Source organism: Malus sylvestris, chromosome 13 (genome assembly GCF_916048215.2).
Source record: "Malus sylvestris chromosome 13, drMalSylv7.2, whole genome shotgun sequence".
Taxonomy (NCBI): Eukaryota; Viridiplantae; Streptophyta; class Magnoliopsida; order Rosales; family Rosaceae; genus Malus; species Malus sylvestris.
This window is the reverse complement of record NC_062272.1, coordinates 30,615,821-30,687,909: the sequence shown is the minus strand read 5'-3', so window position 1 is coordinate 30,687,909 and position 72,089 is coordinate 30,615,821. Positions and strand designations below refer to the sequence as shown.

The window sequence follows — 72,089 nt, the reverse complement described above, 5'->3', positions numbered from 1 at the left end:
GCCTCGTATAGATGATTTATTTGATCAACTCAGAGGTGCATGTGTATTTTCTAAGATAAATTTGAGGTCAGGTTACTACCAGTTGAAGATTAAAAATCAAGATGTCCCTAAAATCGCATTTAGGACTCGATATGGTCATTATGAGTTTCTTGTGATGCCATTCGGGTTAACTAATGCACCATCAACTTTTATGGATTTGATGAATCGAGTATTCCAGCCATATTTGGACAGGTTTTTTATTGTCTTCATTGACGATATTTTGGTATACTCTAAGTCTAAGGCTGAGCATGCTAAACATCTGAAGTTAGTGTTGAGCAGTTTGAGGGAACACCAGCTATATGCTAAGTTTAGTAAATGTGAATTATGGTTGAATCAAGTGGCATTTTTGGGACATGTCATTTCTGATCAAGGCATTCAAGTGGATTCTCAGAAAATGGCAGCTGTGGAGAATTGGGAGCAACTTCGAACCGTCACCGAGGTACGGAGTTTTCTTGGCTTAGCAGGTTATTATAAACGGTTCATTAAGGATTTTTCAGTGATTGCTCTGCCATTGATGAGGTTGACTCGAAAGGATGTTAAGTTTGAGTGGGATAATAAATGTGAACAAAGTTTCCAGCAGTTGAAGTACTATCTCTCTCATGCTCCTGTTCTAGCACTTCCAGATGATTGCGGTAATTATGAGGTTTATAGTGATGCTTTTCTGAATGGTTTGGGTTGTGTATTAATGCAACATGGTAGGGTGATTGCTTATGCTTCGAGACAGTTGAAACCTCATGAGAAGAATTACCCTACACATGATTTGGAGTTAGCCGCTATCATCTTTGCCTTGAAGATGGTAGGGTGATTGCTTATGCTTCAAGACAGTTGCAACCTCATTAGATGAATTTCCTTACACATGATTTGGAGTTAGCCGCTATCATCTTCATCAGTGGAGGTGGATTAAGTTACTTAGTAACTATGATTGCACGATTGAGTATCATCCTGGTCGTGCAAATGCAGTGGCGGATGTACTTAGTAGAAAGACTCCAACCAAACTTAATGCCATCTATGATTGTCAAGTTCCGCTTCTAGCAGATTTGAGGTCCACTGGAGTGGAGTTATGAGTGGAAGATCGAGAAGAAGCCTTACTTGCTAATTTCCAGGTTAGACCAGTTTTAATTGATCGTGTGCTTGAAGCTCAGATGTGTTGGAAATGTGCCCTAAATCCAATCATATGATGATACTTTACGGACATTTCACATGTTAAACTAATCTAGTTTAACTATAAAAGGCAAAGATTATTGTTTGAGCCGTCTCATAGAAATGTTATATGCTTAAACGATAAAGTCCAAGGAATATGTGATTGGGAGAATGTAATCTAATGAAGTTAGATTCATGAGACCATTCTTTCGTAGACACATCCTAAATGTTCCTGATCATAGGATTGCCAATTGGGCATTGACAGTCCGTCAAGATCGGTACGTGCTATGTCTTCTCTCAGGGAGAGTGACTAGTCTCGAGTCATTGGTGTGTGTGACATCAAGACAAGTACGTAGGTGCTCAGTAGAGAATGAGTTCACTGAACGCGATCAACGAAGAGTTCTCATACTCATGTCACATGAGAACTCATGGTTAGGATAATGCAAAGTAGTCCTTTGACCTGAGGCATCACAGTTGTCTTGTGGTTAAGTCCTTGATCTTTGATTATGTCAAACGTCATTCCATTGGAGTGTCCACGGCATCGTTGGGGTTAAGCCACTTAGTCATGGAGGCAAGTGAATGCGCAACAAGGGATCTCCAACCTTCAAACTGTTTGAGGGAGAATACTCTATGATATGATTAAGAATCTTTGGCCAAAGTATGAATGAGATTTAGGAAAACGTTCCAAATCACATTCAAGGTAATCATATAAGCACACGAATCACATTGGATAGTAGACATGAATAAATAAACTATCAAACCAAACAATGTGGTCAAGAGTATTGTATTAGAGAAAGACCGTATTGCATTTGTAATCCCAAACTGAATAGGTTTTCTCTACCTCTTCTGATTAGCTTGGGTAACCATGATATGCTGCAAGGTGTCACTCATGGTTTGTGGAAGCCCTAAATGTGTGTAATCACTAAAGGGAGAATTGAAAGTAAGTTTCAATTCACAATCGATGTAAAATGGTTTTAATCGCCCACTGCCTCGCTAAAAGGAACCTAATGGATCGCACACCGTGTAAGGAGGAGATTGAAGAAACAATGGAGATGAGTAAGAATGATTAAATGGTTTAATCATTTATTTATGGCAAGGATTAATTAATATGTTAATTAATCAAACGAATAAGTTCGTTAAAGACCTCGGGATAGTTTTGGACCTTAAGGCCCAATGGGCTTCGAACGTCAAGCCCATTAACTTAAGTTGTATGACAACTTAATGAATAATGATTCACAAAGGCCCAAACAACCCAAAAATACCCCAAGGCCGGCCATGATGTTTAGGGTAGTGAACTTGGACTTATTTACAACTTTGCCACTCAAATGAATAAAGGTATAAATATGACTTTATAGCCAAAATTCATTAGGGTTTGTTTTGGAGAAAATTGGTGAGAACTTGTCTCTCCATTTCTCTCTAAAGAGGCCGGCCACCTTGGGGGTGCATCTTGCAATCCCACTACTCCAAGGTCACTCATTTCTTCTCCAATCTCTCCTTGGTGAAGAGACTTAGAGGTTCTCAATTTTGGGAACTTGGAGAAACCTATTCTTCCATCCAAATCCATAGGTTTTAGATGCAAGGAATGAAGGCCCTCTCTTTGGGTGATTAGCCTTTGCTTATGCAAAGAGGAATCTACAAAGGTATAAATCTCAACTCACTTTGTTTTGAGTTGATTAATGGTTCACCAATCTACTAGGCTTTGAATTTCTTGGTTAATGTTTTGTTTTTGAATGCATGCAAGCATGATTCCGCCTTTTAATTGTTATTAGCATGCTATAGATGTTATTCAAATGAACATGTTTTCACAAAATATTCCTTCAAGTGGTATCAGAGCCTAGGTCTAGTAGTTGGTGAATCCTTTTGGGTTTTGTAGTTCATAGTTAATGATTTAAAAGTTGTAATATGTTACAAGCTTTATTCTTGTTTCTTTGAATATAAATTTTGTTAGAAAATTTGCCATCTCAAATGTTGTAGATGTAGTTCATATGAGCATGAATATTGGAGCTAAAATTTGGTGCCATGACTTTGGGAAAATTCGGCCAAATCCAAAGGGTGGATTTTTGGGTTCTTGTTTGACTTGTTAAAAGTGTTTTAAGGTGACTTTTGGAACCCCTATGTACCCTAGTTTGGTTAGATGTTATTTCCCTAAAGTTTGAATGGTTTTGGAATGTTTTTGGGTGGAAAAAGTTCATGGAAAAATTTTGGGTTTTTCATGAATGTTCTTCATTGTTCTTGACATTTTTGCCAAGAACAAAAAGGTTTGTGTTTTGATTCAAAGTTTTGATTTATTTCATAAAGTTTATGTTTTATGTTTGTCAAATGTTTAAATGTTTTAGATATTTGTTTATATGGTGTAAGAGATGTAAGAGATATTATGGTGGGTGTGAAAGGATTAATTTCCTTTCACACACACCACTTGCATCACTTGCATGCTTTATGTCTAAAACTCACAAATCAACACACACATCACTCTATCCTCTTCCAAAACCGGCCACCCCCTAGTGGGGGTACTTTTGGGACCTTTTATGCAATTACATAAAGTTTTGATACTTTTGTGTATTTGCACTTTGGCCCAAAAGTTTACGTTTTTACGTTTAGGTCCAAAAACGCTAAAGGAAAAATTGTTTTGCTCCTTTAATGAAGTTTTTACATTGATTAAATTTTGGGTTCTATTGTAATTACATGAAGTAGTGGACTTTTGTGTCTTTACAAAGTGACCCCAAAAGTTTTGCAATATAGCCCAAAAGTTGAGGTTAATTGCTTTATGGCCCAAATAAAGTAGAGAACAAAATTGTTTTGTCTCTTTAAATGAGAATTGGATTTTCATTTTGTTTAGCTCCATTTAAATCAATTTTATGGATACAAAAACCAAATGAAAATGTTGCATTCAATTTAATTAGTTAAAATGTTAATTAATTAAAGGGTGATTATGAACCTAAGCCTAATATAATTGAGCTATGTGATAGGCCGTTTCAAATTTGTTTGAACCATGGGAATGTGTTGATTAATTTTGGTTGTAATTTGATTTGATCAAATGTTGTAAAAGGGCTTAAGCTCTTCTTTACTTTAAAGTAATTTGTTTTATGCAAATGTTGTAATGAGCATAAGCTCACCTTTACTTTGAAGTACTTCTTTCTTGCTTTATATGATATGCATGAAAATGAAGTAGTTGGGTCCAACGCCCCTAAGACAACACGCCTTAATGTGATTAAACGCGTAACTAAAATCAATCTCCATCCCTAGACCGAGATTCAACACAAGGCTCGTGTTGAATCTAAACAAAGGTTCATAATCATCCTAAGGCCCTAAGGCAACTATATAGTCCATCAAATGAATGCAAAGGTTATGTTAGTAGTATCATATACTCTTGCTTTAAAAACCGTTTTATAAGCATAGTGGGAGTATTATATACAACTAAAAACAATCATATGGACCAATAGTTGTAATAGGACCAAAATAGTTTTAATAGAGATTAAAATGTATGTTTATATGTGATGAGACCTAAAACCCTCAACCAAACCATTATTAAGTTGATAAGCGTGAGAGTGCTTAGAACACTCTTTCGTAGGCCTTCCACCGTGGTGGGATCCAATCGTTTATGACTTGTACACCGGCTCCACCCTATCATGGGGGAGTACAATGTGCATGCTTATACTCAGGAGGAATCCATACACATATGATGAGGTGAGTGTAGGCAATGAGGATGGCCGACATCGTATCATCTTGAGGCTATTCTTGAACCCCTTCACGCACTAAGCATGGTGGGAATGACTTAACTAAGTGCAATGGAGCCAACATCATATCATTGTGAGGTTACATTCTCTAGAGGCCAAATAAGATGGGTACTTGCATTAGTTGCAAATGAGTAAGCGTACTCTCTCATTATTATTGTTGCTAGCCAAACATCGTATCATCGTGAGGTGGCCTTGGTAATAGTGAGCCTCCCATAACCTACTAGGAGTTTCATCCAAAACTCTCGAATTCTTTTGAGGGATATGGAATTTGCCAAAAATAGTGGGTGGTGCTATTTGATTTAAAGACCCGGATCAAATGGCTTAAAATCAATCAATTTATATTCGTTATGTATTTGTTTACCAATATATTTGCAAACGCTATCCAACACTTGACAAATAAAACCGAATGTTTTAGTTTCCGGACTTAGTACCACAATCCCAAAGAATGTCTTATAAAGATTACATATGTATCTAAGTAGTCTCATCCTCACAATCTTCCTAATGATAATGTATCATTGGAAGAACATGTTAGAAAAGTCTATCATGAAGAGGACAACACAAACAACCAATGCTTAATCCTTTGTTAAATGAACAAAGGAACTTACGAAGATTAGCATAATGACAAGGACACTTTTAGTGTTATTAGTTCTTCACTTACAAATTGTTGTATGAAGAAATAATAGTTGCTTTGAACAACCCTTAGTCAATGCAAACACTAGTGCTTGTTTCTTTGTTAAATGAACAAAGAACTTGAGAAGAAAGCACAAAGGCATGGACACTTTATGTGCCATGATTCTTCACTTACAAATTGTTGTATGAAGAAATGAGAGTTGCCTTGTACAACTCTTGAAGGTTTGTAATTATGTTTAGAACATAATGGTTGGTTGACAAAAATAGTCCATTAACATGGACTTATGATGATTTTGAATCATTAAGTGTTGAAGTGATAAACCACTTAATGAGACAGAAACTAGGCAAGGACTTCACCTTTGTGTCCCTATCCTTATGGTTCACTAAGTTTATTGTAAAATATATAGTGAACAATAACCACATGCTCTCCAAAATGTTTGATGTGCATAACACAATTGAAATAAGTTTCAAGAGAGATAGTGGGAGTTTAGGGACCATGACTATTGTAGTCAAAGGAGAAGTCAAATGAAGAAGATAAAATTAACTCCAAGGGAACAAACTTTCTTTATGAAAGGATAGACATTGGAAGGGGTATTTGCAAGAAATGTCTTGCAAGTGTCAAGAACACACCTTTCGAAGGTGTTGTAAATTGTTCTTGAATAGTTCAAAACAGTTGGTTCTTCTACTTGAATGCTTGATTCCGTATTAATAACTATGTTTTACAATCGTTGTAAAAGTATGGCTAATAAGAAGTAGAAGATTAATGAGAGAAGAGAAAGTACTTCACATTCGAAACGTGAATCAAATGTAGATCTCTGCGAAAGCAGATGGTACTTACTTCCTCATATGAACTACCAAAGAAATTGGAAAAACATAGATTGTCTTTATATTCCAATTTTAAGGAACTAAATTCCGTCACTATGTGAAATGGATAAATGTTTTGTTTGACAAAACAATGTTCTTTATTAATCAATGATTGGATTATGGTAATCTAATTGATTGTCTCTATAGTAGAGATAATATGGTGGTGTTAACTGTTTAGAATATAATGATGCTCAAAACCCAAAAGGTTGCAAAGTAGTGACTAATCCCAACTAAAGTTGTGATACCTCTAAAACATAAATTACGAGTTGGTCATAGATGGACGCTTTGGATCGTTAGATCCAGATCCAATACCTTCTTGTTAAAATTGTATAGAGGCGAAATGTTCGAATCTTTATTCTTTTGGAAAGAAGAAAGAATCACAAAGTTGTTGAGGTTAATTCACTTAGATGTTAGTGGCACTTGTCCACAACATAATACTACTCATGTTGGATGACATTCACCGAAGATCACTCTCGGTTGGACTATAGTTTATTTTGAATAAACACAAGTCCGAATACTTTGCAAAATGTTTCAAAGAATTCAAGAAATGTAAGTTGATGAGTAAGACATCTAAAGTATTTACCTCCTTAGATTTGATCCACGGAAAGGTAACACTTTAGATGAGTTTCCTTGAAAGATATCAAGGAAAATAGCATCATAAGATAATGTATTTCTCCATTAGGAGAAGAACGAACTCGAATAAGATTTAGTTCGTTAGATGTTATCTATTACCCATATATAGGATATATACTTCTAAAACAATATGATTGTCAATGAGAAGATCTTCCAATATTTTCATGACTCCATAAGATGTAGTTGGAAAGAAGGACAAATCTCAAGCATGTTAAGATTTGGGGTTGTGTGCTAATAAGCAATATTTGTTTGATAACAATCTTGTGGGATATCCTTAAATTAACTTTTGGATATCGCTTCTATAAACCAACTAACAAATGTTGTTTTGTTGGGTAGTTCATTGTAATCCTACAATGTGATTTGCCTAAGAGCAAATGAACGAGGGATAGAACTCAAAGAATGGTTCTTTGAGAGACAAGATAATAATCAACAAATATAACAACCTAGTTCCTATACCAAAAGCTCCAAGGTAGTCGAGAAGGATTTATAAACCGTCTCAGTTGAATGGTTTGAACTTTATGACTATGTCATAGAGTTGCACCTCTTAATTCGAAAGAAATAAGAATGAAAATCCTTATGACTACATTGAGTGCATATACGATATATACTCATGGGAATGGTAAAGTACCATTTGACCCGAAATAATGAAACCTTCACAAGCTAATTGGTAGCTTAAGGTGACTACAATCAAAGAGAATGGTTGACTTTGAAGGAACCATTTTTGACGTAGTCTTAGTTTCAATTAATTCGAAGATTGCTAGCTACAACTAAATGGTGATTCAATGTTTGGACATAATATAGGTTTCTGAAACCATTATTAAGATAGTCTTGATAATATATGTCTAAAACTATGAATCACAAGACATGTAAGTTGTAGAGATCCATCCATCATGGATCTTAGCAAGCTAGTGGGAGCTATAAGCGTCTTATGAGAGAAAGGTCAAATCGTTTGATTTCTTATAAAGATGTAAATGAATCTTTTGTTTACTAGGTTTACAAAAGATTAGTGGGAGTTAATCATATTCCTAAATTTGTATATATATATATATATATAAATATATATGTGATATATATGAATGTATATATGATATATTAATTTTGGAAATGAAAAGAATATTTCTTCGTTAAAGTTATGACTTTAAACATTATATGAAGATAGAATGTATATGGGAGATATAGTCTATATACATGGGATGGAAATCTATAATGATATATTTCATGATATAATTGGATTATATCAATCCCTAATAATAGACAATGGATGTTAGGAAGTTTCTCATATGATGATAAACTTCAATTAGAAGGACAACTCTAGTGAGACTAAGAAGTTGCTCTTCTCAAAGAGAACGTACTCTTTGACTCCCAAAGAAATAATGCGTAAATAGAATCCTTTATGCATACGCACAAAGGTGATTTATGTATTTCATATTGTATGAAAAACATTGATATGAGTTGTACCTAAAACGGTACAAGATGATATCAGTGCAAGCCCAGGATCAGAACCATGGCAACTGTCAAGTGAGTCCTTAAGTATTTAAGAAATACTAAAGGATAGATTCCTCAAAGAACGAGGAAGAATTAGAGTAACGTAAAGGAACCGTAAATGTATTAGATTATGAATCTAATCCATCATTGGATGTTTCTTCATTATGAATGAAGAGATAAACGGATATCTCTTTATTATGACTAAAGAGATATTTGGATGGAAACATTAAAGTAATGACTTTAGTGTGTTCCATTATGAATGCAAAATATATTGCCATATAGAAGCTTACAACAATGTTGTTTGGATGGGAAAGTTCATTAATGAACTCTCTATTCGGTTCCAACCAGAAAGTGTATCTAGTGTATCGACACTATGACACTAATGGGGCGATAGCTCAAGCCAGGGAATCAAGGTCTCATCAAGGTCCGAACTCATATGAGAGACTGAACCATATGATTGAGAATCATGTATAATGGTGACGTCGTTATTCTCAAGGTTGCTTCTATGGATAACATATAGATATCCATTGCCTAGGCCTACTACTCAGCCATTTATGAAATGACTACAGAAGAGGTATCATCACTGATGACCAAGCTGATTGGCTCTAGTGCAAGTGGGAGATTGTTGGAAATGTGCCCTAAATCCAATCATATGATGATACTTTACGGACATTTCACATGTTAAACTAATCTAGTTTAACTATAAAAGGCAAAGATTATTGTTTGAGCCGTCTCATATAAATGTTATATGCTTAAACGATAAAGTCCAAGGAATATGTGATTGGGAGAATGTAATCTAATGAAGTTAGATTCATGAGACCATTCTTTCGTAGACACATCCTAAATGTTCCTAATCATAGGATTGCCAATTGGGCATTGACAGTCCGTCAAGATCGGTACGTGCTATGTCTTCTCTCAGGGAGAGTGACTAGTCTCGAGTCATTGGTGTGTGTGACATCAAGACAAGTACGTAGGTGCTCAGTAGAGAATGAGTTCACTGAACGTGATCAACGAAGAGTTCTCATACTCATGTCACATGAGAACTCATGGTTGGGATAATGCAAAGTAATCCTTTGACCTGAGGCATCACAGTTGTCTTGTGGTTAAGTCCTTGATCTTTGATTATGTCAAACGTCATTCCATTGGAGTGTCCACGGCATCATTGGGGTTAAGCCACTTAGTCATGGAGGCAAGTGAATGCGCAACAAGGGATCTCTAACCTTCAAACTGTTTGAGGGAGAATACTCTATGATATGATTAAGAATCTTTGGCCAAAGTATGAATGAGATTTAGGAAAACGTTCCAAATCACATTCAAGGTAATCATATAAGTACACGAATCACATTGGATAGTAGACATGAATAAATAAACTATCAAACCAAACAATGTGGTCAAGAGTATTGTATTAGAGAAAGACCGTATTGCATTTGTAATCCCAAACTGAATAGGTTTTCTCTACCTCTTCTGATTAGCTTGGGTAACCATGATATGCTGCAAGGTGTCACTCATGGTTTGTGGAAGCCCTAAATGTGTGTAATCACTAAAGGGAGAATTGAAAGTAAGTTTCAATTCACAATCGATGTAAAATGGTTTTAATCGCCCACTGCCTCGTTAAAAGGAACCTAATGGATCGCACACCGTGTAAGGAGGAGATTGAAGAAACAATGGAGATGAGTAAGAATGATTAAATGGTTTAATCATTTATTTATGGCAAGGATTAATTAATATGTTAATTAATCAAACGAATATGTTCGTTAAAGACCTCGGGATAGTTTTGGACCTTAAGGCCCAATGGGCTTCGAACGTCAAGCCCATTAACTTAAGTTGTATGACAACTTAATGAATAATGATTCACAAAGGCCCAAACAACCCAAAAATACCCCAAGGCCGGCCATGATGTTTAGGGTAGTGAACTTGGACTTATTTACAACTTTGCCACTCAAATGAATAAAGGTATAAATATGACTTTATAGCCAAAATTCATTAGGGTTTGTTTTGGAGAAAATTGGTGAGAACTTGTCTCTCCATTTCTCTCTAAAGAGGCCGGCCACCTTAGAGGTGCATCTTGCAATCCCACTACTCCAAGGTCACTCATTTCTTCTCCAATCTCTCCTTGGTGAAGAGACTTAGAGGTTCTCAATTTTGGGAACTTGGAGAAACCTATTCTTCCATCCAAATCCATAGGTTTTAGATGCAAGGAATGAAGGCCCTCTCTTTGGGTGATTAGCCTTTGCTTATGCAAAGAGGAATCTACAAAGGTATAAATCTCAACTCACTTTGTTTTGAGTTGATTAATGGTTCACCAATCTACTAGGCTTTGAATTTCTTGGTTAATGTTTTGTTTTTGAATGCATGCAAGCATGATTCCGCCTTTTAATTGTTATTAGCATGCTATAGATGTTATTCAAATGAACATGTTTTCACAAAATATTCCTTCAAGATGAATGATGAAGAGACCCAGGAAATAATTGAAGCAAGAAATCAAGGCAAAAAGAAAGATTTCAAAATTCGAGAAACTGACAGCATGCTTAAGCAGGGAAACAGAATGTATGTGCCGAATAATGCAGAGTTAAAGAAAGAAATTTTGGATGAAGCATATATTTCGGCATATGCGATGCATCCAGGAGGTACTAAGATGTATCATACCATTAGACCATTTTATTATTGGCCGGGTATGAAAAGAGAAATTGCCGAATATGTGAGTAGGTGTGCCATATGCCAACAGGTTAAAGCTGAAAGAAAGAAGCCGTTTGGGTTGATGTAGCCATTTTCTGTTCCACAGTGGAAATAGGAAAATATTACTATGGATTTTGTGTACAAGCTTCCTCGTACACATAATGGATATGACGACATTTGGGTGGTAGTTGATCAGCTTACGAAGTCAGCATATTTTATTACAATGAGGGAGAAGTATTCGCTAAGCCGATTAGCTAAGTTATTTATATCACAGATTGTGAAGTATCATGGTGTGCCAGTTAATATTATCTCGGATCGGGATCGGGATCCTAGATTTACTTCCAAGTTCTGGATAGCATTCCATGAAGCTCTTGGTACGAGATTACTTTATAATACGACATATCATCCTCAGATAGATAGACAATCTGATAGGACCATTCAGACATTAGAGGATAAGTTGAGATCTTATGTGCTACATTTTGGAGATAGTTGGCATGATTGTTTGGATTTGATGGAGTTCGCCTACAACAACAGTTATCATTCGAGCATTGGTATGGCACCATTTGAGGCACTTTATGGGAAATCTTGTCGTACACCTCTATGTTGGTTAGAGGTTGGCGAAAGAGTTTTAGTGGGCCCTGAGATTGTGGATATGACTACTCAAAATGTTCAGGTAATTAAGTCTAACCTAAAAGCGGCCTAAGATCGACAAAAGAGCTTAGCAGACAAGCATGCCACTAATCGAAAGTATGATGCAGGCGATTGGGTATTTCTGAAGCTATCACCTTGGAAAGGTGTTGTACGATTTGGAAAGAAAGGAAAGTTGAGTCCTAGGTACATTGGACCATATATGATCACCGAGCGAGTCGGTGAGGTTGCTTACAGGCTTGAGTTGCCTCCAGAGTTGTCCAAGGTGCACGATGTATTTCATGTTTCGATGCTTGGGCATTATGTTTCAGATCCTTCACATGTGATTCCTCTTCAACCTTTGGAAATCAATTCAGACTTAACTTATGATGAGGAGCCAGTGACTCTGTTGGATTGGAAGGATAAGGAACTAAGGAACAAGACAGTACGTTTGGTGAAAGTCTAGTGGAGAAATCATTCAGTGGAAGAAGCTACTTGGGAGACAGAGGATCGGATGAGAGAGATGTATCCATGGTTGTTTTATGATTATTAGTAGATGTTTTGGTTGTATGTAATTTTGAGGACGAAATTTTATAAGGTGGGGAGATTGTCACAGCCCGTCCCAGAGATGTACATTATTTTATTCCTGATGACATGAAAAGATGGAATTACCCTTGAGCGTTGATGGCTTGGTGTGACTAAGTTTTGGTTTAAGGACCAATTTGATGAATCCCTATTATGATGGACCCAATTGCAAGTGAAGAAAATATTGGTTTGATTAGTGGATGTGCAGATAGGACCACACACACATCCACATAACCTTCTCTCTTTCACTCCCGTACTCTCTCTCGGTTTCACTCTCTCTCTCTCTCCTTTGAACTCGTATGGATAATCACCCAAATCCCTTGAAACTTCACGGATTGTGGTCAAAGTTGGCACCATTGTGTTCGTGAAGCTCAGACGAGTCGATTGGTACCCATTTCAGGTAAGGATACCTTCGAAAACCCTAGTTTTTCATAACCCCCGATTTGTGCACTGTTCATGCACACGTAATTATGGATGTTTTTGGGAATTTGAAGCTTGTAGAAAGCTTAGTAAGGTCCCAAGGAAGCTCGGAGTGCTTCGTTTGAAGGTTTTGGACGTCAGGATCGTGTGGACGAAGTTTGGCCAGTTTTTCTTGGAATTCTTCGGTGAGATTCCGTGACTTTTAGAACTTTAAATTGGTATGATTGTGTTATACAAGTTACGAGCTTCATTTTGGTATAAATTACGTGAAAAATGGTGCAAAAATGAGCGAGAAAGAGGCAGTTGCAGGTCTGCCCAGAATCTGACACCGGTGACTTTGTTCCAGCGTCTAGAGGTTGAAGGTGATGCGCGTGAGGCCGTGCCCTCCCTAGTGCATGAGGAATAAACTGTGGCCGTTGAGCCACTTTCAAATCACTTTTTTTGCTGGCTCCGACCATGTTTTGAACTTAAAATGGTACGATACTGTTCTACTCATTACAAGCTTCAAATACATAGGTAGAACACTAAAAATGGTTAGGTAGCAAGCTAGATATTAGCTCTGAAAGTTGGGATGAAATTTCCCAGAATCTGGAAAACTTGGACATGTGGCCATTTGGCCACTTTCAAGCCATTTCCCCGGCCAACTCTGGCCACTATTCAACTTCAAACTGGTACAAACATGTTTTCCACATTTCTAGCTTCTAGTTGGCTTTTGAATCATTGAATTCGGTTGCGAATCGAGCTCATTTTAAGCTCTGAAAGTTGAGGGAAAAATCTGCAAAAATCATAGTGACTGCATGTGGGCTGTGCGTAGCTGCCTATGCAGAGACCACGTGGCGGCGCGTGCGGTGGCACTGAGAAGAACCCAAGGTCCCTCCTTAGGTTTCTCGATGTGCCGGACCGAAATCCGCCCTCCATTTTCTGAAATTCGATTGTTTCAAAATAGCTTTTTTATCAGTCGTACTTTGTACGAAAACATGTTAATATATTAGTACATTACATATTTACCTAAATGGTTTCGTTTCTATGCGAAGTGCATGTAAGGATTGTTACAACCCGTCCTGGAGATGTACATTATTTTATTCTCGATGACGTGAAAAGATGGAATTACCCTTCAACGTTAATGGCTTGGTGTGACTTAGTTTTGGTTTAAGGACCAATTTGATGAATCCCTATTATGATGGACCCAATTGCAAGTGAAGAAAGTATTGGTTTGATTGGTGGATGTGCAGATAGGACCACATACACATCCACATCACTTTCTCTCTCTCACTCCCGTACTCTCTCTCGGTTTCACTCTCTCTCTCCTTCGAACCCGTATGGACAATCACCCAAATCCCTTGAAACTTAACGGATCGTGGTCAAAGTTGGCATCATTGTGTTCGTGAAGCTCAAACGAGTCGATTGGTACCCATTTCAGGTGAGGATACCTTCGAAAACCCTAGTTTTTCATAACCCCCGATTTGTGTACTGTTCATGCACACGTAATTATGGATGTTTTTGGGAATTTGAAGCTTGTCGAAAGCTTAGTAATGTCCCAACGAAGCTCGGAGTGCTTCATTTGAAGGTTTTGGACGTCGGGATTGTGTGGACAAAGTTTGGCCGGTTTTTCTTGGAATTCTTCAGTGAGATTCCGTGACTTTTAGAACTTTAAATTGGTATGATTGTGTTCTACAAGTAAGAGCTTCATTTTGGTATAAATTACGTGAAAAATGGTGCAAAAACGAGCGAGAAAGAGGCAGTTGCAGGTCTGCCCAAAATCCGGCACCGGCGACATTGTTCCGGCGTCTAGAGGTTAAAGGTGATACGCGTGAGGGCGTGTGAGCCATAGGAAATTTTTTCTAAAAATATCACAATGTTCGTGAGGTTGTGTAGGTCACTATGGTATATTCATATACCCATTTTGAGCAATGTATGAGAAGTTATTAGCTAGTTTCGCCTATCTGCTTTAAAATAACGTTTTTATAGTTAATTCGCATATGGGTGAGACTTATCCCGAGGACGAGAGTATCCACGGGCGACTCGGGGGCTACGACCCTTCGACATATCAATGAGTGGGCTTTTGTTTTCAGTATATACTTATATACTTGATATATTTCCTAAAAATGCATTTTAAGGAAAGTATGTTTTGAATTAATATGCCAAATGCTTTTATATTCTGAATATGCATTCCATGGTTGCATATATATATAATTGTGGTGCTGTGGAGGCACAAGTAAGTTATGTTTGATTATGTGAATCATCGATGATGTGATATGTGATTGAACAATGTTGAGCTCATAAAACTACACCTAGGTGATTGTGATTTAGCCAGAGATATGAAGTACATGCCAGTTTATTTACGTCACCTCCTGCACTATATGCTCATATTGGATCCAACTTAAGTGCACAGTCTTGTCGTACAAACCTTATTTATGGTTCTGACTCGTAGGTGACCAGCGATTTATCGCCCGACTATTATGAGAGAGTAAAATTGAGCATAATTATATTACACCCAATCTTGTCGTACAGACCCCTTTTTAGTGGTTCCGACTTATGTGCAGTACATTGCCGTATAGGTCATTGTAGTGACTCCAACTAGATTGACTTTTGAGCTATGAATTCAGCCATACAGACTACCACAGGGGTTCCGGCCAACATATCATATTTCTATGAATTTATTCTTACCTAAATTGCTTACTCCGTTATATCTTGGCATAGCATACATTTGAATATGATTATGTGAAGCATGAATTGAATTGATATGATTTCATATATATATATATATGCTTATATCTTGATTCTGGGAAAATTATACATGTTTTACAGCGAGGGGTTAGATATGTTGATAAAGAAAATGATTTTGTAAAACATTTGTTTTTGCCCACTCACGTTTTATGTTTTGCGCCCTTCCAGGTTTTAAGTAAGCTTGCTGTTGGTGGCTTGAGGACGTCGGCAGTTCTAACTTATCCAAATAATAGTAGGACATTCCTGGTACTGTATAATTAGTACTTGTCCTACTGGACTGCACCTAGACTTTTATGCTCTGATTAGGAGTGTTTACTGTTATAACTAACTCCTATCACTTTCTGTTTAGTAGTGCACTCTAGTAATTCGGTTTCTAATTATTTGTATAATTCTTATTGTTATCGCTTCCGCACTATGCACATGGCTACGTCACTCTCATGTGACGGCGAGCATGGCTTGATCTCGGTTGAGGTGTGTCAAGGACTCTCGATGCTATGACGCGGGTTCGACTCGGGCATGAACTGTGAATGAGAATTTGTTTTCTATATATATATATATATTTATATTTATATACAGTTTCCAAAAATGTTTTTATATGGAACTATGCTTTGCTTGCCATGTCGTAAATTAGTTACATTTTAAATATTGCATTGTTAATATATTTACATATTGTTTCCAGAAACGTTTTTATATAGAACTATGCTTTGCTTGCCATGTTGTAAATAAGTTACATTTTAAATATTGCATCATTACACTTGTGAATTGTATTGTGTGATGCTGCGGAGACTCAGGCAAGCTTCAGGTGAGTATTATGTGATTGAATGGGTTTGTATTGCATTGGTATGCATACATTTATTTAGAGCTCATCATGGCTGCACCTGGTATTAGTGCTCTTGCCCAGGGCTAGGGCTTGAAGGAAATTTTGTGAAAAACATGTTCATTTAAGCAACATCTATAGCATGCAATTAACAATTAAAAGGCAGAATCATGCTTGCATGCACTTAAAAACAAAACATTAACCATGAAATTCAAAGCCTAGTAGATTGGTGAACCTTGACTCAACTTAAAACAACATTTGTTAGTTGAGAAATTATACCTTTGTAGATTCCTCTTTGCATAAGCAAAGGCTAATCACCCAAACAGAAGGCCTTCATTCCTTGCATCTTAGATCTATGGATTTGGATGGATGAAATGGTTCTCCAAGTTCCCAAAATTGAGAACCTCTAAGTCTCTTCACCAAGGTTAGATTGGAGAAGAAATGAGTGACCTTGGAGTAGTAGGATTGCTAGCTAAACCCTCCAAGGAGGCCGGCCACTTTAGAGGGAACGGAGAGCTTATGTTCTCATCCTTTCCCCAAAAGAAAACCCTAAATGAATTTTGGCTATAAAGTCATATTTATACCTTAATTCATTGGAGTGGCAAACTTGTAAATAAGTCCAAAACTCACTCCATCTCTAAATGGCCGGCCTTAGGGTATTATTGGGCTAATTGGGCCTTTGTGAATCATTATTCATTAAGTTGTCATACAACTTAAGTCAATGGGCTTGACGTTCGAAGCCCATTGGGCCTTAAGGTCCAAAACCATCCCGAGGTCTTTAACGAACTTATTCGTTTGATTAATTAACATATTAATTAATCCTTGCCATAAATAATTAAACCATTTAATTATTCTTACTCATCTCCATTGTTTCTTCAATCTCCACCTTACACGGTGTACGATCCATTAGGTTCCTTTTAGCGAGGCAGTGGGCGATTAAAACCATTTCAAATCGATTGTGAATTGAAACTTACTTTCAATTCTCCCTTTAGTGATTATACACGTTTAGGGCTTCCACAAACCATGAGTGACACCTAGCAGCATATCATGGTTACCCAAGCTAATCAAAAGAGGTGGAGAACCTATTCAGTTTAGGATTACAAATGCAATACGGTATTTCTCTAATACAATACTCTTGACCACATTGTTTGGTTTGATAGTTTATTCATGTCTACTATCCAATGTGATTCGTGTGCTTATATGATTACCTTGAATGTGATTTGGAACGACTTCCTAAATCTCATTCATACTCTGGCCAGAGATTCTTAATCATATCATAGAGTATTCTCCCCCAAACGGTTTGAAGGTTAGAGATCCCTTGTTGCACATTCACTTGCCTCCATGGCTAAGTGGCTTAACCCCGACGATGCCGTGGACACCTGCGGATGGAGTGACTTTGACATAATCAAAGATCAAGTACCTAACCACAAGACAACTATGATGCCTCAGGTCAAATGACTACTTTGCATTATCCCAACCATGAGTTCTCATGTGACATGAATATGAGAACTCTTTGTTGATCGTGTTCAGTGAACTCATTCTCTATTGAGCACCTACGTACTTGTCTTGATGTCACACACACCAATGACTCGAGACTAGTCACTCTCCCTGAGAGAAGACACAACACGTACTGATCTTAACGGACTGTCAATGCCCAATTGGCAATCCTATGATCAGGAATGTTTAGGATGTGTCTACGAAAGAATGGTCTCATGAATCTAACTTCTTTAGATCACATTCTCCCAATCACACATTCCTTGGACTTATCTTTTAAGCGTATAACATTTATATGAGACGGCTTAAACAATAATCTTTGCCCTTGATATTAAACTAGATTAGTTTAACATGTGAAATGTCCGTAAAGTATCATCATATGATTGGTTTTAGGGCACATTTCCAACAGGGCTAACATTCACGTGATTGTTCACCTCCTGCACCGTACGCTCACCTTGGATCCAAGTCTGGTGCCAGCCTGTCGTATAGACCACAATAGGTGGTTCCGACTCGTAGGTGACCTATGAATTATCGCACAACCTTCACGTGATCGTAGCACTTGAGCGTACATATTTATACCCATCCTGTCATACAAGTCACACGGTGACTCCAACTCGTGTGTTAGCCTAGATTGATGAGCTACAGGTCTAGTCGTACAAGTCACATTAGGTGACTCCGACTAACATACTATTTTATATTGCTGAGATATTATGACATGGCATACTTCAGTTTTCACTGCTCTTGTGCATTGGTTTTCATACCTACGTAATAGTATTTTCTGGAAACTATACGGGTTTTACGGAGATGGGTTATTATGTTCATAAAGATAAATATGTTTTCAAACGCTTTGTTTTTACCCACTCACCCTTCTATTTTTCGTCCCTCCAAGTTTTAGTAGCTGAGCTTCCGTATCGAGAGGATTCTTGGCATACCTCAGTATAGGCACCTATGATGGTATAACCCTCATCTTACCTTACTGTAATTTACTTATGCTCTGTAATCACGTATGCAATGAGTTCATTTCCGCTCACATCACATTCTTATATTTAGGCACTTTTAGGTTTAAGTTTATTCACAAATCCACATTACTACACTTTATAGCTTCGTCACCTTTTAGGTTTTGGCCATCACAACTCGATTCGGAGTCATAATTGACATTCCGAGTCGGGGTGTGTCATGTTATGGTGACGTTAGTCACTATTACAAATTCATAAAAAGTAATAAAAAGTAATTAAAAATAAAAAAATGTAAAATTATAAGTTAATTAAAAATACAAAAATATAAAAAATTAATTAAAAATACAAAAAATTATAATTTATTTTCTATAAATACCTAACTATTTTTTTCCACCTCACAACACATTTCAATACTTTCAAATACTTTCAACCAATATTTTATTATTATCAGAATTTAAAAATAAATTATTTTTTATTACTAAATCCTACACCAGCGAACCAATTCTACTTTTTGGGCTACACATTTCTAATCTATTGACCTTTTTGTATAGTAGTGACACACTGGTAAAAAAAATAATTATTTTACCCTCTTAAGTAACTCACGTGCTATTCACATGACAAATATGAATGGATAATTGAATGCATTGTTGTTGATTAATCTAATGGTAAGGAGTTCGTTAATTAATAAAACTTAAGAGTGTAATTGGTTCAAAAAAGATTTAGCGTGGAGTTGACAATGATTTACAAGCTCAGGTGTAAATCGGTGAAAGTTGGTTGATTTTGTTTCATAGGTAATACAAAAGAGACCACATTTTTTTTAATGATTTACGCTAAGTGGTGGAGTAATGAATTGTATCAAGCTGACAATTCATGAGATTCAAACAAAAAAAAATCATTTACAAGTGAAGGAAAATAACGCTAGATTGTGTTAATGAAGTACTAAATGGTAAGGAGACACCACTTAATACTACGGTCAATGGTTTATAGAGATGCTCCTCTTCATAAGTAAGTAAGAAGTCTTAGGTTCGATTATCGACAAAGACGAAATTAAACCACATTACTAAGATATTATAAGATTTAACCAGTTTCTCTACTTGATACCATCGTTTGACTAAAAAAAGTAAAAAAGTAAAATAAGAAGACAATAATTTAATAGACTACATGTACCACTTCTCTAGAATTATGGCCCACCAATTTCACCTTTATACAGATGTGACTTGATGAAAATTGGACAAATGTCATCCAAATGAATAAGGAGCACAGTGGAAGACAAAACTTGGATGCAGACGATTTGAAATCCCCCGACTCTTCGGCGTTATACTTCCCCCGTGAATCCGTCAGCCCGTTTGTGTCTTTCAGGCATGGCGAACGCCGTTGATGATTGACCTCTCCCAACCTGTCTCTTCGTCTGGATCGATGTCGTCGGCCTCACCTTAGTTAGACAGACGCCAGTAAGCCTCTTGTTATGATCCCATATCGACTACACTTATGGGGGTGTAGGAGTTCTTAAGTCCTTGGGGTCCTCCCACCTATTGGACCAGTTTTTTGGGTTGGGCTCTTCCCTTGGGCTTGAGTACCTAACATTGGTATCAGAGCCTAGGTTCCCAACGCTGCGGAGGGGGCGACCTGGAAAGGGCTACCATAACGGGATGACCAAAGGGTGCACCACCGTTAAGAGTGAAAGCCACCAGAGTAAGGGCCGCCGTGGGCGTCGGCTTCCGAAGGGTGATGTAATGTTATGATCCCACATCGACTACACTTATGGGGGTGTAGGGGTTCTTAAGTCCTTGAGGTCCTCCCACCTATTGAACTAGTCTTTTGGGTTGGGCTCTTCCCTTGGGCTTGAGTACCTAATACCTCTCAATTGAAATAACGATAAGGGTTAGGGTTTAATATCTCAACCAATCTCCACAGTTGTATTTTTTGTTGATTTAACTGTTGATTGTTAATTTTCATCAATTTGACTGATTAGAGGAACCCTGCAAAATTCATTTTGCTGTTATATAATTTAGTAGTTGAATTAAAATCCCTGTTTACCCTAACAATGCATTTTCCAAGCTCTGAATTTCAATTTTATAGATTTGAAATTCTTTGATTGGTTTGCATTTCTAATTTGAAGAAATTCGAGCTTTGCCTTACCCACAGAAGTTTTTTCAATTGGATGGAACTATGAGGCAAAGACAGAGTGTTGCTGTCTCACCAGCAGCAGAACCAGGCAAAACCGAAAACCCAGTTCCGTCGAAATTAGGTCCACAACAAAAAGAAGCCTCACAACTTGGCTTTCTAGGCTCCTCCAAGAATTTATAATTTACTTACCCTTTTAAATCAAGAATCTTTACCCCATGGTGGGTCTTGATACCCCATGGTTCATGGTAATGGCTTTTACAACATTAGACGTTTTATGTTATATATATTTGTATGTAAGGAAGAACGGTTTCCTATGAACTGTATGTTAAGCTGAGTTGTGGAGCTAAAAGTTCATACTTGGTACTAGTTAAGAAATGACTATTGGAAACAACAACAACAAGGGGTCGGCTGTATGAATCCTAGAACACCACTGTGCTCGGTGTTGCACCAAGTCTGGAAAGATGCGTCACTTGAGAAAATAATCTTATTCTGATTTTAAATATTCATTGTTGCTCATAGAAGCTATTATGAAATGCTATCATCAAGTGATTTAAAAAACTAAAATAAGATTTTTCATTTGCATTGGTATTTCTTCTAGTAAGGTTTTCCATGATTTCCTTCTGCTTAACTGCACCCTCAAATGGCACCACACTTCTGCTGCATAAAGTAATGTCTTTTGAAGTTCTTATGGTTATTTTTGTTCCATCTTTTGTAGGTCAAGGCTCCTCGGCTGTTTCAGTCCTTTTTTGCTGCATTTGGTGATTTATACTTGTATAAGCTCTCTGTCATCCTCTTTGGTGACTGCGTTGCTAAATGGGCTGTATCCTTTTGTAGGAGGGGTTCTTTACTTCTGTAATGATAATATTTCATGTCTAACACTATGTTTATTTTAAATAGTCAATTTCAATTACTATTACCGACTGAAAACACTATTGTAAACATCTGGCTCTTTCTGGTAAAGTATGTACTTAACTCAATTCCAGCTGTTTTCACAATTGACAAATTGGTTTATGTTTTACTGTATCACTCGTACATTTTCAAATAGTTTGGAGACTATTCTTACCCTTGTGAGCCTGTACTACTGGCCCTGTATGAGGCCTTCTTCCAGCAAACTTCCTTTGGAATCAAGGAAGTGGGGTTTGATTATTGCCGCATTAGCCTGTGCTATCAGACCAACGAGTGCCATCATATGGCTGTATGTTGTTCTTCTTGAGCTATTTTTGACATGTGATAAACTGAGATTCATTTTTCTGGAAGTGGCTCCTATGGGGTAGGTATAGCCAATCTCCCTCGGAATACATTTCCACAGTGCTTAAAATTATTAGGAACTTTATCGTGAATTGTTTGTGCTTCTGAATTATATCATAGGTAATGATATTTGTCCTGTTTGTTCTCTTTTATTTCGGCAGTGGACTAGTAATTTTAAATGAAGCTTGAATTGTGAGTTTTTTGAAGTTTGGCTTTAATGGTAACATGGAGTTATAGTTGATGAGTGTGCAATGATGCAATTGGGATAGATGCAAAAGAAGAGAAACTTGTTGTCGCACTAATTGGTCCTTATATAAAAGGAAAGGCAGTTATAGGGTTATTGGTGATTAATGAAATGTGATATGCACGTGATAAAGGTGATGAAGACAGTAATGATACCTCGAAGTGTCTGTCACTTAAAACCAGTCTGGCCTTATATAATTCTCGGAAATGAGTTTTTACCTGATTATGTAAATAATTTGGTAAATCATGTCTTATTTTCGTTTTAGACTAGTAGTCCCCGTGTTTTAAGTTAAGCAACATCTAGGAAAGACGGCAGCACCACTGCAAGGTGACAAAAAATCTTAATGAATTGTCTAAAGCCCTTTGGAACCAGTCCATGCATTCATGTCAATTATGTGTAGTTTTGCATAATTGTATTGACATTATAATCGTTCTCTCTACTTTTTTTTACCTATTGTTTCAGGGTCCTGGTGCTTGGTCTTACATTTTTATTGGATTGTTTGATGTACGGCTCATGGGTCTTTGTACCTCTTAATTTTCTAAGATTCAATTTTCTTTCTGCTGGTGGAGACTATTATGGGACTCACAAGTGGTACTGGTACTTCACTCAAGGATTTACAGTCATGATATTCTCTTTCTTACCATTTTCTGTTGCTGGAATCATGCAATCCAAACATTGGAAGCTTTCTGGCTTTATTGCATGGGTTTTAGGCAGTGTTCTAAAAAACGGCCTAGGCGGCGCCTAGGCACTGGGCGGGCACCAACCGAGGTGATTTTGGGCAAATCGGGAGGAAAAATCGGGTTGGGCCTAGGCGGCCGCCTAGGCGGGCTAGGCGGCGCCTAGGCGGTCTAGGCGGCGCCTAGGCGGTCTAGGCGGGCTAGGCGGCTAGGTGGGTTAGGCGGGCTAGGCGGTCCTAGGCGGCCCTAGGCGGTCCTAGGCGGTCCTAGGCGGTCCTAGGAGGTTTTTTTATTTTTTATTAATTGCGTGCTTTTTTCTTTTTTGGTTTCATGGTGGTATACTTATGGAAATGGTGTATCTAATTTGCAAATGATGAATTTACTACAAGTTCATCCAATACTTATGGAAATAGTGTACCTAATTTGCATTTTATCATTATTTTATTATCCATACAAGTATAGTTTTTTTTTAGGTGTCAATATGCACTTATTTACAAGATATACAAAAAATTTACCTAAATCCGCCTAGGCCGCCTAGGTGCGCCTAGCCGCCTAGGCGCTAGGCGCTAGCCCGCCGCCCGACTAGCGCCTAGCGTTTTTTAGAACCTTGGTTTTAGGACTTTATAGTGTGCTAGGCCACAAAGAATTCAGGTACCTCTTCTATTATTTATACAATTAAATTGGTTCTTTGATCATTCATTCTGTTGACAACTAATACTCTTCTAATTTGACTTTGAGTTACAGGTTTGCTCTGCCCGTACTTCCTATAGCTTTGATGTTCTCTGGGCATTCCTTAGCTGCATTAAGAACATCGGTTTCTGCAAATGGTAAAGGAAAAGAATCATCGAATATCAATAGCAAATGCCCTGCAAAAATGCAGTTGGCCATCTTTTTCTTGCTCTCGACCAATATTCCAATGGCCCTGTATATGAGTTTGGTTCATCAGGTACTCATTTTGCTTTCTGATAAACACAAGGGCTGGGTAGCTTTTATTGTTCTTTGGCATGTACTCAACTTTAAGCGCTGGACTCTACTACTATCTCGAATGTTTTCATTTAAGTTGTTTCACGGTCCCTATTCCTCTTCTATCTTTCCTTTTGGATAACACTTTTGAACGTGCCTAGACAGAGAGGAACTGAGGATGTTACATACTATCTATCCAAAGAAGTGCTTCACGGAAAAGTGACAAAGGTACTTTTTCTGATGCCTTGCCACGCTACACCTTACTACTCTATGGTTCACCGCAACCTTCCGATGAGATTCCTAGACTGCTCACCAAGGTTTGATCTTTAACTACTTGGAAAGAATTATTTTCTTTGTTGCCGCTCCTCATGTAAATGGTTTTGTAACTTATAGACTGTTGGAATTTTTGTTGACAGTGAAGAAAAAGGAAACCCAGATGAATCAGACCAATTCATGATGGATCCTGTTGGTTTTACGTCAGAACTTGCAAAGAATTGGTCTTTTCCTAGTCACATTGTATTATTTGATTCGGAAGAAAGACAGTTAAGGGATTTTCTGATCTCACATTCTTTCAGAGAGGTGCATGCTACAACTCATAATTTTACTGCTGCAGTGTTGCATTTTTGCCAAATAAAAAAGTTACTTCTTAAATTGCTTGCCATGCTAGCACTGAAACTTATATCTGGCCTATGATGACAGATAAATAGGTTTTTCCATGCTCACTTCAAAGTGGACCGCGATCTTCAAGCATCAGTTATTGTGTATGGTTTGACAGGCGACTGATTATTGGGAGCAGCCTCTCCATAAATGGGGGTAAGGCTAGCCGACATTCACCTCTCCCAGACCTTGCGTAAAGCGGGAGCCTTGTGCCCTGGGTACGACCTTTAACTATTATCACTCCAGCTGGAAGAAGTTATTGACTTTAGGTCTTGATGAATGGAGTGGATTGCCAGAGCTTGGGGTTATTGGAGACTCTGCTCGCCTCAGTAGATTCCAACTTCAGATCGTCAATTAGTATGTAACAATTTTTTCCATTCATTAACCCCGGATTTTATTAATTATTTTGTTTCCATTGTTTTTTCTGCGTTTTTGTTTGATATATCTACTTGACACTACATTTCATTTTGCCATCGAGTTGATGAAAGGACCTAATATGTTTGAACACAGGTCCCTAAGAATTTGCTAGCAATTATATAAAGATGGATGTCCGGCCTTTTACAGATTATTGAACATATATTTGTCAGTTTCTACTGAGAAAAAAAGAACTGCAGATAGAAATTATGATATAGAAAGACAATGGTAAAAGAAAAAGACATTGACACAATTCCAACATCTTGAGCTTAAAAAGCTGTAACAATTCCCAAATCAGAAGAACACGTTCATACAATCTTCTTTTTCATCAGTATCAGTACTCCAAATGATGCCCTGTAATTTCAAAAGTTCTCTGGTGGTCCAGAATATTGTATGCTTTATGTTTTTTAACTGTTAGATCTTGGTTTTTGAATTTTGACCACACATCCAATGGTTATAAAAGCAGGTTGATGGATGTTAATGCACAAAATTAGTAAGACTTTGGAACAACGTAAAGTGTTAAGTTTGTGACCTTCGCATAGCTCCGGTCATTAAGTGTAGGTGACTATGTCGAAAGATAAGGATGGGGAAGCAAACACAAGATGTACATGGTTTACCCTAAGTTGGTTACGTCCACGAGGTAGAACAATTCTCATTAATAGTGAAGAGTTGACACAATACATAGGTTCAAGTATAATCATCATAGTGAGTTCTAATAATGAGTTTAAGTATAATAATCGCATTAGGGATTAAGTGTAGCAGAATGGTATCCTTTGATAGTTGATGAGAGTCTTCGGCTTCCATCCTCGAGTCATTTGGTTATATCTTTTGCAAGTGTTAGACTGATATTAGCGATGTGGTCTAAAAATGTCGAACAGTTGTGTTGTTGTAGTACATAAGCTTTTGTATTCCTATGCTAATTACTTGTCTCGCTTTTTTCCCTCTCTGTTTTGGTTAATGATTAATGAGAATTAACATAATTGCTGCTCATCCTTTCCATCTCTTTATTTGTTGTCACATTGTAGTTATGCTTTGAGATTATCCATTAGGTTCTTCAGCAGAAATGATTGTGTTAAAGCAGGAATGGTGAATTGATTTATAGTTACAAAAGTACAGGGCAAATATGCACATAGGTGCAGCAACACAATGATCTTTCTGATGGATGATATTTGTAATTGATCATCGAACACTAGTTCTTGTAGTATTGAAGATGATATTTCGTAAACGAAGTAGAGACCAAGAGCATATGGTTAATGGTCGTCGCCCATGTCTTGTACCGCTGATAGTCGGCTTCCATGTCCAGCTTGATTGTCCCCTTACTCGTCGTTAACACGATGAGATAACCTGTACCATTCTCACCGGCTTCTGAATCTTTATACAGCTCCGCATGCATGTCCAGTATGATACCTAAGACAACACAAAACAGCTCCACTGATTAGATTGTAGCGATAAAGTTGAGCTTGTTTATGGAATTTTTCATTTACTCGACGTACATTCCTTCTTGCTTTTCAACAGACCGAGCTTCCTCATTTGAACAAGAACCTGTGTAGTTGAATTAAGAATTGAAGGTTAAGCTCTAATTAATGCTTTAGTTGACAAAAATGGCAGAAAACATGTTTAACATGCAGACCTTGGCTTCATTGTTGATGATGACAGACACCCATCTAACCGTGTACTTCCCTAAAAGCACATAATTTGCAATTTCAATTAGCGCCCAGATGAGTAAAACAACATAGAAAATCAGGAATTCGAAACCGAGAGTCGGAGAATCAGGATTGCTGTAAAATTACAAATTTCAATTGCTGAAAAGATCACTTTCAGTATTTGATCGACATGTCATCAATGTTTGATTACGTCGAGAACTAAATCGTTTCAGCAATTGGGTTTTAGAAACTCGTCGTTTTGGTCAGTTTCTTCAAAGAAATAGTTAAATTAATGAAGATCTAAAGTAGAAGTACAAACCGTCTGGTGTTTCAGTGGTGAGCTGGGCACCTGTTGCAAGCATTGATCTATACTTCTCAAAGTCGAAATCAACCTCCTCAGGGTTATCCTCGGTAGGCATCACAGGTGCAGTTCCATTTAGTCTTTTGTTGCAGCATCCTGTTCTTTCTTTCAATGTCGCTGCTCCCTTCAATGCTATATGTTTCATACACCACCAATGGAGAAATAAAGACCCAGAAAAACAGTTAGAGGAAAATACTGTAATCGTTAAAAATCTGGAGTATCATAGACTCAGAGCATCATAGAAAATCCCTTATTATTCGTATTGGTTTGAATATTTAATTCCTTCATTGTTGGATTAGGTATGAATGGTTGAGATGTACTTTTTGTGTCCATCCTTAACCGTTCATATGTAGTACTACCAGTCGTATATTTCTGACATTTGATGTATGTGGGGCCCACAATACACCGCTCTTCAGGATTCACACGTACGCATTAACCGTAGCAATGCCCAGATTACACAAGCCACCACATATAGCTCATTTATGTATTAAACCAAGTTAGGGAACAAAGATAAGGGATATAGGATATTTACATGTTGTAGCTGCCGCTGATAGAGTTAAGATGTCACTTGCACTTGTGCTATTCATGGCTGAACCTATTACACTGCTGAGTTGCTCCTTCCTTGCCCCCATTGCTTCTGCAACTTTTGCACACTGGGCCGCCACTAGAGCGGCTGCAGAAGCGACTGCAGCTTCCTTGGCAGTGCTTGACTCATCATTTTCTGATTTTTCAGCTGCAATAGCAGCAAGCGCAGCTGCTACACCCGCCATCGATATTGCTGCATGGACTTCAGCTCTTTGCAGCCTGTGCTCCTCTTTCCGCCTTCGCTTAATGTCTTTAAGCCATTTCTTGATCGACATATTCTTAAATGGCACCATCTTCCATGACATCTGCATAACAGAAGAATGTATGAGCAAAGTAATAGAGTGATACCTCCAATTTCTATAAACGTATAGAAAAATGCAGTATATTACAACATAGGAGCCAATTCTACGTACCCATTTCTTCCGTAAAAAGCCGTTGTAGTTCAATTCTGGATGCATGGCTTGTTGCGTCCATATAAACGACTAAAGAAAACAAAACTACAGTATGTTATCAACAAAATTGGTTTTAAGATATTCAATTAGCTGAGATGTATTTTATATGCATCGTATATATGTTTCACCTTCACGTCATTGTATTTCCAAGGTGGAGGCTTGAGATCTGCATCATCCATCTTGTGTAGCTTCTGAGAGAGTTATAAAATCAATCTTGTAAACTTTCTTATGGTCTGACAAAATCAAAAACTAAAAGTGCAACGAATTCGACCTACAGCGTAAGGACTCTTGTTGTGGCTCTCAAACTTCACAATTGGATCGTCGAGTAGAACCACGGATCGATCTTGTTGGTCTGGTTGAAAAGCTTGCACTGCAAAGTTGCACCATGCAAGGGAAAGAAAATCCATTGTCTCAGGATGCGACTCCGAAGGAGTTGGAGTAGTGAAATGTGAATCCATGCAACTCAGCAGCAAATGGGACCTAAAAGGGTACTTTGGAGATGGAGTTTAACAGAATATGAGATTGGAACTACTCGGTGTCAAATAAGCATATAAATAGACATGCAAAAATTACTGAGTACATCTTGTTCCCTCTCTCAACTCGCTTTGCACACCCAAAAGCTTCCACCAAAAGAAATTTGGACAGATGAAATATTACAGTTGGAAAGGTTGTTTAGATATGAATAATAATAAAATCTAGTTGCCAACAAAGGGACTATCTTGATGTCACAGGTTATCATAAAAGTAAAAATTGGTGTAGTTAAGTTAGCTAAAACAATGCGTTCTATTTATAATATTACAGGGGTCGGACATGATTGCCTAACTCTCTGTATTTTTTAAGCCAATGTACTCATTTTGTGCACTCCAAATTCACCTTTTGTGATAATCGAACTTAAGACATTTTACTTATAAGTGAAAAGAAATACCATTAGGCTGTAGTATTAAGTGACAGGGCATCCAAACATGTTATGAGAGAGAACACATGCTAACCACTGTAGAATCATAAAGAGAATCAATAGGGCCTTTCGTTTTGTACCTTTAAAAGAAAACCATGAATAGCTAAGCTGAAGGAAATTAGGCTTGATGGAGCTGGCCAGGACCACCACATCAAAGCCCCTAAAACTAAAACAGCCTAGAATTAGAAAAGGAAGAGAGAGGCACAACAACCCTCCAAGCATGCACTTGGTGGCTTGGGTCAGCTTTGACATGATTGATGTGAACATTTGATAAAAAGCAAGTAACCATTAATCATTATTTCATTAGAATAAGGATGTGCTTGATTAACTAATGGGCAATGAACTTAACAAAGATTAGCTTTTTTAAGTTAAAAACTAAAAAGGGTTATCAAAGTTAGCTGAGTGACTTTAATGGATGTGGTTTAGGTTTGAGAAATGATTATGGGGTCACCTTAATCGATTTTTGTCGACGGGTACTCATGGACTTTTGAAGATTTGGTTAAAGCTGTGCTCATTAGGCTCATGTGACAACCAAATACTCATTAGGCTTAGATGCTTAATTATTACATCTGTTTTTAATGGGGGATTATAATTCGATTCCAATGTGAGTCCAGAGACAATGCACTGCTTCTTGATTAGTTGAAAGGAAGTGATTTCTACGTTGTTATACAAAATTGCTTCTAGATTAAATAAATGAAAGTAAAATTAAGGAATAAAAATTACCAAGGATACGGAGAAGGAGAAAATGGTGTCAAAAATTCATTTCCTTAGTGTTTATTTTTATTTTAATTTTTTTTTTTAATTTTTTTATTTTTAATTTTTAATTTTTAATTTTTTTTTATCAAGATCATTTCCTTGGTTTAGTTTAATATGAGGATACCAAATACCAGTTTGATATTTCTGACAAAAAAAAAAAAAAAAAAAAAAAAAAACCAGTTTGATATATATAGAAGGCAAGGTAATAGATATCAAGAAAAATTTAAAAAGGAATGGAAAATTTTAGCATTAGATTTGGATGCTTAGGCTGAGTTTAATTCTTGTATATAGAAATCGTCAATCACGCGCCTTTAGTTTTAACTAGCAGGAATTTCCGCGTTTCGCTGCGGGTTTTCAAATCATGAATAATATTCATAGAAAAATTAACTGAAAATGCTACAGCAATATAATTGCATTCTTAAATGCAACAATTTTGAGAACACATGTTTTACATGAGTAACACTCCCAAAATCACACATTTACACAATTATCTCCAAATGAAAGAAAAAGCAAGAGATGGATGAATTGATCCATAAAATAAGTAGTTTAATTTACATTGCTACTCTATTAAGTCGACATCAAATAGAAGCTTCACAGCACAATACTTAACAACATTCCTCTGCTTTTCTAAGTGCAAATAGAAAAACGGAATCAAAGTATTCAACCCAAAATCTTCACATTAGCTCAAAAACTATATTGTTTCCAGAGCTTTCCAATTTCGCAGCATGGAACGACAAACATAAAAGCACTAAAATAGCTCTAAATTACAACAATAGGATGAACTACAAAATGATAGAGGAAAGATTAAAAGCCTACCCTTGCAAAATCAAATGAAAGAAGCAAGACTTGTGTTAACAGTTATGTGATGTGTGCATTTGCAGACATCAAGATTTTACACGTGCAAGAAAGGGAATCACTCCATTAAAAAGATAGGAACTACTGATATTGCAGGTACATCAACCAGACCACTAATTTTAAATGACAGCATATGCTCGAGTAACCGAAAGACTAAAAGACGAAAAGAAGAGGGTTATATACCCGTTTCAATGTCATTGTCAAGGTCCTCTTAAACCTGGTTCCAGAATGACGATAGTCCAACACTCTCATAGTAACTAATACTTATTGTGACCTTCACCCAGTTTGTGAATTAGAAGCTTGAAATACACCAAAAATTATCCATTCCCTTAATTTTAACTACTAACAGCGTAAAGAATTGGAAATTACAATTAAGACCAACGTTTTCCCCCTTTTTTTCATTGCCATAAAAGGCAGAAAAAAAAGGATTCTAAAACTCAAACCAACCGTCTCATTTCTTCCCAAAAATAAACACATTTTAATCCAACATTCATAAATGCATGGTCAAACAGGGGAAAAAATTATGTTAATTTGGGTTTCAAATTTACAGACAGAACTGTTTACAATAAGCATATATAACATGATTTGGTCTGCAGTGCTTTCATCAATAGTTATAAAAAAATAAAAAAAATAAAAAATAAAAATAAAAATAAAGATTCTAAAGATATGCATGCAATAGAATGACTATTACCTCCAAGTAAGCAGTTGTATGGTTGCAATCTAAGTTGCACACATCATGTTCAAACTGATAGCTTCAGTATAGCACTTGACAACATTATTTCAGGCTTTTCCTTAAATGAAGTATTTCCCTGGGAAAAGATTAGGAAACATAGAAATTGAAACAATACACATTAGTACATTGGTATCCCGGTTCCTTGCTAATAGAAAATGAAATTAAGGGGATGGAGAGATCTAATTTCAATTTTTTGAAGGAGAACACCATACTGAATTCATATCAAAGAATAGCATGATTCCAATTTCAATTTTGAACATAATAAAACATATAGCATTCATATATTACTTAAACTTCTTTCAAATTTACTTTTGTATTTAAAGATCGTATATTTTAATGAGTTTAAATTGACTTTATATATAAATTATAGGTTTTTATATTTAAATAATAATGTACATTGTATAATTACAGTTATAGTCCATGAATACAATTAGAGGCCTTTGAATTTCTTTGCAAGAGAAGATTTATAAGGAAAAGCAACTGCAAATATACAGACGGAAGGAATTTGAGGTTTGTAGTCCATCTACTCATCAATTTTTTACTATAGATACAACTGAGTAGTGAGAGAGCTTTAGCTAATACTATTACATTCCACAGGTAATTATAAAAAAATAATCATATAATTTCTCACAATAAAAATCAATGTGACTAAAAACAAATGATATATATCAACTTTGATGATTTCTCTTATTTTCCCTCTCCTTCTCAGCAACCAAACAGGGGCAAAAATTACCAAAAAATGAAAAGATTGAAGTACCTGAGCAAGTTGGAATGCCTGGGTTGCCATATACACTTGGTGTAAAAATATCAGGGTGGGCATTTTTAGAGCACCAAAATCCTTGATCCACAAACGTATGTAAAAAAATCAACAAAATAACATTGTGATTTGCATTAATCCGTAGAAACAAATATGCTAAAATCGAACCTCTTTATCAGAAAGTAAAGACAACAACAACAACAACAACAACAACAAAGCCTTTTCCCACTAAGTGGGGTCGGCTATATGAATCCTAGAACGCCATTGCGCTCGGTTTTGTGTCATGTCCTCCGTTAGATCCAAGTACTCAAGTCTTTTCCTAGGGTCTATTCCAAAGTTTTCCTAGGTCTTCCTCTACCCCTTCGGCCCTGAACCTCTGTCCCGTAGTCACATTTTCGAACCGGAGCGTCAGTAGGCCTTCTTTGCACATTTCCAAACCACCGGAACCGATTTTCTCTCATATTTCCTTCAATTTTGGCTACTCTTACTTTACCTCGGATATCCTCATTCTCAATCTTATCCTTTCTCGTGTGCCCATACCTCCCACGAAGCATCCTCATCTCCGCTACACCCATTTTGTGTACGTGTTGATGCTTCACCGCCTAACATTCTGTGCCATACAACATCGCGGCCTTATTGCCGTCCTATAAAATTTTCCCTTGAGCTTCAGTGGCTTACGACGGTCACACAAACACACCGGATGCACTCTTACACTTCATCCATCCAGCTTGTATTCTATGGTTGAGATCTCCATCTAAGTCTCCGTTCTCTTGCAAGATAGATCCTAGGTAGCGAAAACGGTCACTTTTTGTGATCTTCGCTAGATTGCTCCGGTCATTAGTGTGGATAAGTATATAAATGGATAGAGATAGGAAAGCAAACACAAGATGTACGTGGTTCACCCAGATTGGCTACGTCCACGGAATAGATGAGTTCTCATTAATTGTGAAGGGTTTACACAAGTACATAGGTTCAAGCTCTCCTTTAGTGAGTACAAGTGAATGATTTAGTACAAATGACATTAGGAAATATTGTGGGAGAATGATCTCGTAACCACGAAACTTCTAAGTACCGGAGTGTGGTATCGTCTTGACTTGCCTTATCTGTCTCATAGGTAGATGTGGCATCTTCTCTGGAAGTACTCTTCCTCCATCCAGGGGTGGTATCTGTAACTGGTGGAGATGCATAAGGTAATGTATCAATTTCACTTGAAACTTACTTGTAGTTTCAGGCTTGGTCAAGCGCGATACAAACCATGTAGTAGGAGTCCCCCAAGTCGCCGAGCTAGGGGATCTGCTGAAAGAGGTGACAGACAAGGTAAGCAATCAGAGCTCTGGCTGATTGTTCACATTCTCCCTATCTTGCAGGCAGCATGAAGGATAAAGAGAAGAAAAATAAGAAGAGATGATATGGGATACTTTTGCTTTTGAAGAAGTAACTTTCCACAGGCTTATTCTTGAACTGGGCTGGAGGGTTTTCTGGTTTCCTCCAGAGTATAAGGCCGACTGAAGAATTTGAGGGTCAAAACAAGTCCATCAAATCTAGAGTACGTTCGACCCTGCTGATATGGGATACTTTTTCTTTTGACAGAGTAGTGGATGTATCGGCACGTGTGCTGTTACGCTTGTCTCCACATGCTTCCTTGTATCCTTCTCACTTGCCCTATCTGTTCCTCAGGCAGATGCGGTATCTTCCCTGGAAGCATAAGATGTTGAAGATGAGTACTCGAGAGCAATGCCAGGTAAGTAATCAAGTAAGGGGTTCCAGGCAGTCAGTTCCTGGCTGGAAGCTTGATTCCAAGTGCTGACTGATTGCTCTTATTCTCCTTGTCTTGCAGGTAAGAACAAGGCCAAAGGAAAAGACAGGGAAAAAGCATGATATGGGATACTCTTGCTTTTAACCCTGATGATATGAGATATTCTTGCTCTAGTATAGCTTGTTTACAGAGGTGTTATCGGGGGGAAAGAAAGCTGAATATTTCGAAAGGCTTCGTTGGGAGTGCCCTCTCAGATAAGAGGAAGGGTTGAGCATTTTTGCAGGTCTGCCTGTCCATTGGGGATGGAGGTCGACATATATAGGAGTCTCCCTAACATCAAGTAATAATGCTATTCCTTTACCCTGCTTGGTCATAGCACGGTAGTGGGAGCTGCCAGCTTCACATGTTTTAACTCTGTCAGAGCACTTTGAAAAAGTGCTCTGTAGTATCTCGAAAGCTGATGTTGCGTGTGAAGATTACAGACAAGCTTTATCCAAGGAGATCCAGCTCTTGAAGTTGGGAAAGTGGTGCTTCTTCGGTTTTTGAACAAGCAATCCTGTCGGGGATCTAGCTTTCGAGATTCGGAGAACGATGCCTCTTCGATTTTTGAGAAAGCAATCTTGCTGGGGGTCTGGCTCTCGAGATTCGGAGAGCGGTGTCTCTTCGATTTTTGAGAAAGTAATCATGTTAGGAGTCTGGCTCTCGAGATTCGGAGGGCGGTGCCTCTTCGATTTTGGAGCAAGCAATCTTGTTGGGAGTGTTTTCTCGAATGTGAGTAAAGGTTGGGCATGTTTGCTAGTCTACCTTGCCACGAAGCACAGAGGTTGACACACAGGGACTTTCCAATTATCCAGCAGTGGTACTGTTCCTTTACCCTCTCTTCGATTTTTTAGAAAGTAATCATGTTGGGAGTCTGGCTCTTGAGATTCGGAGGGCGGTGCCTCTTCGATTTTGGAGCAAGCAATCTTGTTGGGAGTGTTTTCTCGAATGTGAGTAAAGGTTGGGCATGTTTGCTAGAGGTTGACACACCGGGACTTTCCAATTATCCAGCAGTGGTACTGTTCCTTTACCCTTGTGGGTAATAATATGGTAGCTAGACCTTCAAAATTTATGTGTCTAAACTTTGTTAGTGTTGTTTCTTTGCTATTCTTTTACCCTTCTTGGTCAGAGCGATGTAGTGGGAGCTGCAAGCTTCACGTGTCTCAACTTTGTCAGAGAACTTTGGCAAAGTTATCTGTGGTACCCATGAGCTACTGTTGCGTGTGGGAAGTGGGTGATTGAACAGTACGATTCATGTGCTTTCTACTTCGCCAGAAATCTTCGACAGAATGCCCATAATTTCCGCAAAGCTGAGTGTACGTGTGACAGGTGCTGACAAGGCTGGAAAAGTAGGTGCCTCTTCGATTTTTGAGATTGTCCCTCGTGGTCTCTGAGCAGCCCAGCTTTTGAGAAAGCAAGCCTCTTCGATTTCTGAGATCGGCCTTCGTGGTCTTTGAGCAGCCCAGCTTTTGAGAGAGCAAACGCCTCTTCGATTTCTGAGATCGACCCTCGTGGTCTCTGAGCAGCCCAGCTTTTGAGAAAGCAAACGCCTATTCGATTTCTGAGCAGGCGCCTCTTCGATTTCTGAAGCTTCGTCGAGTGCAGATTTTTATAGGGGCTGACATTAAGTTCCAAAGCACACTTGAATATCCACCAGTAGAAGCTCCATTCTTGCACTTCTAAGATCTTGATTTGTCCGACCTCTTCTCTCTTCAAGACCTTTGAAAATGTCTGGCCCCTCCGACCGTCGTTTTGACTTGAACCTTGTTGAAGAGGCAGCCTCGCCTTCTCCAGACAACATATGGCGCCCATCCTTCGTCTCCCCTACTGGTCCTCTTACCGTTGGGGATTCCGTGATGAAGAATGATATGACCGCTGCGGTAGTGGCCAGGAACCTTCTCACTCCCAAAGATAACAGACTACTTTCCAAACGGTCTGATGAGTTGGCTGTTAATGATTCTCTGGCTCTCAGTGTTCAGTGTGCAGGTTCTGTGTCTAATATGGCCCAACGCCTATTTGCTCGAACCCGCCAAGTTGAATCATTGGCGGCTGAAGTGATGAGTCTCAAACAGGAGATTAGAGGGCTCAAGCATGAGAATAAACAGTTGCACCGGCTCGCACATGACTATGCTACAAACATGAAGAGGAAGCTTGACCAGATGAAGGAATCTGATGGTCAGGTTTTACTTGATCATCAGAGATTTGTGGGTTTGTTCCAAAGGCATTTATTGCCTTCGTCTTCTGGGGCTGTACCGCTTAATGAAGCTCCAAATGATCAACCTCTGATGCCTCCTCCTTCTAGGGTTCTGTCCAGTACTGAGGCTCCGAATGATCCCCCTCCGGTGCCTTCTCTTTCTGGGGCTCTACCGACTGCTGAGACTTCTCCTAAGCAACCTTTGTGAAGGCTCCCTCTTGTTTGTTTATTTTGACTCAAGTATATGTACATATTTGTAACTTATCGGGGATATCAATAAATAAGCTTTCCTTCATTTCAACGTATTGTGTTAAATACACCAAAGCCTTCTTCGCTAAGTTCTTTGAATTTTCTTTTATTGAAGCTTGTATTTTGAAGCTTTGTGAGTGGAGCATGTAGGTTGAGGTAGTGTTCCCTTAATTTCCCGAGTGAGGAAAACTTCTCGGTTGGAGACTTGGAAAATCCAAGTCACTAAGTGGGATCGGCTATATGAATCTTAGAACGCCATTGTGTTCTGTCCTGTGTCATGTCCTCCGTTAGATCCAAGTACTCTAAGTCTTTTCTTAGGGTCTCTTCCAAAGTTTTCCTAGGTCTTCCTCTACCCTTTCGGCCCTGAACCTCTGTCCCATAGTCGCATCTTCTAATCGGAGCGTCAGTAGGCCTTCTTTGCACATGTCCAAACCACCGTAACCGATTTTCTCTCATCTTTCCTTCAATTTCGGCTACTCCTACTTTACCCCGGATATCCTCATTCCTAATCTTATCCTTTCTCGTGTGCCCACACATCCAACGAAGCATCCTCATCTCCGCTACACCCATTTTGTGTACGTGTTGATGCTTCACCGCCCAATATTCTGTGCCATACAGCATCGTCGGCCTTATTGCCGTCCTATAGAATTTTCCCTTGAGCTTTAGTGGCATACGGCGGTCACACAACACGCCTGATGCACTCTTCCACTTCATCCATCCAGCTTGTATTCTATGGTTGAGATCTCCATCTAATTCTCCGTTCTTTTGCAAGATAGATCCTAGGTAACGAAAACGGTCGCTCTTTGTTATTTCTTGATCTCCGATCCTCACCCCTAACTCGTTTTGGCCTCCATTTGCACTGAACTTGCACTCCATATATTCTGTCTTTGATCGGCTTAGGCGAAGACCTTTAGATTCCAACACTTCTCTCCAAAGGTTAAGCTTTGCATTTAGCCCTTCCTGAGTTTCATCTATCAACACTATATCGTCTGCGAAAAGCATACACCAAGGAATATCATGTTGAATATGTCTTGTTAACTTATCCATTACCAACGCAAAAAGGTAAGGACTTAAGGATGAACCTTGATGTAATCCTACAGTTATGGGAAAGCTTTCGGTTTGTCCTTCATGAGTTCTTACGGCAATCTTTGCTCCTTCATACATATCCTGTATAGCTTGGATATATGCTACTCGTACTCCTTTCTTCTCTAAAATCCTCCAAAGAATGTCTCTTGGGACCCTATCATACGCTTTTTCCAAATCTATAAAGACCATGTGTAAATCCTTTTTCCCATCTCTATATCTTTCCATCAATCTTCGTAAGAGATAGATTGCCTCCATGGTTGAGCGCCCTGGCATGAACCCGAATTGGTTGTCCGAAACCTGTGTCTCTTGCCTCAATCTATGCTCAATGGGAGAGACGATCCAAAAATCCGTTAACATAAAAAAGATGTCAATGTCCATTAGCAGCAAGTGTCTCACCTGAAAGACAAATCTCTCTTTCATTCCTTGAACTGATAGAAGACCTTTCATAAGATATATGTCCTCACTTCGTTCAAACAACAGTGTATCAAGCCATATGATAACCTGAAAAAATAAAAACGAAATCAGTAGTCTTTGTCAGGTTTTCTTTCTTACATGCCTACAAAGACTCTGGATGCAACTGGCCCTCAAATGTGTACTTGTCTCATTCAAAGGCAACAGGTCCACATGGAAGACACATAATAAATTATCAAATATATTGCGAAATAAGACAAAACAGAGATCCTACCTTTTCAAGATCTAAGTTCCCTTCGCAAACTATGATGACAGAAGAAACACTAGGATCATGAACATGATCATGGGTGTGGTGATCCTCATGATGGTCTGCATATCAGTTTCAAATGTGTGAATATTAGTTCATTTAAAAATAGTAGCAATGTCAAATTACAATTATAGTGGAAGATCATAACTCTTAAAGCAAATCAAAATATTATCCAATCAAAAACCAAACTAAAGCAAAATTATGAGTAACCGTGACAAAAAGCAAATAAATAAAAACCTAATTATCCCCAACTTTGAATATGTAGTTATCTATTATCCATTCCAAGAAATGTGAAATGCAAAACAGAAAACATAAGATAACTGGAGTAGGAGGGGAAAGATTGAGCTGCTGAGTGTAGGTAGTACAATAAAATCTTATCCTTTACACATCGGTAATTAGTACCTTTCCTACATAAATAAATTCAACAACAAATGGTAAATAAATCAACAAAATAATATTGTGATTGCATTAATCCGAAAGAAAAAAATATGCTAAAATTCATAGTTGGGGTGCAAAGAACTTAATTTTCAGCAATCCAGAGTCACAGATCCGAGGCATTCAAGCACACAACAGAGAAGAGAGTATATTTTTTTAGGCACAAACTGAGTCTTTACCTTTGCTTCTTGTGGATCTCGGAACTGGATCAATGTTTTGCTCTGAAACTGGAGGATCGAACATGGATCTGTGAGTTTGAGCGAAATATCATCCATGGGTTGACGATCCTAGAGCCCTAGCATGGAAATATCATCCTTGGGTTGTTGGGATCTAGACTACAATGAACATGAGCTACGCAACCATAAAAACCAACCTTTCAATTAATTTTAAAAAAAAAACTCAAATATGCTTCTACAGAGCAAAAACACAAAATTTATAAATTCCAAAAAACGAACATTCGTTATCAAACTTATGGAAACACGATAGGGTTTGGGAAAGAACGAATCTCACTATCAAATTTCTGTAATGTTAGGGTTTGGGTCGGAGCTAGGATTACCTGATAATGCCAAAGTCTTCGCCGGGAGGGAGGCGGATGGAATCGGGGTGGAGCCGCTAAAATGGAGGCCATGGTTGAGATAAATTGGATAAGGGACGGCTAGGGTTGAGAGAAATTGAGTGGCTAGGGTTTTCTTTTAGAAAAGATGAAGAAGAATGGGGGTGAGCGGCGCTGGAGCTAGAGGTTGGAGAAATGAAGAGAGAAAAAGAAGAAGTCGAAGGCAATGAACTCTACGGACAAAATTACCCTCTTCTAAGTTCTAATAATTACCCTTCCAATATAGCCCAAATCTGATGGTTTCTTGTAAATAAGGTAAAATCAAGAGGTAAGCCGTCCTAAACCTTGCTGACAAAATTACCCTTCTAAGTTCTAATAATTACCCTTCAAACCCATCCCAAATCTCATGGGTTTCTTGTAGGCCTGGCAAACGGGTCGTGTCAGTCGTGTTCGTGTCGTTTTCGTGTAACACCTGTTATCTTAATGGGTCGTGTCGTGTCACACCTGTTATCTTAACGGGTCCTTAACAGGTCGTGTCACTTTACCCAACGGGTAAAGTGACCCGACCCGTTATGACCCGTTAAGAAAAATATATTTTTTTTCTTAAATTTGCACATACCACACATTGCCACATAAATATTACTTCAAAACATTAAAACACATTTGTCGTTTAAGTACTACATCTACACTCGAAAATAAGAGCCTAATAAAAAAACAATACATACACTACTAATCTATTACAAATTTTAAATGTGCAAGGATATGCAAAATGAAACAGTTTTCGTTTTCAAGGTTGTGAAATCTTTCTCAAAAGTTTAAACCTCAATTTACAAAATCCTCGATTTACATCGATCATCATGAAATTGCATTGGAACTTTGGCTTGATCTATTGCCTTCAAGAGTTATGTAGATGATGTTTTCAGTAAGGTTTTCCACGTCATAACTATCTTCTGCATAAACTAAGCATAGAAAAACCAAACATTAAAAATCATTCAAATTATGAGAAGTTTACCAAAATAATTATGAAAAAAAATAAAACAATAGTACTATACCATACTTTTATTAAGTATAAACATAAGATTTTCTGGTATCCACTAGTGTAAATATTTTAAATTGAAGATCGAATTCAATCATTGTATTCATATAAGGTCAAGGAGTGTAGTTGTAAAAAATCATCAAAATCGGAGTTAAATTAACCGTTAAATCGTGATTTTTCGTTTATAACCGTCGAAAAGTTTTGTCCGTTACGTGCTTTCTGAATGTTTGTTTTTTGCAATTTTTGGCGTATGCGATCTCGAAATATATACAAACATGTTTCACGGTTGGATCATTGAAACTAGTTTCGTAGAATGAGTATCCCATCAAAACAATAGATTCACTAATACTTAACAGTTTATTCATACTTTTATTAAGTATAACATAAGATTTTGTGGTTTCCACTAGTGTAAATATTTTAAATTGAAGATCGAATTCAATCATTGTATTCAAATAGGATCAAGGAGTGTAGTTGTAAAAAATCATCAAAATCGGAGTTAAAATGACCATTAAATCGTGATTTTTCGTTTATAACCGTCGAAAAAATTTGTCCCGTTACTTGATCTCTGAATGTTTGTTTTTTGCAATTTTTGGCGTATGCAATCTCGAAGTATATATAAACATGTTTGACGGTTGGATCATTGAAACTAGTTTCGTAGAATGAGTATCCCATCAAAACAATAGATTCACTAATACTTAATAGTTTATTCATACTTTTATTAAGTATAATATAAGAGTTTGTGGTATCCACTAGTGTAAATATTTTAAATTGAAGATCGAATTCAATCATTGTATTCATATATGGTCAAGGAGTGTGGTTGTAAAAACACATCAAAATCGGAGTTAAAATGACCGTTAAATCATGATTTTTCGTTTATAACCGTCGAAAAGTTTTGTCCCGTTACTTTATCTCTGAACGTTTGTTTTTTGTAATTTTTGACGTATGCGATCTTGAAGTATATACAAACATGTTTGACGGTTGGATCTTTGAAACTAGTTTCGTAGAATGAGTATCCCATCAAAACAATAGATTCACTAATACGTAATAGTTTATTCATACTTTTATTAAGTATAATATAAGATTTTGTGGTTTCCACTAGTGTAAATATTTTAAATTGAAGATCGAATTCAATCATTGTATTCATATAAGGTCAAGGAGTGTAGCTGCAAAAAATCATCAAAATCGGAGTTAAAATGACCGTTAAATCGTGATTTTTCTTTTTATAACCGTCGAAAAGTTTTGTCCCGTTAATTGATCTCTAAATGTTTGTTTTTTGTAATTTTTGACGTATGCGATCTCGAAGTATATACAAACATGTTTGACGGTTGGATCTTTGAAACTAGTTTCGTAAAATGAGTATCCCATCAAAACAATAGATTCACTAGTGTAAATATTTTAAATTGCGATCTCTAAGTATAACATAAGATTTTGTGGTATCCACTAGTGTAAATATTTTAAATTGAAGATCAAATTCAATCATTGTATTCATATAAGGTCAAGGAGTGCAGTTGTAAAAAATCATCAAAATCGGAGTTAAATTAACCGTTAAATCGTGATTTTTCGTTTATAACCGTCAAAAAGTTTTGTCCCGTTACTTGCTCTCTGAATGTTTTTTTTTTTGCAATTTTTGGCGTATGCGATCTCGAAATATATACAAACATGTTTGACGGTTGGATCATTGAAACTAGTTTCGTAGAATGAGTATCCCATTAAAACAATAGATTCACTAATACTTAAGAGTTTATTCATACTTTTATTAAGTATAACATAAGATTTTGTGGTATCCACTAGTGTAAATATTTTAAATTGAAGATCAAATTCAATCATTGTATTCATATAAGGTCAAGGAGTGTAGTTGTAAAAAATCATCAAAATCGGAGTTAAATTAACCGTTAAATTGTGATTTTTCGTTTATAACCGTCGAAAAGTTTTGTCCCGTTACTTGCTCTATGAATGTTTGTTTTTTGCAATTTTTGGTGTATGCGATCTCGAAATATATAAAAACATGTTTGACGGTTAAATCATTGAAACTAGTTTCGTAGAATGAGTATCCCATCAAAACAATAGATTCACTAATACTTAAGAGTTTATTCATACTTTTATTAAGTATAACATAAGATTTTGTGGTATCCACTAGTGTAAATATTTTAAATTGACGATCGAATTCAATCATTGTATTCATATAGGGTCAAGGAGTGTAGTTGTAAAAAATCATCAAAATCGGAGTTAAATTAGCCGTTAAATCGTGATTTTTCGTTTATAACCTTCGAAATGTTTTGTCCCGTTACATGATCTCTGAATGTTTGTTTTTACAATTTTTGGCGTATGCGATCTCGAAGTATATATAAACATGTTTGACGGTTGGATCATTGAAACTAGTTTTGTAGAATGAGTATCCCATCAAAACAATAGATTCACTAATACTTAATAGTTTATTCATACTTTTATTAAGTATAATATAAGATTTTATGGTATCCACTAGTGTAAATATTTTAAATTGAAGATCGAATTCAATCATTGTATTCATATAAGGTCAAGGAGTGTAGCTGCAAAAAATCATCAAAATCAGAGTTAAAATGACCGTTAAATCGTGATTTTTCTTTTTATAACCGTCGAAAAGTTTTGTCCCGTTAATTGATCTCTGAATGTTTGTTTTTTGTAATTTTTGACGTATGCGATCTCGAAGTATATACAAACATGTTTGACGGTTGGATATTTGAAACTAGTTTCGTAGAATGAGTATCCCATCAAAACAATAGATTCACTAATACTTAATAGTTTATTCATACTTTTATTAAGTATAACATAAGATTTTGTGGTATCCACTAGTGTAAATATTTTAAATTGAAGATCGAATTTATTACTTGTATTCATATAGGGTCAAGGAGTGTAGTTGTAAAAAATCATCAAAATCGGAGTTAAAATAACCGTTAAATCGTGATTTTTTGTTTATAACCGTCGAAAACTTTTGTCCCATTACTTGATCTCTGAATGTTTGTTTTTTGCAATTTTTGGGGTATACGATCTCGAAGTATATACAAACATGTTTGACGGTTGGATCATTGAAACTAGTTTTGTAGAATGAGTATCCCATCAAAACAATAGATTCACTAATACTTAAGAGTTTATTCATACTTTTATTAAGTATAATATAAGATTTTGTGGTATCCACTAGTGTAAATATTTTAAATTGAAGATCGAATTCAATCATTGTATTCATATATGGTCAAGGAGTGTGGTTGTAAAAAATCATCAAAATCAGAGTTAAAATGACCGTTAAATCGTGATTTTTCGTTTATAACCGTCGAAAAGTTTTGTCCCGTTACTTGCTCTCTGAATGTTTGTTTTTTGCAATTTTTGGCGTATACGATCTCGAAGTATATACAAACATGTTTGACGGTTGGATCGTTAAAATTAGTTTCGTATAATTCGTATCCCATGAAGTTCAATGGTGTGTGTGTTTGTATATATATTTATTTATTAAGTAGATTTAAATCTATTTATTTTGTATGTATAATTATTATAGTTTTAGGAGTATAAAATTTAATATATATATATAATTATTATAGTTAATATTTTGGGTATAATTATTATAGTATATATAATTATTATAATTATTATAGTTAATTTAATATATATATATATATATATATAATTATTATAGTATTTTTTTTGGGTTATAAATTATTAAATTAATATTCTGCTTATCGTGTATCGTGTTACCCACGTGTATACCTGAACAAACCCGTTATCTTAATAGGTGCTTATCGGGTTACCCGATAACGACCCGTTTTGTTATCGTGTCAACCCGAACACCTGTTAATTTCTTGTCGTGTTGTGTCGGGTTATCGGGTCATGTCAGGAATTGCCAGGCCTAGTTTCTTGTAAATAAGATGAAATCAAGGGACAAAAAATTGATTGTAGCTAAGCTACAGTCAAATCCTTCCTCAATTTTAGAATAGACTAGAAAATGTGCCCGAACGTTACTACGGGACTTGAGTGCATCACCTTGAACTGCATGAATAAGATACATTTTACCTGAATAAATTCAACACAATCATAAATGAAGAAAGGGATAGATGAGTGAATGAGGTCAGTAAGATATGCAGCTTCGTTTTTATATACATTCAATTGAGCTGACATGAAAAGACATTGTACAATGAACAGAACGAAATTGAACGTTTTGGTTCCCTAATTAACAGAAGTAACATACAGTTCACACAAATCTTGCCGCAAAATATATATCCTGTAGGTTAGGCACATGTTTGAGCAGTTGACAAAAAACATAAAAACTGTTTCGTTCTTATTCTAGCATCTAAGTTTTCAAGCACAAACGTGCAAAGCAAAAAACATGCAGGACGCCTGTTTCCATAAGAAATAGAAGTAACATGGGGTCCACACATATTTTGCCTTGCAGTTAAGATGGTGTTTTGTTCTTGTTCAAGCAGCTAAGTCTTGAAGCAAAAATGTTGAAAGCCAAAAACATGTAGAACGCCCTGCAGCAGTCACTCTTGTTCAAGCAGCTAAGTCTTCCGCACTATAGCAAAGAATATAAATCATAGTTTAAAAGAATATCTCAAGATGGTCCTGTTTAGAATCACAATTTACTCCCTCCCAATTTCCACCTAACTCTGAACAAACAATATTGATAAATCTTTATCGTCACCCTTAACAAAACAGATCACAGTGAAAAGAAAAAAAAAGTTCCTATGCAAACAAATTCTTCTGGATGTCCAACTTAACCCATCTATGGGAAGGCAAGCAATCGGACGTGCATTCAGACCAAGGAAAATAAATTATACAACTAAAAACATCAACCGATTCCTCCTGAAGAGAACACACACATACCAACATATTATTCACCAGATTCGAAGCTTTCATTTTCGTTATATCCCTTTCGTTATCTAAACTTATAATTATCAAAACAGCAATAGAATCATAGAGCAACCTGCAATCATTTAGCAAAACTGAATTAATTAAACTTCTGCTCAGCAGTTCGTTAATTTTAATTGCAACTCTCGTTCTAAAAATTAAAAATTTTGCATTTGAATAATCAAACGCACTTACACATTACATTCCTTTTATTGGTTCTTGACACAACACATTTTAGGATTGATGTTACAATAATATCACTGCAAACATGAATTGCGATAGATATAGAAACCAAACTTGCACACAAATGTTCGATTGAATTGAGAACCACTTAATTCAACATAAAAAATTACCTCACATGCTTGCTCCCCTTCTGCTCTCACATCGTTGGCTGTGCTTCTAAACGGTTAATGAAGTCCTAAAAACAGAACAACAAAAAAAGTTTACCAATCCAACATTTCAACATATGGTTTTGGTAGGTATAACATTTCAACATAAGCATGATATAGAAAGACAGAAATCCACGTCACTTTGTTTTTTCAGAACCAACAAAAAGGGCAATTATAAGAGAATGTAACCAATTTTAAACAGTAAATCAGTCTCTCGATAAAGGAGAACATAAGCATGACATACAAAGATCGAAAGGCAGATTTAATTTGGTTTCCTCAAAAGCAACGAAAAGGAGGCTAAATCAGATCAAATTAAACAAAGTGAAAACCGGATAGACAAAGATTAGAAATTTGCTTGCATCTCTATCATATCCTACGTTTCCTTTACAAAATAAACAAGCATGAATACAAAGCACATGAAAATCAGCAAACCAAAAAAAACAAAGATAAACGCACAAATTTCCAAAAAAAAAAAAGCAAAGAAATTGAAATTGTGTCATGAAAACTAACTAACGAATCATATTGAGACATCTTTGCTTGGTGCTTGGAATTGCTCTAACCCATTATGGGGTTTTAAATTATTCTATCCAGGTACAATGATGGGGATGCACTGCCAGCTGATGACCAGTCATTTATGCTTGATAATGTTCTCAATTAACATCCGGATAAAGCTGTTAAAATGCGTTCTGGAATCGGTCATCTAACAGTATGCTTATCTACCCTATTCTTGCTTAACTGTGTTTTATTTAGAATTATGTTCAGCGCACTTTTGATGCATTATGCTTGGAATCTGTGACTGATTTTATTGTTATATTGGTTATTGTAATGTTAGAGGTCGCACTTGGTGCGATGGCAAGTGCCTTCGCCCATGAGCGGTAGGTCTCGGGTTCGAGACTTGGGAGCAGCCTCTCCATAAATGGGGGTAAGGCTAGCCGACATTCACCTCTCCCAGACCCTGCGTAAAGCGGGAGCCTTGTGCACTGGGTACGACCTTTATTGGTTATTGTAATGTTCATTTCATTGTAGGGCAGACAAGAAACATTAAAATAGTAATGAAGCTCAGAATATTCGCTAAACACCAAAACCCACAGCATATGCCCTCTACCCAACAAAGATAAATTAAAAACTACAATACAATGCTGAAAAGCTAAAGTAGCCAGAAACCAAAAGATCTTAGGGACAACTTGCACGGACGTTACAAAAATGTAGGACTCAATACACATTAAAACGTCTAGAAACTCGAAGTTATCGCTATTTGGTTATGAAGATAGATATATATCACCAGGAAACTAAAAAAATGGCAAGGATTTGCCAAAATTTGTAAATCAAACACAGATGCATCAACTCCTTTTCCTCTGTTAGTCTGTTATCATCTCACACGCCACACTATTCGAGACTGGATCAATTCGATCACAGCCAAACTGCCAGTATTAAACTTAAGTAAGTACCGATCAAATGATCTAAACAATGTGTATTACAGATCCAAATCAATAGTGGTAATAAATAAGATAATTTCAGCTGCCATTTGCAATTAAAATTGAATAATGCTTACTCCCAAGGAATAGCTGACATTGATTGCAGCAATCAAATGTGCGTTTAATTGAATTAGCTATGTATTTGAGGATTTGGGAAAGGTATTTTGAGAGTAAAAAGACGTTAATTATTAGCTATGTATTTGCTTAACAAACAGTAGCTGAAATTGCTATGTATTTTTCAATGGGGAATTTAAAAACCAATCCCAATTTGTCATTGCTCAAACAAATTGGAATTTCAGAACCAATCTCAATGATCAAATTGACGAATTATTTCTTAAGCTAATTTAGAAAGGCAAATTGCAAGATTTTGAAGGAATTTGAAAAATGAGGGAGAAAAAACCAAATTAGAAGGTCGTGCCTTATCTCCCTCACAAAATCAATTGCACAAAAACCATAGCTTTTGATGGAATTTCAAAACCAAACAAATCTCAAAGATGAAGTTGTCATGTAAACATGTCTAACATAGATTTCTCAATTATTAACACTACTCTTTCTCAATTATTAAAAATATAAAGATCAAAGTCAATTGGGTGTATAATTATATACCTCATCATGTCAAGCAAAGCTACCAACTTTTGCCTCCAACGACCCAAAATTCTGAAAATTCCAAAAAATTTAATTTTAAAAAAACAACATAAGAAAGATAAAACCCAGCATACGAGAAATCTACAAACCGGATGGCAGATCATCAAAAGATTAAAAACCACTCAGAATCTATTTAGCATTTGAGTCTAAATATGAGAAATTGTGAACTTTGTTCCATAGGATAGTTAAAAGGATACTATCATATCAAAACCAATGCTGAATAAAATCGAGCAATGAGATTGCGATGATATAACGTCATTTCTTTAAACTGCATATACTAACCTAAAAATGAAAATATGGGAAGAATAGACTGCCTCCATTGGCACTCCAAGTCTCCTAACCACCAAACCACCCGCCTAGATGCATTTGCCTGTTCTTTCCCACAATTCTTAGAGATCAAATAGAACCCTCGAATTGACTGGGGACAATATGGAAATCCTTTTTGAAACCGTAATATAGGAAGACAGGAATAATTTTGATAGAAAGACACACAAATTGTTGAGGGAGGATGTAAAGGTTCTGCACGGAAGGTTTCTACTCTTGTACATCTAAAAAAAATTAAATGAAGCAAGAGAAATTCAACAAAAAAACTTGATAACCCTTGCCCAAAAAAACTCACTAAATTCATAGCATCTACACTGAGTCACTAACATACATCAGTTAGGACTCTGTTATACTCATCATCCTTGATCAATGTAATCATATATTTCATAGGTACACTTGCCATTGACATACACTAACATAGCATCTACTTTTTTGCTGACTTTATTTGCTTAGTTAAGCAATAGCCAACATACACAATCTGACAATCATAGCAGCTACATCAATCATCCATAAATGGGCAGAAATACAAATACTATTATATTGGGATTTGGAACAAATAAACCAATCATCCAATTCGAATGTCGTTTGGAACAAATACACCAACCATTCAATTGAAATGGCATTTGGTATAAATACATTTTTCCATTAATTGGATATTCAATTAACTGGGATTAAAAAAAGATTACCAAACAAAAGCCAATTTTCTAAAGAAAATTAGTGTTTTATACCTGCCAATTCCAAAGGCCTGTATGAGCCCAAAATTGAGGGATGGTGACATCTCCAATTTGGAGTTGGGGATCTGCATTTCCTGCAATTCCATAGTGTACAACAGCTTTCACCTTAAATAGGGTTTGTAGTAATTGAGTTGAGATGCCTGGATTGAGCTTTTCACAGGTTTCTACATCAATTTTTTTCCAGCAGGTTTCTACAGAAAATACTTCAATAATATTGAATGATACGGGAAATAAACGGCTAAGATTTACACTAAAAGATTTAATAATTGTCGAATCTAATGGATAATACACTTGTAGTATTGAAACCAGACACTGTTTCTACATCATTTATTAATAACATTATCTATGATATGCACTGACCAACAAAATTAATCAAAGTAAAACAGATGGCCATCTGCATAATTAAACATACCATGCTCAATCCAGTCATAACAATTATAACCTTTTTGTCTTCCAATCGTCCGATTCGAAACCTTTTTGTCTTGCAGAGTGAGAAAAAAATTCTTGGGATTTTTAATGTGTCATTTGAGTAGCTAAAAGAGGACTACAACAGTCAAATATAGTGAAAGAATAATTAAGGGCAAGCTGATTGTATGATTAAAGAAATCTCAAAGCTTCCATAAAAAAATCAAAGCGAAAACCAGAGAAGCGTGAGGATAGGAAGATATTGATACCTCACTGGACGTTGGGGGTAGCCCAAGTTGACTGAAATCGACGAAACCTTGCTCGACCTCTCTCTCTCTGTCCACATGAGAAAACAACATCACCCAAAAGGTCAGAGATTTGCAAAACCAAAAGGAAATTAAGAGAGAGAAACGGAGGAGAGAGAGAGAGATCGGAGTACCGTTAATCCCTGAAGATCTCTTCCGCCCGCCGACTCGAGCCCATCTCTCTGCTCTTCTCCTTCATCTCACCGAAGCTCTCGAGTTACAGAAATGAAGCCGAGTTTGTGTGGTTTTGGTTTTAGGAAGCAGGAGCCGATGCTATTCCAGAGATGGTGTTGTGGCTGCTAGGGTTTCAGAAAGGGGAAATAAAGCCAGAAAGTTGGCTGAAGGCACTCTAACCCATCCCTTCCCCTCACCAAATCCCACCACACACGGCCGTCAATCCCACGAATGCAACCCAATGTAATGGTCAGCCCAACACGTGTATAGCAGGGCACCCAAATCTCACGCACAAAATTACCCTCCTATCTTTTCATAATTACCCTCCAACCCAGCCCCAAATCAGATGGCTTTCTTGTAAATAAGGTGAAATCAAAGGGCATTTTCTTGACTGTAAATCCAGGCACAATGAACAGTAAAGAACAGTGCCAATTGCAATGCTTTCTTTAGACTAAAGTAATAATAGTAGTGTGAGTTTGATAGCGGTGAGTTTTATCTATTAGTTGTATACCCATTTAATTTCCTCTATACCATTGGTTATTGTCTTCTCTTTCTAAAAAAATTGGCGATTTATTGTATAGATATTTAACTCGTGAATTTCATATTGAATTTAAGAATTGGAATCACTCATGATTTTTCAACCTAATTGAAGTTTGAATTGACACACCCCGACCCGGAATGTCCACTAGGACTCCGAATCGAGCTATGCTGGCCGACACCTGGAAGGTGACGAAGCCATAAAGTGTGATAATATATAAAATGTGAATAAATTAAAATCTAAAAGTGCCTAAGTACACGAGTGCGCGGTGATACAGAGCATAGGTATAGTACAGTAAGGTGAGATAATGATTATACCATCATAAAAGACATCTATGCTGAAAAGTGCCACGAATCTTTGTCGATACAGAACTCTGCTGCTAGAACCTGGAGGGGTACAAAAATAGAAAATGTGAGTGAGTGAAATAAAACTCTTCAAACCAATTCCAACTACCAAAGATAGTAGCCCTTCGTCGTAATACTTGTTTAATTTCCCAGAAAATAATAGGCGTGACTATAAATCAAAACCATAACCAAAATAATAGTCTACGGTTATGCTACGTCAAATATCTTAACATGAATGAGTAACCCAGGTGAAATAAACCAATAGGAAATGACATGTTAGCCGGATCCGCCTATCATGTACGGTTGAATCAATATCTTATCTCATATATGCTAGCATCCCATCACATATCTTATTATAAATATATGCTAGCATCTCATCATATATCATCACATATATGCTAGCATCTCATCATATATCTCATCATAAATATATGCTAGCATCTCATCATATATGCTAGCTCGTAACATATCTCATCATATATGCTAGCATCTCATTACACATCTTATCACATATATGCTAGCATCTCATTACATATATCATCACATATATGCTAGCATCTCATCACATATCTCATCATAAATATATGCTAGCATCTCAGTATTAGCTCGTAACATATCTCATCATATATGCTAGCATCTCATTACATATCTCATCACATATATGCTAGCATCTCATTACTTATATGCTAGCATCTCATCACATATTTCATCACATATGCTAGCTCATCACATATCTCATCATATATGCTAACTCATAAGTCGGAGTCACCTCTAGTGACTTGTACGACTTATCCATAGCTCAATAAGTATACCTGCACACGAGTCGGAACCATCTAAAATGGTTTGTACGACAGGACTGGGTGTAAATAAATACGCTCAAGTGCTACGATCACTTGAAGACTGTACGAATAATCATGGGTCACCTACGAGTCGGAACCACCTATAGTGGTCAGTACGACAGGACTGAGTGTAAATAAATACGCTTAAGTGCTACGATCACGTGAAGACTGTGCGAATAATCGCAGGTCACCTATGAGTCGGAACCACCTATAGTGGTCTGTATGACAGGACTGTGCACCTACCTTGGATCCAAGGTGAGCGTAAGGTGTGGGAGGTGAACATCACGTGAAGGACTGTGCCCTGGCCACGGGTGGGAACACTAACACCGGGGGGTAGGTTTATGAGCTCTATATACATCTCATCACACATCTCGTATAACTAAAGCAATCTCATATGACATATACAACTCACAGGCAACCTGTTCGACAATATCGAAGTTGCCTAAAACATAAATGTAGTCATGTTATAACTCAATCATTTCAACTAATACCATAACTCACCTGAACTTACCGGGGTGTCTTGAATTCACCTTTGCATTTCACAGCGTTCACCCTTAATTATGTGCAAGTAACATACACGTGAATATACCAGGATGTAAATATGAAATTCGACCATATCATGATATTTCCAAACATATAACATATATACAAATGGCATAAAATGCATAAGCTGTATTGCCCCACTCCCGAACTAATTACCTTCAGAAATAATTATCGGTAATAAGCCCAACTAAACACTAGCTTAATTAACTATCATTACTAACTATTTTTCACTTCAACGTTACGATGCTTCACACATTGATTTATAATCAACATTTAACCACTAAAACATATGGTTTAATCTCACATTTTCCACCAATCTCCTTCACATTGCTCAATTCCCCAAACAAGGCTATTGTCTCAATTATTTAGTCTCATTTGTTGTATGGCTACATCTAACGTCTCGTTAGACTGCCTATGTACCCTAAATAGGGATCAAGCCAATCATAGTTCACAATAATTACTTCAAAACATTCACAGTAATCGTAAGCAATAATCGATTTATAAACGTTTATGAAATTATCAATCATATATACATATACATATACATATACATATATACATACGATAGAAAGGAAAAGACTCACTCACGTGGAGTCCACGCTATGATTCTCTAGAACACACATCAAGGCGTCCCGAACGATTGGCTCATGTGACCAATTATAGAATCACATTTCATAACTCTTATCAATAGAATACGTAATTCACATAAAGCACATCCTCAAGGACGTTCTAAAATAGTTTGAGACCCATTGACCACAAGTCAACTGTCGATCAAAGATCGACGGTTGGGTCAACAACCCTGCAAAACTCGATCAAGAAGATCCACATCTCAGATTTCTAATCCGTAACCTTTAAAGATGCACATTATACTTCTAGAATAACATACTAAAATTTCATTACGATCCAACGGTTGGATCTCCGCCAATTGCCCAAAATCAAGTGGCGGTTAACATTTATTTTACGAACTTACAAATCCAATTCGGGAAGATCCGTACTTCGGATTCCCGATCCGTAAATTCCTATGATCCTTAAATATTACATATTATAATGTATCCAAGTTTGGTGACAATCCAGCAATAGGACCGTCGATTTATATTTTGGCCAAACCAAGTAACAAAATTTGATTCAAACGATCAACCTATGACATTCGGATATCAAAAATGAATTCAGAGCATTTAATTTAGCTTAAAAGTAGCATCAACGGTCTCCTGGCCATGCGCTGCCGCGGGTGGCAGTCGGCCACTCCGACTCATCGGAAAATACAACTATTTCCAAAAATTACCAAAATTTACAGGAACGAAGATCTCAATGAGTAGAGTAACTTTCATACCTATGACCAAGGCCAATTTGGCCGGTAAGAGCTTAAATTTTGCATAAATCCATCGGAAACCCTAAAGATGGGTGTTCTTGAATTGTCACCTCCGGCGCTCCGCCGCTCCTACCATTGGTTGGGCTTTGCTCCAGACCTCAAAGGGAGTTTAGTGGTGGTGGTAATTGTAGGAAAACGTTTCAAATTTGAGTGATTCGAACACAAAACCGTCGTACCCCACTGTGCAGGTTCACCCATTTTCAAGGCCAAAACCCTTGATTTTTGAGATGTAATAGGAAGAGGGAAGGTCATGGGGAGGTTTCCAATTGGTTGCTTGAAGAAATTTACCAGGAAAAGCCGTCGGAGAGATGAATTTGGGTCACCGAAGTCCACGGGTCGCACGGACCCGGTTCCTTTTCCTTTCTCTTCTTCTCTCCTTTCCCTCTTTTCTTTTCCCTCCCATTGGTCCTTCACTTCTCTCCTCTTCCTGATTGGGCAGCAGCCCTTTCCTTCTCCTCCTTTCTTCTTCTCCCCCGTTCCTTTTCTTTTTCTTCCCCCTTTCCGTCACACACACATACACACACACACTTGTCCTCCTAATTTAGCATACATTAATATAATATAAATAGAATAGTTATTTATTCCAAATACTTTCGATTCGTAATTTCAAATTCACTTCTGCTGGCGCTTACTCGTTCATATCGTCGAGTACTTTAGGAATACGCTAAAAGAATATTTAGTACGTCTCACTATACGTTGGTCAACGAATGTCAATACCCTCATTACAAAAATCATAATTTTCAAGAACGGGCTGTCACATGAATTCTATAAAATTAGAACCAAACTCAAATTTTCGGGGTACTGTGGATGACCTTAGTCCCTTCTTGATTAGATTTAGGTGCAAATATCAACGTATCTACTTATACAAATGGTCATACTTTAATTTACTTGAAGCAGTAATTATAATCATTGAAAAGCAACCCACATAACCGTTTACCCATTGGGTAATTGTCTAAACCGTTATACTCATACCCATAATCTTTTTATAAATAGTTAACCATACACATAACCGTGTACTCATTTAACCGTAACCATATACCTGTTTACCCGTTTACTCTTTTATCCTTTTTTTAACCCATTTACCCCCATTTTCACCTACTTACATGTTTTTTTTTTTGAAATGTAACTGTATACAACTCCAATAATTGAAATAGTAATTTATGAAAGATATTTTTAATTGTTATCAATCAAGGTAATATAATATATTTGCTAAGAATTGATTTGTTACTAACAAAATACCTCTCATTACTTAAGCAAGCATATTGGAAAGAAAATTAATGTATTTTCGATATTTTTTTCTTCTATACCCAAGCAATTCTTCAATTATAGCACGTTAAAACTTAATTTGTAAGAGAATAGCACGTTAAAACCTCAAACCGAAATACCCAGCAGTACTGTAGATGAATTTATTAGTATCATGACTCTAATGCAATTTATGATGATACTGGTGACAAATCATCACCAATTCTGATAAAAAAACTTATGTAGGCTAATGTGGTGATGATAAAAAATCAATTCTGATCAAAAGCTTAGGTGTTTTTAATTTATTTTATTTTAATTATATATGAATGTTCTTAAGTCATAAGATTGTCGACTGAGAGTCTGAGATCAATCCCGAATAATATTGGAAGTTGGTTGTTCTCAACAACACCCAAGCGCTGAACTAACAAATCTAAAAAAAAAAAGGGACGTTTTGAAATAGGTGTCTCAATTTTAAAATTTTAAATTAAATATCCATACCTTTTAGAGATTTGATTAAACTCTTCTTCTCATAATTTTGGTGCCACATGTATTAGAATTAATATTTTTTTGCACCAAAATTACATAACCTGCCACTGCCCCATAGTTGACACACCCCAACCTAAATCGAGGCATGCTGACTTTGGTATCAGAGCCAATCCCTGGTCGGATGTGTGCTGACGAGGACATTGGGCCCCTTAGAGCAATTCCACCTCTAAAGACTTTGTGTCAACATCCAACGCATTTATCCACTCAAGTGAACAGTAATAGACCATAGTAAATAGTAATAGGCTAAAGCATCTCCACCCCTAACAAAAAATTGCCTAGTCAATTTTATTAAAATATGATTATTTTTTATTATAAAATAATAAAAATAATAATTTTATTATAAAAAAGGATAAGTCAGTAACCTTCGGTTCCACTAGAACTCTCTATACTCTCCCTCTACATCCCCCTCTAAATCCTCATAAACTCCATTTTCTTCCCCCGAAATCACCAACAAAAATTCAACAAATATAACAAATCCCCAATTCAAGAATCAAATCCCTAGAAACATATCAACAAAAAATTTCTAGAAAGAGAGAGGGTGTGTGTGGTGGTGTGTACCTGAGAGAGAAAAGCGAGCACCGGAAACAATGGAAAATGGTCCGAAATGCTTCTGCTTCTACTCTCTCTCTCTCTCTCTCTCCTCTCGAGAGCATTACAAAAAACAAATAACGCGAAAACATATCAAACGTGAAATAGTGGGGAAGAGAAGACATTGCTCTGCACCACGACCCCAGAATCTCCCTCAGCCCCGGAATCAACCTCAGCCCCGAGGAACTCTGCGACGCGTTGATCGCGCGGGAGGTTGATGGCCTAGTTGACGTCAAATGGCCCGGCATGTGGGTCTGTAGATTTTAGGCCGGTCACTTGCCTGGCTTGGGCTGGGTGCCGGTCAAAATGCTCGCCTGGAGTGGATAGCCTAGGTGCCGGGCTGGTTTTTTGGCTAGGTGCTGGCCTATCAGTTCCCCGGTAGAACTGCTATTAGGGGGGTGGATTGTGAGATCCAACATCGCCCAAGGGAGTGGATCTTATAAGCCTTATATGTATATTCCCATCTCTACCTAGCACGAGGCTTTTTGGGAGCTCACTGGCTTCAGGTTTCGTCAGAACTCTGAAGTTAAGTGAGTTCGCGCGAGAGCAATCCCATGATGGGTGATCCACTGGGAAGTTCTCGTGTGAGTTCCCAGAAACAAAATCGTGAGGGCGTGGTTGGGGCCCAAAGCGGACAATATTGTGCTACGGTGGAGTCGAGCCCGGGATGTGGTGGGGGCTAGAGCCGGGATGTGACAATAGTTCTTAAGCCCCATAGTTCTTAAAACCTCACGCCAAAAATTCCCTACAATCTAGCATTTTGATTACTCTCTCCCTCTTTGGAGATAATTGTAAAAAAAATGTAGTTAAATACAATTTATTTTCACATACTTCCTACAATTTAGCAATGATTATCTAAGATTTAATATATATATAACTTTTTTTTTTCTAAACGATTTAAAATATTTTTAAATCCAATGAAATGAAATGTACCAAAAATAGGACTGACAACAGTATAAATATACCAATAAATAATGTGTACAAAATCGAACGTACCAAAAGTGAAAATAATGTACCAATATCAACAGTATATACCAAATCAAACGTACCAAAACCACAAATAAATGTACCAATCAACGTTTTTTACAAATTCAAATGTACCCAGCGATAATATACACATAATATGTTGTACCTGATATGTAAGATCTTACATTGCCCAAGGGTGAGGATGCTGTAAGTCTTATATGTATATTCCCATCTCTACCTAGCACGAGGCCTTTTGGGAGATCACTGGCTTCGAGTTTCATAGGAACTCCGAAGTTAAGCGAGAAAGGGGCCAGAGCATTCCTAGGATGGGTGACCCACTAGGAAGTTTTGCTTGCGTGAGTTCCCAGAAACAAAACCTTGAAGGCATGGTCGGGGCCCAAAGTGAACAATATCGTGCTACAATGTAGTCGAGCTTGAGATGTGGTGGAGCCTAGGTTGAGATGTGACAATTGGGTATCAAAGCCAATCCCTGGCTGGAAGTGTGCCGATGAGGACATCGGGTCCCTAAAGGGGGGTGGATTGTAAGATTTCACATCGCCCAGGGGTGAGGATCTTGTAAGCCTTATATGTATATTCCCATCTCTACCTAGCACGAGGCCTTTTGGGACTTCACTGGCTTCGGGTTCCATCCGAACTCCCAAGTTAAGCAAGTTCACGCGAGAGCAATCCCATGATGGGTGACCTACTGGGAAGTTCTCGTGTGAGTTCCCAGAAACAAAATCGTCTTTACCTAGCATGAGGCATTTTGGGAGCTCACTGGCTTCGAGTTCCATCGGAACTTCGAAGTTAAGCGAGTTCGCGCGAGAGCAATCCTATGATGGGTGACCCACTGGGAAGTTCTCGTGTGAGTTCCGAGAAACAAAACCGTGAGGGTGTGGTCGGGGCCTGGATCGGGATGTGACAATTTGGTATAAGAGCCAATCCCTAGTCGAAAATGTGTCCGTGAGGACGTCGGGCCCTTAAGGGGGGGTGGATTGTAAGATCCCACATCGCCCAGGGGTGAGGATCCTGTAAGCCTTATATGTATATTCCTATCTCTAACTAGCAAGGGGCATTTTGGGAGCTCACTGGCTTCGGGTTCCATCGAAACTTCGAAGTTAAACGAGTTCGCGCAAGAGCAATCCCATGATAGGTGACCCACTGGGAAGTTCTCTTGTGAGTTCCCAGAACAAAACCGTGAGGGCATGATCGGGGTCTAAAGTGGACAATATTGTGCTACGACCGAGTTGAAACCAGGATGTGGTGGGGGCCCATGACGGGATGTGACATGATAATAATTTGTCAACAACTATAATAAAAAAAATGCAAAGAAAAATAGTCTGACAAAAAAATATGAAAAAATTATTGTGGATCACCAACGATTTGGAAAAAAAAAATAAAAATCCATAAAAGCAAACCATTTGGAAAAGAGAGAATATTTAATGTTTGTAGGACAAAACAATTTGTTTTGATTGAAAGAATATAATTGGAAAAAAGAGATAATAGAGTTAATAACTAATATCCCACTAAATAACGAAAAAAACACATCCAACAACTTAGAGGATAAATTCAAAAATTAATAATTAACATTTTATTTTCAAAAAATACATAGTGATATGTTGACACACCCCGATTTGGAAAGTTCACTAGGACTCTGAATCGAGTTGTGCTGACCGACACCAGGAAGGTGAAGAAACCATAAAGTGTGATGATGTGGAAAATGTGAATAAATTTAATCCTAAAAGTGCCTAAGTACACGAGTGCGCGGTGAGTGGGTATGGACCCATTTCACACGCAATGTCAGAGCATAAGTAAAGTACAGTAAGGTGAGATAAGGATTATACCATCATAGGAAGCCACCAGTACCGGGATATGCCACGAATCCTCGACTATACAGAAACTTTGTTACTAGAACCTGGAGTCCATGCTACAATTCCCTAGCACAACTTCGAGGTGTCATGAACAATCGGCGCCTAGAACAATTACCAAACCATATCTCAGAATTCTTGTCAATAGAACACTTAACTTACAAATCCTATTTGGGAAGATCCGTACGTCGGATTCCCGATCTGTAAATTTCTAAAATCCTCAAATATTATTTACTACAACGTATCAAAGTTTAGTGATGATCCAACGGTCGGATTGTCAACTACTATAATAATTAGGTGGCGGTCCTTAATGAAACTAGGTTCAAATGATGGAAATTCGTTAATCGGACCTCACAAATGGTATCAAGGTATTCAAACTTAACCTAGGAAGGTCAGGGGATACCTCGGCCACACGCCGCCACATGCGCTGCCGCAAGTGGCGGTCGACCGCCCCGACTTGCCGGAAAATTCAACTATTTCTAAAAATTACTAAATTTCATAGAAATGAAGATCTTAGTGAGTAGAGCAACTTTTATACCTGAGACTAAGGCCAATTGTGCCAGGAAAAGCCCCAATTTCACAAAAATCCGTTGGAAACCCTATAAAGGGTGTGTTTGATTCGACCTCCAAAACAACTCCGACGCCCCCAATGTTGATTGGGCTTTGTTCCTGGCCTCAAGGGAAGTCTAGTGGTAGTGATAATTCAAAGAAAACGTTTTACAATTGGAGGATCAACATTGAGAAACCCTCGGACCCGTGGGTGGTTTTCCCCACACAATCAAAGCAAATGTCGTCGGGTTTTGGTTAGAATTAGGTGCTAGGATGTTGTGATGAGGTTTGGTGGTGATGGAAGGTTGAAGAAAGCTGGAAATTTGGACGGAAAACCGTTGGAAAACACTAAGGGAACCGGGTCATCGCGCGGGTCAAGGGGAAACCCGGCCTGTTCCCCTCTTTTTTCTCCTCCCTCATTTCCCTCCTTTCCCTCCTTTCCTTCTTCTTTGGTTGGTCCGTTCCTTTCTCTCTCCTTTCCTCATTCCTCCACTTCTCTCCCATGTTCCTCCTTTATTTCCCATCTGCACCACCCATCTTTCCTTGCTTCAATCCCAGCCACACACGTGGCATGACCAGATTAAACTACAGAAATTTGAAGTTTTCTAGAAAATAGAAATTTACAATTTCATCCTCGACTTTAAACGTTAATATCTCCTTCGTTATAACTCCAAATTGCGTTCCGTTTGTGCCCACACGTTTGTAGCGACGAGTACTACGAGAATACGCCAAGAAAATGAACCTTACGTGACACGACACGACAGTAAAAAAAAGTCAACACTTTACCTCGAAGGGCATTTTTGTAAACTCACTTATTAAAATTACAAAAATCATAATTTTTAGGGACAGGCTTTTGCATATGTAATTTAAATTAACTGAAAATGCTGAGGTGTTATTGGTCAAAGCACTTTAATCAAATTTCGAAAGACACAAATGTTTAGTCTAAAAGATATAAAAAAATTGTAGGGGATTCTAATTTTCTCAAAAAAAAAATTGACACTTGGTCAAAGCACTTTAATCAAATTTTGAAAGACACAAATGTTTAGTCTAAAAGATATAAAAATTGTAGGGGATTCTAATTTTCTCATAAAAAAAAATTGACACACCCCGGCTGGAGTCAAGGTAAGCTGGCCGTCACCCGAAGGTGATGTAACCAAAAGCGTAAGTGATGTAAAAGTGTGAATAAATTAAAACCAAAACTTATTCAGAGCATAGATAACATAAAGGTAATGCAGTCGAATCTAGAAAAGCACTTATTAGACAACCGGGAAAAGTTCCTACGTTAATTAGAGATATGTCAGAATTGCCGGGTAAACCTTGTGTGCCACAAAGTAGGTCAGTTATCTAGGACCTAGAAGGGCGACAAACAGAAGGGTGAGTGGGTAGAAACAAAGATTTAATAAACACAGTTATTTTCCAAACATACTAACCCCTCACTGTAAAACATGTATGGTTTCCAGAAAATCATACTACGTTTAAGTATGAAAACAATTGTAAATCAACAATAATGCTAGAATACGCCAAATCACAATATCTCAACAATAGCATAAAGGAAAATGGTGCTCATCCATCTACGCTAGCACACGAGTTCATGTAGAGAATTTTTGACATGAACAGGACTAAGTGTAATGTATATGTACGCTCTAGTACTACAAAGACATGAAGACCGGTGATAATCGCGATCACCTACAAGTCGGATTTGCCCAATGAAACCTATACGACAGGACTGACACCTACTTGGATCCAAGGAAAGCATGCGGTGCAGAGGTGAATATACACGTGAAAGATTGGCCCTGACCTTGGGTGAGCACTAACACCGGGTGCATCAATGATGAGCAGTAAAATATGTATGAAAATGCCATAACAGTAATATAAATCTCAACCACATAAAACATTTTTGAAATTAAATGAAACATGGCATAATAAGCGTAAAATCAATCTAAAAGCAATAGTGCAAACTATAAAACTTTACACACACACACACACACACACACGAAAACAAATGCCCACTCATTGATACATGGTCGGATTGTAGCCTCCGAGCCGTGCTTGTCCTCGTACGTCCTCAGGATAATTTTCTCCTATATGTGAAATAACTAAAATAATTAGTTAATTAACACATACACTAAAAGCTAGGAAAATCCCCCCATAGTTTGCTCAAACGAAAGGTTTGAATTTACGAAAACGTTATACACGAAGTCACGGACCCGTACGTGTCAATCACTCACCGGCCAGAGGCCGAACTTGCCCTCCGTGCTGCCTAGCCCATGGCCACATGCGCGCCCACGCGCAGGCCACGCGCATGGTAGAGACTGACAGAAGACAGGAATATTTCTTCAGAGTTGACGGAATATTCCATTAAATAGTAATGGAGTCTAACGGCGTTAGAATATTCCATCAACTTTGATGGAACATTCTCCTTCTTCTCTGGTGAACCTCTGTCATCTGCCGCTACCTCTGCCACCGTTTGGTTTCGCTGGAAAATGGAAAAATTTTCAAATCTTCATAACTTGCTCATTTCTCAACCATTTTCTATGAAATTTATATGGAAATGAAGCTCTTGAGGAGTAGAACGAGTATGTACCTTTTGGAAGTCCAAAAAGTGGACGGGAATGGACTGAAATTAGCTCGAAGGGTTCGAACCTAAACTCGTCATCTTGAAACTTTGCGTTCTCGCGTCGACTCCACTCCAAACTTAGTCCAGGGACTCCAGGGAGTTGTATGGAAGCTTCCAAAAATCTCAAAAACTTGTAACTCGGCCGGGAACACGTTCGGGTAAATCCACCGAGTCAGAGCTTTCGAGTTGGCGAGTCAAAACTCGTCCACTTGAGAATCAGTTTGTACGGTTGGGTTCATGGGTTCGAGAGGAACATGATGGTGGGTTTTTAAGTTCAATCTGTGAAGTATGGTGGTGTGTAAGTGTGTTGCAGTGAAGAGAGAGCTTCGACGAGGGGAAAAGAGAGAGAGAGAGAGAGAGAGAGAGAGAGAGAGAGCTTTTTGATTTGCTGAGAAGGAGGAAAAAAATCTGATTAGGTTCAATAGTGTGGGAAAATAAATGATTGGTGGTGAGGGATTTGAGGGCACGAGTCCAATTTTCAAAGAAGATAAAAGATAAGGTTTGTACAAGTGAAATCCGACAAAATCTAATGTATCCATATAAAAAAAAGTAATTTCCTACACTGAAATAATTTGCACATGCGTGTACAAATCTACCCATTGTTAATGCACTTTAACGTAACGTAATTTTTTCATTACAAGTCCGATTCTGATCTAATTCACGCTCACACGATCGTACCAATGAGTACTATTTAATTATGATAGCGAGAAAAATAAATTGAAAGCCGAATACTACATCCATGTCACTTTGCCAACAAGGGCATAAATGTCGATTTGTTGTTGACTATCTACTAAGACTAATATGTACGATATCTAGGATGACACATCTCTTGTCATTGTGTTTGCACATTAAAACAAATTGATAGGTTCTTAATAGAGATTGAGTCCATTGACGTGATCATTTAAAAGTTCTTATATGTAAATTAGATACATACTCATGTCAATAAGAATTCGATCTGACATGAGACATTATAGTTGTCTTGTGGATAGGTTATTACGTTGTGATTGAAGGATTTATTTTGAAAAACATGTTCATTTGAGCAACATCATATAGCATGCAATTAACAATTAAAGGCGGAATCATGCTTGCATGCACTCAAAAACAAAACATTACCATGAAATTCAAAGCCTAGTAGATTGGTGAACCAATAATCAACTCAAAACAAAGTGAGTTGAAATTATTACCTTTGTAGATTCCTCTTTGCATAAGCAAAGGCTAATCACCCAAAGAGATAGGGCCTTCATTCCTTGCTTCTTAGATCCATGGATTTGGATGGAAGAATAGGTTCTCTAAGTTCCCAAAATTGAGAACCTCTAAGTCTCTTCACCAAGGTTAGATTGTAGAAGAAATGAGTGACCTTGGAGTAGTAGGATTGCTAGATGTACCCTCCAAGGTGTTGGCCTCTTTAGAGAGAAAATGGAGAGACAATTCTCACCAATTTTCCCCCAAAATAAACCCTTAATCACTTAATGAATATTAGTTATAAAGTCATTTATATAGTCACTTCTTTAAGTGACCTAAATAACCAAAAACCCTAATTCATCACCATATGGCCGGCCACCTAAGGAATTTTGGGCTTTTGGGCTTTAATGAATCTTTATTCATTAAATTGTCATACAACTTAAGTTAATGGGCTTGACGTTCGAAGCCCATTGGGCCTTAAGGTCCAAAACTATCCCGAAGTCTTTAACGAACTTATTCGTTTGATTAATTAACATATTAATTAATCCTTGCCATAAATAAATTATTAAACCATTTAATCATTCTTACTCATTTCCGTTTAATCTCCAATCTCTACCTTTTATGGTGTGCGATCCATTAGGTTCCTTTTAGCGAGGTAGTGGGCGATTAAAACCATTTTACATCGATTGTGAATTGAAATTATTTTCAATTCTCCCTTTAGTGATTACACACGTTTAGGGCTTCCACAAACCATGAGTGACACCTAGCAGCATATCATGGTTACCCAAGCTAATCAGAAGAGGATAGAGAACCTATTCAGTTCGGGATTACAAATGCAATACGGTCTTTCTCTAATCTAATACTCTTGACCACATTGTTTGGTATGATAGTTTATTTACTCATGTCTACTATCCAATGTAAATCGTTTGCTTATATGATTTCCTTGAATGTGATTTGGAACGCATTCCCTAATCTCATTCATACTCTGGCCAGAGATTCCAAATCATATCATAGAGTATTCTCCCTCAACTGTTTGAAGGTTAGAGATCCCTTGTTGCGCATTCACTTGTCTCCATAGCTAAGTGGCTTAACCCCAACGATGCCGTGGACACCCCGAGGGGGTGACTTTGACATAATCAAAGATCAAGGACTTAACCACAAGACAACTGTGATGCCTCAGGTCAAAGGACTACTTTGCATTATCCCAACCATGAGTTCTCATGTGACATGGAATATAAGAACTCTTCATTGATCACGTTCAGTGAACTCATTCTCTATTGAGCACCTACGTACTTGTCTTGATGTCACACACACCAATGACTCGAGACTAATCACTCTCCCTGAGAGAAGACATAGTACGTACTGATCTTAACGGACTGTCAACGCCCAATTGGCAATCCTATGATCAGGAACGTTTAGGATGTGTCTACGAAAGAATGGTCTCATGAATCTAACTTCATTAGATTACATTCTCCCAATCACATATTCCTTGGACTTTATCGTTTAAGCATATAACATTTATATGAGACGGCTCAAACAATAATGTATGCCCTTTATATGTAAAACTAGATTAGTTTAACATGTGAAATGTCCGTAAAGTATCATCACATGATTGGCTTTAGGGCACATTTCCAACAATCTCCCACTTGCACTAGAGCCAATCAGCTTGGTCATCTTGATGATACCTCTTCTGTAGTCATTTCATAAATGGCTGAATAGTAGGCCTAGGCAGTGGATATCTATATGTGTTATCCACAGAAGCAACCTTGAGAATAACGACGTCACCATTATACATGATTCTCAATCATGTGGTTCAGTCTCTCATTTGTGTTCGGATCTTGATGAGACCTTGATTCCCAGGCTTGAGCTATCGCCCCATTAGTGTCATACACTTTCTGGTTGGAATCGAATAGAGAGTTCATAAATGAACTTTCCCATCCAAACAACATTGTTGTAAACTTCTATATGGCAATATATCTTGCATTCATAATGGAACACACTAAAGTCATTACTTTAATGTTTCCATCCAAATATCTCTTTAGTCATAATAAAGAGATATTCGTTTATCTCTTCATTCATAATGAAGAAACATCCAATGATGGATTAGATTCATAATCTAATACATTTACGCTTCCATTACGTTACTTTGATTCTTCCTCGATCTTTGAGGAATTTATCCTTTAGTATTTCTTAAATACTTAAGGACTCACTTGACAGTTGCCATGGTTCTGATCCTGGGCTTGCATTGATATCGTCTTGTACCGTTCTAGGTACAACTCATATCAATGTTTTTCATACAATATGAAATACATAAATCACCTTTCTGCTTACGCATAAAGGATTCTATTTACGCATTATTTCTTTGGGAGTCAAAGGGGCACGTTCCCTTTGAGAAGGGCAACTTACTAGTCTCACTAGAATCGTCCTTCTTATTGAAGTTTATCATCATATGAGAAACTTCCTAGCATCCATTGTCTATTATTAGGGATTTGATATAATCCAATTATATCATGAAATATATCATTATAGATTTCCATCCCATGTATATAGACTATATCTCCCATATACATTCTATCTTCATATAATGTATTAAAGTCATAACTTTAACGAAGAAGTATTCTTTTTATTTCCAAAATTAATATATCATATATACTTAAATTTTAGGAACATGATTAACTCCCACTAATCTTTTGTAAAACTCGTAAACAAAAGATTCATTTACATCTTGATGAGAAATCAAACGATTTGATCCTTTTTCCTCATAAAATGCAAATAGCTCCCACTAACTTGCTAAGATCCATGATGGATGGATCTCTACAACTTACATATCTTGTGATTTATAGTTTTGGACATATATTATCAAGACTATCTTAATAATGGTTTCGGAAACCCATATTATGTCAAAACATTGAATCACCATTTTAGTTGTAGCTAGCAATCTTCGAATTAATTGAAACCAAGCCTATCTCAAAGATGGTTTCTTCAAAGTCAACCATTCTCTTTGATTGTAGTTATCTTAAGCTACCAATTAGCTATGAAGGTTTCATTATTTCGAGTCAAATGGTACTTTACCATTTCCTTGAGTATATATCGTATATGCACTCAATGTAGTCATAAGGATTTTCATTCTTATCGACTACCTTGGAGCTTGTGGTATAGGAACTAGGTTATTATATTTGTTGATTACTATCTTGTCTCTCAAAGAACCCATTCTTTGAGTTCTATCTCTCGTTCATTTGCTTTTAGGCAAATCACATTGTATGATTACAATGAACTACCCAACAAAACAACATTTGTTAGTTGGTTTATAGAAGTGATATCCAAAAGTTAATTTAAGGATATCCCACAAGATTGTTATCAAACAAAGATTGCTTATTAGCACACAACCCCAAATCTTAACATGCTTAAGATTTGTCTTTCTTTTCCAACTACATCTTATGGAGTCATGAAAATATTGGAAGATCTTCTCATCGACAATCATATTGTTTTAGAAGTATATATCCTATATATGGGTAATAGATAACATTTAACGAACTAAATCTTATTCAAGTTCGTTCTTCTCCTAATGGAGAAATACATTATCTTATGATGCTATTTTCCTTGATATCTTTCAAGGAAATTCATCTAAAGTGTTACCTTTCCTTGGATCAAATCTAAGGAGGTAAATACTTTAGATATCTTACTCATCTATTTACATTTCTTGAATTCTTTGAAACCTTTTGCAAAGTATTCGGACTTGTGTTTATTCAAAATAAACTATAGTCCAACCGAGAGTGATCTTCGGTGAATGTCATATAACATGAGTAGTATTATGTTGTGGACAAGTGCCACTAACATCTAAGTGAATTAACCTCAACAACTTTGTGATTCTTTCTTCTTTCCAAAAGAATAAAGATTCGAACATTTCGCCTCTATACAATTTTAACAAGAAGGTATTGGATCCGGATCTAACGATCCAAAACATCCTTGTTTCACCAACTCGTAACTTATGTTTTTAGAGGTATCACAATTTAGTTGGGATTAGTCACTACCTTGCAACCTTTTGGGTTTTAAGCATCATTATATTCTAAACAGTTAACACTACCATATCATCTCTACTATAGAGACAATCAATTAGATTACTAAATCCAATTTCTTTGGTAGTTCATATGAGGAAGTAAGTACTATCTGCTTTCGCAGAGATCTTTATCTTATTCACGTTCCGTATGTGAAACACCTTTTCTTCTCTCATATATCTTCTACTTCTTATTAGTCACACTTTTACAACGATTTGTAAAACATAGTTACTAATACGGAATCATACATTCAAGTAGAAGAACCAACTGTTTTGAACTATTCAAGAACTATTTACAACACCTTCGAAATGTGTGTTCTTGACACTTGCAAGACATTTCTTGCAAATACCCCTTCCAATGTCCATCCTTTCATAAAGAAAGTTTGTTCCCTTGGAGTTATTTATCTTCTTTATTTGACTTTCACCTTTGACTACATTAGTCATGGTCCCTAAACTCCCACTATCTCTCTTGAAACCTTTTTCAATTGTGTTATACACATCAAACAATTTGGAGAGTATGTGGTTATTGTTCACTACATAGTTTACCATAAACTTAGTGAACCATTAGGATAGGGAAACAAAGGTGAAGTCCTTGCCTAGTTTCCGTCTCGTTAAGTGGTTTAACACTTCAACACTCAATGATTCAAAATCATCATAAGTCCATGTTAATGGACTATTTTTGTCAACCAACCATTATGTTCTAAACATAATTACAAACTTTCAAGAGTTGTACAAGGCAACTCTCATTTCTTCATACAACAATTTGTAAGTGAAGAATCATGGCACATAAAGTGTCCATGCCCTTGTGCTTACTTCTCAAGTTCTTTGTTCAATTAACAAAGAAATAAGCACTAAGTGTTTGTATTGACTAAGGGTTGTTCAAAGCAACTCTTATTTCTTCATACAACAATTTGTAATTGAAGAATTATGACATTAAAAGTGTTGTCCTCTCTATGATAGACCTTTTCTAACATATTCTTCTAATGATACATTATCAATAGGAAGATTGTGAGGATGAGACTACTTAGGTACATTTACAAGCCATTAAAGACAATATATGGTTTTGTAGTACCAAGTCCGTAAACTAAACGTTCGGCTTTTATTTGTCAAGTGTTGGATAGCGTTTGCAAATATATTGGTAAACAAATACATAACGTATATAAATTGATTGATTTTAAGCCATTTGATTCGGGTCTTTAAATCAAAAAACATCACCTACTATTTTTGGCAAATTCCATATCCCTCATTGGAATTCGAGAGTTTTGGATGAAACTCTTAGTAGGTTATGGGAGGCTCACTACTACCAAGCCCACCTCACAATGATATGATATTGGCTAGCATTAATAATAATGAGAGAGTACGCTTACTCATTTGCAACTAATGCAAGTACCCATCTTATTTGGCCTCTAGAGAATGTCACCTCACAATGATATGATATTGGTTCCAATGCACTTAGTTAAGTTATTCCCACCATGCTTAGTTCATGAAGGGTTTCAAGAATAGCCTCACGATGATACGATATTGGCCATCCTCGTTGCCTACACTCACCTCATCATATGTATATAGACTCCTCCTGAGTATAAGCATGCACTTTGTACTTCCCCATGATAGGGTGAAGCCGGTGTACAAGTCATAAACGATTGGAACTACCATGGTGGAAGGCCACGAAAGAATGTTCTAAGCACTCTCACGCTTTCAACTTAATATTGGTTTGGTTGAGGGTTTTAGGTCTCATCACATATCAATATACATTTTAATCTCTATTAAAACAATTTTGGTCCTATTACAACTATTGGTCCATATGATTGTTTTAGTTGTACATAATACTCCCACTATGCTTTTAAAACGGTTTTTAAAGCAAGAGTATATGTTACTACTAACATAAGGTTTGCATTCATTTGATGGACTATATAGTTGCCTTAGGGCCTTAGGATGACTATGAACCTTTGTTTAGATTCAACACGAGCCTTGTGTTGAATCTCGGTCTAGGGATGGAGATTGATTTTAGTTACGCGTTTAATCACATTAAGGCGTGTTGTCTTAGGGGCGTTGGACCCAATTACTTCATTTTCATGCATATCATATAAAGCAAGAAAGAAATACTTCAAAGTAAAGGATGAGCTTATGCTCATTACAACATTTGCATAAAACAAATTACCTTAAAGTAAAGAAGGACTTATGCCCTTTTACAACATTTGATCAAATCAAATTACAACCAAAATCTAATCTACACATTCCCATGGTTCAAACAAATTTGAAACGCCTTTCACATAGCTCAATTATATTAGGCTTAGGTTCATAATCATCCTTTAATTAATTAACGCTTTAACTAATTAATTGAATGCAACATTTTCATTTGGTTTTTGTATCCATAAAATTGATTTAAGTGGAGCTAAACAAAATGAAAATCCAATTCTCATTTAAAGAGACAAAACAATTTTGTTCTCATCCTATTTGGGCCATCATGCAATAACCACAACTTTTTGGGCCATATTGCGAAAACATAAACTTTTGGGGTCACTTTGTAAAAACACAAAAGTCACTACTTCATGTAAATACAACTAGAACCCAAAATTTAAATAAATTCAAAACTTCATTAAAGGAGCAAAACAATTTGTCCTTTAGCGTTTTTAGGCCTTAACGTCAAAACGTAAACTTTCGGGTCAAAGTACAAATACACAAAAGTATCAAAACTTTATGTAATTGCATAAAAGCCCCAAAAATACCCTATTTTATTAGGGTGGCCGGTTTTTAGGGAGAAAAAGGAGTGGTGGGTGTTTTGATTTATTAGTTTTGTCAAAAACAATCAAGTAGTGCTTTCACCTTTCATAAAAATAATATATGTTTTGATGATTGATATTTCTTTCATCATTTATACAAATATTTAACACTTTAAATACTTTCATAAAAATAATATATGTTTTGATGATTGATGTTTCCATCATCATTTATACAAATATTTAACACTTTAAATACATGATAAATCATTTGAAAAACATATAACATAAACTTTATGAAATATTCAAAACTTTGAATCAAAACACAAAACCTTTTTGTTCTTGGCAAGAACATCAAGAACATTGAAGAACATCCATGAAAACCCATAAGAGCTCCATGAATGTTTTCAAGCCATAAAACTCAAATTTTCACCATTCAAAATGGTGTTAACATCCTAGGGTACTTAGGGGTTCCAAAAGTCACCTTAAAACATTTTTAACAAGACAAACATGAACCCAAAAAATCACCCTTTGGATTTGGCCGAAAATCCCCAAAATCATGGCACCAAATTTTAGCTCCAATATTCATCCTCATATGAACTACATCTACAACATTTGAGATGGCAAATTTTCAAACAAAATTTACATTCAAAGAAGCAAGAATAAAGCTTGTAACAATTACAACTTTTAAATCATAAACTTATGAACTACAAAACCCAAAAGGATTCACCAACTACTAGACCTAGGCTCTGATACCACTTGAAGGATTTATTTTGAAAAACATGTTCATTTGAGCAACATCATATAGCATGCAATTAACAATTAAAGGCGGAATCATGCTTGCATGCACTCAAAAACAAAACATTACCATGAAATTCAAAGCCTAGTAGATTGGTGAACCAATAATCAACTCAAAACAAAGTGAGTTGAAATTATTACCTTTGTAGATTCCTCTTTGCATAAGCAAAGGCTAATCACCCAAAGAGATAGGGCCTTCATTCCTTGCTTCTTAGATCCATGGATTTGGATGGAAGAATAGGTTCTCTAAGTTCCCAAAATTGAGAACCTCTAAGTCTCTTCACCAAGGTTAGATTGTAGAAGAAATGAGTGACCTTGGAGTAGTAGGATTGCTAGATGTACCCTCCAAGGTGTTGGCCTCTTTAGAGAGAAAATGGAGAGACAATTCTCACCAATTTTCCCCCAAAATAAACCCTTAATCACTTAATGAATATTAGTTATAAAGTCATTTATATAGTCACTTCTTTAAGTGACCTAAATAACCAAAAACCCTAATTCATCACCATATGGCCGGCCACCTAAGGAATTTTGGGCTTTTGGGCTTTAATGAATCTTTATTCATTAAATTGTCATACAACTTAAGTTAATGGGCTTGACGTTCGAAGCCCATTGGGCCTTAAGGTCCAAAACTATCCCGAAGTCTTTAACGAACTTATTCGTTTGATTAATTAACATATTAATTAATCCTTGCCATAAATAAATTATTAAACCATTTAATCATTCTTACTCATTTCCGTTTAATCTCCAATCTCTACCTTTTATGGTGTGCGATCCATTAGGTTCCTTTTAGCGAGGTAGTGGGCGATTAAAACCATTTTACATCGATTGTGAATTGAAACTATTTTCAATTCTCCCTTTAGTGATTACACACGTTTAGGGCTTCCACAAACCATGAGTGACACCTAGCAGCATATCATGGTTACCCAAGCTAATCAGAAGAGGATAGAGAACCTATTCAGTTCGGGATTACAAATGCAATACGGTCTTTCTCTAATCTAATACTCTTGACCACATTGTTTGGTATGATAGTTTATTTACTCATGTCTACTATCCAATGTAAATCGTTTGCTTATATGATTTCCTTGAATGTGATTTGGAACGCATTCCCTAATCTCATTCATACTCTGGCCAGAGATTCCAAATCATATCATAGAGTATTCTCCCTCAACTGTTTGAAGGTTAGAGATCCCTTGTTGCGCATTCACTTGTCTCCATAGCTAAGTGGCTTAACCCCAACGATGCCGTGGACACCCCGAGGGGGTGACTTTGACATAATCAAAGATCAAGGACTTAACCACAAGACAACTGTGATGCCTCAGGTCAAAGGACTACTTTGCATTATCCCAACCATGAGTTCTCATGTGACATGGAATATAAGAACTCTTCATTGATCACGTTCAGTGAACTCATTCTCTATTGAGCACCTACGTACTTGTCTTGATGTCACACACACCAATGACTCGAGACTAATCACTCTCCCTGAGAGAAGACATAGTACGTACTGATCTTAACGGACTGTCAACGCCCAATTGGCAATCCTATGATCAGGAACGTTTAGGATGTGTCTACGAAAGAATGGTCTCATGAATCTAACTTCATTAGATTACATTCTCCCAATCACATATTCCTTGGACTTTATCGTTTAAGCATATAACATTTATATGAGACGGCTCAAACAATAATGTA

General features: G+C 37.0%; 3 protein-coding genes across 11 annotated transcripts; 1 reads left to right on the top strand and 2 right to left on the bottom strand.

Annotated features, from left to right (window-relative positions):
- Nucleotides 1–21,169: 21,169 nt before the first annotated feature.
- Nucleotides 21,170–25,306, top strand: LOC126596796 (mannosyltransferase APTG1-like). The gene is made up of 9 exons (XM_050263456.1): nt 21,170–21,199; nt 21,670–21,774; nt 21,938–22,224; nt 22,909–23,156; nt 23,741–23,774; nt 23,868–24,069; nt 24,252–24,403; nt 24,503–24,665; nt 24,786–25,306. Exons 1-9 carry the CDS (start codon nt 21,170–21,172, stop codon nt 24,867–24,869), a joined length of 1,305 nt encoding a protein of 434 aa, XP_050119413.1. The 3' UTR covers nt 24,870–25,306.
- A 918-nt stretch (nt 25,307–26,224) lies between these two features.
- Nucleotides 26,225–39,521, bottom strand: LOC126596794 (VAN3-binding protein-like). Of its 5 annotated transcripts, none has more exons than XM_050263451.1 (15): nt 39,288–39,521; nt 38,911–39,082; nt 38,264–38,358; nt 37,975–38,079; nt 32,255–32,335; nt 31,456–31,573; nt 29,234–29,319; nt 28,474–28,689; nt 28,327–28,389; nt 28,160–28,228; nt 27,694–28,051; nt 27,120–27,293; nt 26,788–26,837; nt 26,651–26,699; nt 26,225–26,564 (listed from the first exon to the last, which is right to left on the bottom strand). In XM_050263451.1, the coding sequence occupies exons 7-15, from the start codon at nt 29,303–29,305 to the stop codon at nt 26,347–26,349; spliced, it is 1,269 nt and encodes a 422-aa protein (XP_050119408.1). In that variant the 5' UTR covers nt 29,306–29,319; nt 31,456–31,573; nt 32,255–32,335; nt 37,975–38,079; nt 38,264–38,358; nt 38,911–39,082; nt 39,288–39,521; the 3' UTR covers nt 26,225–26,346. The 5 variants fall into 5 exon arrangements, with proteins under 5 accessions (XP_050119408.1, XP_050119409.1, XP_050119410.1 ...); XM_050263452.1 differs by having other exon boundaries at nt 38,911–39,066; nt 39,288–39,520; XM_050263453.1 differs by lacking the exon at nt 29,234–29,319 and having other exon boundaries at nt 39,288–39,520.
- Nucleotides 39,522–44,297: 4,776 nt separating this feature from the next.
- LOC126595781 (bark storage protein A-like) lies at nt 44,298–49,812 on the bottom strand. Of its 5 annotated transcripts, XR_007613684.1 has the most exons (5): nt 49,604–49,812; nt 49,434–49,500; nt 48,754–48,899; nt 45,546–45,610; nt 44,298–44,857 (listed from the first exon to the last, which is right to left on the bottom strand). XR_007613684.1 is itself a non-coding variant. In XM_050262087.1 (3 exons), exons 1-3 carry the CDS (start codon nt 49,521–49,523, stop codon nt 47,672–47,674), a joined length of 288 nt encoding a protein of 95 aa, XP_050118044.1. In that variant the 5' UTR covers nt 49,524–49,812; the 3' UTR covers nt 47,559–47,671. The 5 variants fall into 5 exon arrangements, 1 of the variants encoding a protein (XP_050118044.1); XM_050262087.1 differs by lacking the exons at nt 44,298–44,857; nt 45,546–45,610 and adding an exon at nt 47,559–47,713 and having other exon boundaries at nt 48,754–48,909; nt 49,434–49,812; XR_007613683.1 differs by lacking the exons at nt 44,298–44,857; nt 45,546–45,610 and having other exon boundaries at nt 48,540–48,899.
- Nucleotides 49,813–72,089: the final 22,277 nt, after the last annotated feature.

Coding starts and splice junctions, on each gene's coding strand:
- LOC126596796 (XM_050263456.1), top strand. CDS start 21,170: ATGGTGGGTCTTGATACCCCATGGTTCATG. Junction 22,225..22,908: donor CTGGAAGTGGCTCCTATGGG/GTAGGTATAGCC, acceptor CTATTGTTTCAG/GGTCCTGGTGCTTGGTCTTA. Junction 23,775..23,867: donor CTAGGCCACAAAGAATTCAG/GTACCTCTTCTA, acceptor TTTGAGTTACAG/GTTTGCTCTGCCCGTACTTC.
- LOC126596794 (XM_050263451.1), bottom strand. CDS start 29,305: ATGTGGTGGTCCTGGCCAGCTCCATCAAGCCTAATTTCCTTCAGCTTA. Junction 28,229..28,326: donor GGAAATACAATGACGTGAAG/GTGAAACATATA, acceptor TGTTTTCTTTAG/TCGTTTATATGGACGCAACA. Junction 28,052..28,159: donor GCTTTTTACGGAAGAAATGG/GTACGTAGAATT, acceptor TCTGTTATGCAG/ATGTCATGGAAGATGGTGCC.
- LOC126595781 (XM_050262087.1), bottom strand. CDS start 49,523: ATGTTGTTTTCTCATGTGGACAGAGAGAGAGAGGTCGAGCAAGGTTTC. Junction 48,910..49,433: donor TACCCCCAACGTCCAGTGAG/GTATCAATATCT, acceptor ACCTGTGAAAAG/CTCAATCCAGGCATCTCAAC. Junction 47,714..48,753: donor CAGGCCTTTGGAATTGGCAG/GTATAAAACACT, acceptor TGGAATTTTCAG/AATTTTGGGTCGTTGGAGGC.